This window comes from Poromitra crassiceps, assembly GCF_964638095.1.
Source record: "Poromitra crassiceps genome assembly, chromosome: 28".
NCBI lineage: Eukaryota > Metazoa > Chordata > Actinopteri > Beryciformes > Melamphaidae > Poromitra > Poromitra crassiceps.
In genome coordinates, this window is record NC_139651.1 from 5084223 (window position 1) to 5156311 (window position 72089).

General features: G+C 45.2%; 1 protein-coding gene across 1 annotated transcript; it reads right to left on the reverse strand.

Annotated features, from left to right (window-relative positions):
- Positions 1–11631: 11631 nt before the first annotated feature.
- Positions 11632–57115, reverse strand: abhd17c (abhydrolase domain containing 17C, depalmitoylase). Its single transcript, XM_083662076.1, has 3 exons — positions 56324–57115; positions 33413–33592; positions 11632–11898 (listed from the first exon to the last, which is right to left on the reverse strand). The coding sequence occupies exons 1-3, from the start codon at positions 56806–56808 to the stop codon at positions 11679–11681; spliced, it is 885 nt and encodes a 294-aa protein (XP_083518202.1). The 5' UTR covers positions 56809–57115; the 3' UTR covers positions 11632–11678.
- Positions 57116–72089: the final 14974 nt, after the last annotated feature.

Genomic DNA, 72089 nt, shown 5'->3' on the forward strand with positions numbered 1-72089 from the left:
ATTCATGTCGTTTAGTTTTTATTTATTTATATGTATATATTTTATTTTCAATTAATTTAATAGAACAATAAACAAACAAGACAAACAGGCTCAAACACAGGAAAATACCCCAACCTTAGTCACCGCTCACTAATCTTTTTTAACCTCGTCAAAGTAGCCCAGAAACGGCTCCCAAATAATTCAGAACTTTCCAAGTGAGTTGGTTCTCAGGAACCTGAGTCATGTCGTTTAGTTTCTTGATAAGCAACCGAGGTCGAATTGTGTCAAAAGCAGAACTGAAATCAGCAAATAAAACACGGGCGTAGGCCTTAGAGTCTTCTAAGTGCTTACTGATCAGATGGGACACACAGACCACAGCATCTTCAGTGCTGTGCCCCTCCCTATATGCAAATTGTATGGGGTCAAGGAGGTCAGCCACGGTCAAAACCTTTCATAACCCCACAATTCATTCACTTTCACTTTGAATTCAAGAGGATATGAGAATCATTTCCATCAAACCTGCATGATCAACATGTTCTGGATGAAGGAAATGAAGAAGTTACTGTATCTGGAAGTCAAAATGAAAGAGAGAAAGAAAGAGGATGTGAGAAAAAAGCAAGACAGCAGATACTGATTAAGCAGATACATGAATGCTGTTATTTTAGTATAAGCATGTTTTTTTTAAATGGTGTTTAAAAAAGACTGGCTAGCTAAGCTATCAGGTAAGCTATGAATGCGATGAAAGCAGAGCACACGATTAGCACCATTCCCCAGCCAAATGCTGGCAAAATATAAATATGCAAGTGGCTGGTAGATTTGCTTCACTCACCACCAGCCCAAAACAAACGATGGTAATCTTTTGAGTGGCTGGTAACATTATTTTGTCCGGTGGACAAAAAAGTTAATTTTGCTCCATGCATGAACCCCCGGGGTATTTTTGCCCTAGGGCCCCAACAGACTCTAGAATCGCCACTGGTAGTCAGTATGAGTTTATACTGATGCTTTCACTCTAAATGGCCTCTTTGACTGCTATAATTTTACTATGGGATATATTTAGCTATACATACTACATAGCATAATTATATAGGCTACTCTCTCTCTCTGCCTGCCTTTCTCTCTCTCACTCACTGTCTATCTCTCTCTATCTCTATCTCACAATTTTCAATTCCCTTAAATTCAATTTGCTTTATTATCATGAACGTTAATTGAGCAATATTGCCAGAGCATGACAAGATAATTAAACAAAAATAATACGAGCAAATCACAAGTACCAATATGCCCCTTTCTCTCTCACTCTCCCCTCTTTCTCTTGACACACACCATTGTACTCTAATCAGTTTGCAAAGAATTGCTTTGCGCAAACAAACAAAAACCACAATAACATATTCCTACAGGGACGTGTCTGTGGCCTCCTCAATAATGAGTTTATAGTAGCTTTATGGTCCTTTGTGGTATTTTCTTTTGTATTCCCTCTACATGGCCAAACGCATGCAGACATCCCTCCTAATTAGCCGATTTGGCTATTTCAGGCACACCACTGACACTCAGGTCGGCTGCATAAAATCAAGCACACACGGCCATGTAAATCTCCATAGACAAACATTGCAGAAGGAATAGGGCCGTAAGCTACTGGAGAGCTCAGTGACCTTCACAGTGGTTCCAACAAGTCAGTTCATCAAATGTCTGGCCTGATGGAGCTGCTTCGGTCAACTGTTAAGTGAAGTACACTGTAGAAACATCTAGGAGCACAACCACGCAGACCACACACGGTCATAGATCAGGACTGGCGGTCGCAAGCAACGTCCGCACAAGAAGTGTTCGTCAGGAGCTTCGTGACATGCTTTCTGTGCACACGGCAGAGTCAGCTGGAGTGATGTCAAACCCACCGCCATTGAACTTCACCGTCTGGCAGTCTGTCAAATGTGGGTTTGGCAGATGCCAGGAGAACGCTATACCTGCCTGAACGCATACAGTAGTGCCAAGTCAACAGTCAAGTTTGGTGGAGGAGGAATAATGGTCTGGACTGTTTCTCATGGGTCAGCAGGCTCCGCCCCTCAGGTCCAGCGAAGGGAGATCATTAGGATAAAATTATGATGATGATGATGATGTGCTTCCAACTGTGTGGCAGCAGCCTGGGGATGGCCCCGCCCTTTCCTGTCACAAAGCGGGGGCCAGACAGGAAACGCTTCAGATTGGTGTGGAGGAACTTTGAACTTTGATTTTTTTTTTTGATCAAATTTTTTATTTTATTTCCATACTAGAGGACAAATTCAGTTTGACAAGACAAGATCATTAGTTGTTACATCCATTTACAGGAGCATGAGTCATTTTAACATAAGCATACAAAGAATGTAATACTATTTCTCCTGCCCAATAAAGGCGGTCTTGTTTAGTCCACCAGTCTTAAAGGTTCCCCTCCTCCCTACCCCGGATGGTACAGTACATGTACATGACATACATATACACACACACAAAAAGAAAACAAAACTATAAAAAGAAAACGTGAATTTACGTGAATGAGCGCATGCACATACACAAGTGCTGTATATACACACAAGCACATACACATAACCATACTAAAATAAATAAAGAAATACACTTTTTTTCTTTTCCTTCTCCTTTTTTTGTGTGGAGGAACTTGAGAGAACTGACCTCAACCCCATCCCAACACCTTAGGGATGGAGTCGTGTCGACTGGAAGCCATGAGGCCTCATTGTCCAAAATCAGCGCACACTTTCACTAATGATGCTGTGGCTGAATGGACGCAACATCTAAGTGGACCGCGTCCCCAGAAGACTGGATGGAGCCTGTTATTGCACCAGCCCCCATGTGAACGCTCATGATTTTTGGAATGAGATGTTCGACGAGCGGGCGTCCACACATACTTTTGGCCACGTGGGGGATTTGACGATCTCATAAATACGATCTCATAAAATTAGAATTATAGCACTCCAGGCGAATTATAGCATTCCAGACGAATCATCAATGAGTCACATTCTTGCAGACTCGAGAAAGAAGTGTAGGAGGAGGACAGGAAGGAGGGGACTTCAGCAGAACTCGAACACGGGTCTAATCCTGTTGAACGAGAAGTTCTCTGCAACAAGCAGGCGCAGGCCAACCTATACAGATGTTCCAGAACAGTGGGTGCTGTGCTACACCCCATAGCCAGCGCCCCGCGTCTCAGGACGACACCGTTCAGGAATCAAAGGAGACGACTTCTCAGCGGTGTTCTGCGCTTTCCCTAATGAAGCCGTCACGGTGGCATGCTCTCGTTAATGAAGTGGAAGAAATGCCATGCATGCATGCCAAGCTGATTTGCATGAAATCGGGCCCGGTGTGCCACCGGCGCTTTCCCCGCTGCATCTTCCCCTGTCCGCCTCTGTCCCCCTCTCATCCTCTGTCCCCTCTGACCTAATCTGTCCTCCTCTGCCTCGTTCTGTCCTAATCTGTCACCTTCTGTCCCCATGTCCTCCTCTGTCAAACTCTGCCCCACCTGTCCTCGTCTGTCACCCTCTGCCCTCCTCTGTCACCCTGTGTCCTCGTCTGTCACCCTCTGCCCTCCTCTGTCCTCCTCTGCCCTCCTGTCCCTGTGTCGTCCTGTCACCCTCTGCCCTCGTGTCCTCCTGTCCCCGTGTCCTCTGCCCTCCTCTGTCCCCATGTCCTCCTCTGTCCCCCTGTGTCCTCCTCTGCCCACCACAAAACCTTGTAGAAAGAAAGGCTGCTCATGAGCCAATAAGGACAAACTGATTAGTGCCCTCTAGTTTTACTTGTACTTAGTTAATTGCCACGGAAGTAACAATACTTGTACTTGAAATTAGGATTTGAACTCTTTCCACCACCGTCCCAAGTGTCCCAAGCCTCGCCCCTCTTTTTTTTTTACACCATTATCCTTCAAGCAGCGCTCACAAAGCAGGTTTGATCCAGGAGCCATCAGGCTCACAAAGCAGGTTTGATCCAGGAGCCATCAGGCTCACAAAGCAGGTTTGATCCAGGAGCCATCAGGCTCACAAAGCAGGTTTGATCCAGGAGGCATCAGGGCAGAGAGAGACAGGCTGTTAGCTGCAGTCATCCCACTGACTCACACTGAGCTCCATTCACTTCCCACAGACTCCTCAAGAGGTTTGCTGCTCCAGTGATCAACTTACGTCCCAATAGTCCCTCAAATGCATCCTCTCACACACACACGCGCGCGCACACACGCACACACAGAGACACACATGCAGTGTGTGAAGTACAGTACTAGATATAGAGAGGCAAAGTGACCCCCTACTTCCTGCTTCAGCACTGTGCCAGAAATTTTTATCCACCATTTATTTTCCCATAGACATTTCATAAAATGTTTTCTAAAAATAGTTTTACTTCGTCAAACCAAACAGTTCAGATATATTTAGAATCGGGAGAGACCATAGAACATTTAACTCGAACCAAAACTTAAAAAAACGACATTGAAAAACTTTTCTTCAAATCCGCAATTTCTTTTACGTTTTGGTCCGAGTGAAATGTTATGTGGTCTCTCCTGTTTCTAAATTTATCTGAACCGTTTGGTTTGAACAAGGAAAACTATTTTTATAAACATTTTACGCAATGTCTATGGGAAAATAAATAAATCTCTGGTACAGTGCTGAAGCAGGAAGTAGGCGGTCACTTTGCCCCTATTCACACAAGTGCCCATCTGTGTCCAGTTCATAAAGTTAAGTTAAAAAGAGTAATGAATCAGTTAAGATAAATGAGTTTAAAACTACACAACTTGTAAATTCATAAAGAAGATACTCCTACTATAGCGCTATATGAAGGCAAAAGTAGGCTATGATTTATATCAGGCAGAACAGCAGCTGATGAGACGATCAGGGATGCACCCAAACATCCTATCGGCCAATATTGGCCTTGTTGACTGCAATCAGCCTATCAGCAAAAAGGTTCACCGATTGCAGTGGACAATATTTAGCCTATCAGTGGGTCACATCATTTCTGCCTGGCTACCGTACTCACGCACCTAGCAACAGCCACTTAAAGTTATTCTCGTTGAGTATATAGTTGTAAAGCAGGCTAAAAAGGCTTTTGAAACAAACGTTTTTTTCACAAAATAATCTTTTTTCATGTGAAAGAAGGTTATATTAAAGGTCGTTTGTTTCATAATTACATTTCAATCATGAGAGACTAGTATCAGTGGGTCACATAATTTCTGCCTGGCTACCGTACTCGCGCACCTAGCAACAGCCACTTAAAGTTATTCTCGTTGAGTATAGAGTTGTAAAGCAGGCAAAAAAGGCTTTTGAAACAAATATTTTTTCACAAAATAAATTTCATGTGAAAGAAGGTTATATTAAAGGTCGTTTGTTTCATAATTACATTTCAATCATGAGAGACGAGTAGGAAGGTTCAACCCCCATAGGGAATTCTATAGGGAGTCATGACGTCGGTGGTGGCAGGGGAGGAGGTGGGGGCGAAACAACTGCTTCAACGATAATCACAGCAACTGTGAGACGACAACACGTACTGTAGGTGAGTTAACGACATGGTAAAACGAGGACTTCTAATATACTCCCCACTTAGGTGATTGGCTCAGTGAATCTCAACGTCAATTCGAAACAAACGTCGGCCTTTTACGTTTGTAAAACGTGGCATTTAATGTTTCTGCAAAGCTACAATCTCGACGTTAATTTGCAACAAAACGGGGTCGGTTTGAAAACCTCGATCGCTGCCTTTCCAACGTTAAACACAAATAAAGCAACTTGAACAACTTTGGTTATGTTTAGACAAGTAAAACAACGGGCTTAAGGTTAGAATGAGGGTTTAGGGTTAGGCACAAATAACACACATTTTTAAATATGAGTCAATGGTGAGACTTTTGAAGACCGTGGGCATCGAACATGGCCACAACGCCCTTACTGCTGGTCACTTATTTCAATAGCAGACTTCATAATGTTGATATAGACATATCTAGAAACATGGTATGCAATATGTTTTGGTTGAAAAACGTGCTATGCTACGTATCCGTGGATTGCACAAACGTCCAATGCTGATATTTTATTTTGGCGACGGGGCTGTAATAAAGGGCGGTAGCAACAAGATGGTAACAACATAAAAAAAACAGTGGAAAGGGCAAACAGGAAGCATAATGAAACAAGGCCATTCAGATACGTCATTAAGATGCAGACTGAGTGTTTATTCACTTTTGTGAATGATGGAGCTCGTAGACTCGGCTCATTTATCGAGGCGTATTTGTCAAAGTGGTGTTGAGTGATTGAAAAACACCAGCAGCTGTCTGGCAGAGAAGCAAGTCAGACAGACGTGATTAAAGACGAGACTACAACGGGCCTGTTCAATGATGTATACATTACATCTCTGGTTCTGGTTCTTGCGTCTGCTCGCTTGACATATACTGTACCACATCACAAATAATATGGCTTATAACCAACAGTAATTAGTGCCGGTGCATAAGATGAGATTAAAATGAAAATGTCAGCGAGAATTGATTCGTAGTCCAGTCGTCATATTATCGCAGTAAGTTACGGAACAGAGTCCTGAATTATTTGTGTAGAATGAAACAATTAAGGCACTGGAGAGAAGGAGCGGACTCCTCCAGTCGATGAGAGGAATCCATTAGTTTTCAATGCATTTTGGTGAGGTGAGATTTAAAGGGACATTTTGGAAGGATTATTCAGTTGTGATTATTATTTGAAGTGTCCATAAACAAATTCCAGACAGAGACTTGTCCAAAGTAGGCTATGGCACTGGAGCACACGGATCAAATGTAGTCCAGTTAAGACGAATGGGAAGGATGAGAAAGATGGACTTGGTCAGGCATTTCATATCACCGATATTGCCTCAATGTATTCTGAAACCTATTGCCTATTCAACCATTTAATTCTCAAAGTGGAAATTATCGGAGGTTATACAAGGTTTAAATTAGATTACATTTATGAAATGGAATTAAATCAAAACTGAAATTATTGCTTGTGTGTCCTGCTCTTTAGTGAAGGGAGACTGTCGGGCTGGATGAAAAAACCCTGCCAACAGATTGGAGATTGACCATCTGGGTGACTTGGTGCAGTCAAAACAACTTGGAGCTCCATGCTCAAGACAGTGGAGATGGTTGTGGACTACAGGAGGGAAGAACGCCCCAAAATGTAATAGGCTACCTCATCAAGTGGCGATTTAGACTTTTGAAGGGCCTTAATTTCCTCTAAATGGATTTATCAACTCTCAATACTTTTCAAGATGCCAGATGGTCCGATTGACTGAAACATTGCATTTTATTCAATAAGTCTTGCATCAAGTGAAGTCTGTGTGCGGGAACCTTCTGCCTCTTCAACTTGTCCTGCTCCTCCAACGCACCTGACACACACGCTAGTGCAGAGACCATTGAAACGGTGATCGGATGCAACCTGCCATCACAACAGGCCAGAATCCCACCACGGACATACCTTTAATATAATGAGTGTTCCTCTTCCGTTCAGCCACCAGGAGCATATGAGGTAGCAGAAGACCCTACCAGCAACATGCTGCATCAAAATGAGACGAGATGTTCCTACAACACAGTAAAACAATAAGGAGAGAAGACGCATCACTTCCATGCATTCTTTATTCCGTTATAAGCATTAAAACATACGGCGTGCTGCCTTTTCACAGCAACACCCACGTGAATGACATTAATCCGTTTTACGGCACATTTAAGGCTTTTATTTATTTCATCTGTTTTACACACTATTACCAAAATCTGACTACTTAGCGTTTTCTGCATTTCATTTTGCATATCGTGATTCCAGTGTTAAAATCAAGAAGACTAGAATGGCCCTCGGTCGGGGCGTATATGTATAGAGAAGATATTTAAGTATAGCATTACACAGGATTATCGTACAAACCAGCTTCAGAGACAGTGTAAATCTATCAACATTTATACTGGAAAACCTCGTAAAAATGTCAGTATCAAAACAATAATAATTAGGACTAAAGCAGGGGTTTTCATTTCCTTTAAAAAGAGGAGCTAGAGTAAATAGTAGAGATGGTCGCGCGGGGGCTCGTCGACATTGGCCCCGACGTTTAGCGATGACGATGAGGAAACACTAAAAACCCAACTTACAAACCATCTCACAGCAAGACACGGATCAATCATCAACGATCATCACAAGTTGCTATGTTGCAAATATCCTTCAAATACAATCCTTCTTTGAAAAATGCGGTACTTAGTGATTCACTTTTTTATCTTCTTCATTTGCGAGTGGCAAAAGACTAATATGAGTCAAAATACAAGTTGACGCGAGCGGAAATGTCCACCACTATGAGGAGTGATTTTTGCATGCGTTGCTTTTTCCCCCTCGGCATCATCATCTCGGCGGTGTTCGTTCAGACGTCTTTGGAGTTCCAGCTGGGATAAGAGCAAACTAATACGGGGGCTCAGCGGACGACAACGTACATCCATGGCGATTCCCTCTCACCACCGCAGAGGGGGGGAGGAACCCGGCTGAACGAAGGAGGGGGGGACCGACGCGTGATCAGACTGAACTCGGTTTTTAGTACCTTGCTGTTGTTGTTTCAGTATTCCCCATAACGGTCTGGTTTTCACAGTGATCGACTGATTCCTCTGACGGATATAGCAGCAGTTTTTTTTGCCTCTCCTTGAAGACCACGAGAGCCCCACTGCGGTCATCAACGGGGACGTTTTGAGGGGTGAAATGTCCACAGACATAAGGCTTGGTTTGTAGTGTGAAACGACTTGATAAATACAGTACTACGCACGCGCCCAACCTGCCCGACAGCATGTTGACACGTGACAAGTCTTCAAACCAAACGGATTCACAGATCAACGAGGGAACATCTACACATTGCGAGCGGCGCTTCTCTTCAAATCCACAGGTTAAGCTCAGCCAGTTCTGTTCTCACGCTGAACTCGTCCAGGAGCCCACGCTTTTATCAAGCAGAGCCTTTAGCAGCCTCCTTGCCCGCTTTGGGACGTCCATCTGGTTTTATGGAACGTGCTCCGCGGAGCAGCACGCACACCCTGGATTCAGGCAAAGGCCAAGCGCGCCCTGGGACACGTGCTCCAGTACGAGTGGGGAAATACGGTCGTACTGGCCAAGGGGATGGCAGTCCCACCCTGCTTTTGAGGTAGGACCTTCAGGAGACCTCTTCGACCACGAGGGGTCGGATACCCCGGTCTCCCCTGGAGACCCTCACCACACCCACACCCACACCCAATGCCTCAACCTAATTCCGGGTGGTACTATTGTCCCCAGTACCGTATTCCTGAATCGTTCCTGGAGGACGCGCCCGGAGGAGGATTCAGGCTTGACCTTCGCCTGAACCCACAGCTGCATGATGCTACATGTTCCATAAAAAGAGATGAGGCTTCCCAAAGCGGGCGAGGAAGGACACGGCTAAAGGCGCTTGACAAAGCGTCGCTCCTGGACGAGTTGAGGGAGAGTGGAGAACGTGTTTGGCCCCAGCACCATGCTCTCCCCCCTGGCTTCAGGTTTACAGTACAGAGTCAAGTGTTTTTCTGTTTGAAAACAGCTGTCAAGTGTTATTATTACCACCAGATCTCTCGTTAACAAGAGCATAGCTCCAATACCTGGCTGCTGTTCCCTCTTGTATGGAGGAGGAGGAGGGGGGGGGGGGAACACATCAAACTCCATTCCAACAACTGGGGGATTCGATGTTGCCTTGCGTAACGGGGAAAGGGAACATGACTTTAGGATGCAATAAATAAGGTTTGACGACCCCATATTACAAAAGAGCATATCTGTGGAGGGCTGATAGAGGACTCAATGATTTCACCAGCTGCTGAGATCTTCACTTTCCATCTCCATATCCACAGCATTGATTTCTCCAACGAGGGAGATGACATAGAGGTCTGTGCAAACTACTTGATTTACTCATCTCTCTGGAGAAATGTGACTATTTGTGTCCCCGGTAAGCTGTGCCTGAGACCTGTCAATATAGCCGCAAAGGGGTTTGCTATGATCGTAATGGCAAATTCAGCATATAGATCCACAAAGCGGTAGAATAAAATGTTATTGGAATATTTCACAACTGCTAACTACTGCCCTTCCCCCCATGGTCTATTGAGGTGAGAATAACAGGTGAACCCAATCTAAAAGTTTGAATTTGATTAAAATAAGTGCCAAGTGTAAGGGCTGGGCGATATGGACAAAATCAAACACCACGGTATTTTTTTGACCATATACCTCAATATGGATATTGTGAGAATGGGATGACTTCTGTACTGGTGCTTTCACATAACTTTTGATAAATAATCATCAGTGGAGATATGACTAAGAAGGTAAAGGCAAAACAGCGACAACAGTCTGGTATTTTTTTCACTGTAATGCAGCCTTCAAAACGTCTCGTATCACGATATTGATATATTATCGACATATTGTCCAGCCCTATCTGAGGGTATGCTGACTTTACCAGTAGCTCCAAACAATTAGTTCAAGGTCTCTCAAGTATTGTTCTTCCCCAGTATCTGTTTGGCGATAAGCAAGGCAACATTTAACAGGCAGATTTCTTTACTGGAGTTTGGCGTTGGCTTCGCTCCATACAAGAGAACAGCGGGTATCGGGGCTACCAAGAGCACTGCTACAAAGGCCAGATGCACAGGGGTGCACTCTGGGTAATGGAGTTTTTACACACACGCCACACACCCACACACACCTTCAAAAACAAAAGTTTGTTTTTCTCACGTGTAAGAAAAACATGGAATGCCAATAAGATAACAAAAAAAACAAAAAAAAACACCCAACATATACATATTGAAACGTAGAAAAAAATTTACCTGAAAATATCCGCACATTAAAAGTGCATTTGTTTTAATCAACCCTGAATGGTAACTTAAAAATGCAGAGAGAGAAAAAGTAAAAAAAAAAAAAAAAAAAACTTCAATAGTGTTTCTTCAGGTGCAAAATTGGGATAATTCTTCACCAGGTATAAAATACAAAAAGAAATACAGAAAAAAAACAATAAAGCATGAGCATTGCAGAGCCTCTCAGTCAAAAGGAAAGGAGCGATTGTGTGCGAGACAGAGCAAAGAACTGAAGTCAAGTCAAAATCCAACAGGTTGAAAGTCTGGCATTAAGAGTGGGGAATCCTTGGCTCCACACAGAGGGTGACACAGAGACAGAGGGTGAGAGAGTAGAAGAGTGAGACAGAAGAGGGTGAGAGAGTAGAAGAGTCAGACAGAAGAGGGTGAGAGAGTAGAAGAGTGAGACAGAAGAGGGTGAGAGAGTAGAAGAGTGAGACAGAAGAGGGTGAGAGAGTAGAAGAGTGAGACAGAAGAGGGTGAGAGACGCACAGAGAGGCTGAGTGAGCTGGAGTGCGAAATGAATCCAGATTGAGGAGCGAGTGCAATCACTGACTGGGGGCCCAGGCTCGTTGGCAAACTGGGTCCAGTCCACATGGTATATATGAGCACCACCCAGGGTTTGGGGGAGACAAGTTTAGCCTAAGCTAACACCTCGCCTGGTCTGGCCCCCCAACCCACGGCTGCATCTCAACAATCCAAAAGCACCTCCTCCTCCTCCTCCTCCACTCTCTTTGACATTCCCACACCTGAAGTAGCTCCTAGGACCCGAGCGAGGGCCCGTCCGATCCGCTCGGAGAGAGAGAGAGGGCGGGTTGGTGAGAGAGGAGAGGAGGCGGTGGTTTCTGGAGCTGTGTGAGGTGAAGCCCGGCCCGGAGTGCAGCTGCCCTCTCTCCCCTCAGGAGGTGGGCAGCTCCAGGGAGATGAACTGCTTGAGTCTCTCCAGGTACTGGGCGTAGAGCTCGATGTCGTTGTGGCCGGCGCCCTCCACCCACAGGGGCTCGACGGCGCGCGGGCAGCGCTCGTACATGGCCAGGCCGTGGGAGAAGTCGATCACCTCGTCCTCCGTGCCGTGGATCACCAGCACCGGCGACGCCACCTTGGACACCTTGTCGATGCTGCCGGAGGTGGAGAGAGAGAGACAGAGAGGTTAAGGTTCACATTTACTACAGAGAGAGAGAGAGACAGAGAGGTTAGGGTTAGCATTTACTACAGAGAGAGAAAGAGACAGAGAGGTTAGGGTTCGCATTTACTACAGAGAGAGAGAGACAGACAGACAGACAGAGGGGTTCATCTATTCGCCTGATGTTGCCACGTCCACTTTTTCTCTTCCGTGTCAGACGCAATTGTATTTGTTCTTCCGGTTCAGCGTTAGCCGGCCGGCCGGTTGCATTGTAAACTGTAAACTATGAATGAAGTTTGACAACATTCAGACGCTACACTGCGGCCAACTTCAGTGACATGATCATAGCGTTACTGCTGCGAGGAGCCGATGGCTGTACCCGGTTACAAAAGCACGTCGACAGTGTTTTCTCACTGCCAGTACAGTAGGGGGGTTGACAGATACTAGCTAGTACGACCGGTCAGCACAGCCAGCGCTCTCAGTCCTCGCTGCTCGTTAAAAATGTCCAAATAGGCGTTATTCTGATAAACTGGTCACATATTTGGAATGTTACGTTCTTCTCAGCCGGAAAAATATTAAAACTTTTTAACGTTTTTTTTGTTGTTGCTTGAAACCAGCTTTTTGGCAAGTCTAAAAATGATAAAGGTGGGAGTAATCTACTTCCGGGTCTAAAACGGAACAACGATTACAAAATGACGTCATGCGGAAGCGTCCTTATATGGGCAAATAATAAGGTGAATAGCCTAGCCTATTTGCAACCAGCTAAGTTTTACAATTAAACAAGAAGAACGAGAACGTTACACACCAAAATATCAATGAAGACAGTTCAGTGAAAATCATTCTGGATGTTAAAATGGAATTGTGGATATCCTCATAACACATGAATGGCAAAAGTGAGATAATTTGATTCTGTTTTTTAAAACACTTTCTAATTGCAATTACAAATATCTATAATCACACAACAGATATCAGAGGTCGACAACACTGATTGGATGATACCAGTCAAAATCAACCTCATTGGACACGTCACCTCTTCAGAGAGAGACTGGCAAACGGGGAGGTTGCTCCTCATTACGAGTATAAAGAGGATGGCGAATACAAAAGGAAAACACCGGCGGTGTCGTTCGTTAAACGACTTCCTTCTTGGGCGGGAGTCATTGTTACGCCAATAAAGGCGTTTATCCGGCGCATATCGAGCGAAAATGAGCCTCTGTTGAGGAGGCCGTGCTTATCTTTCCCCCATCTTGTGGCAGTGGGCACAGCGGGGGGCTCTGATGCTGAAAGACTTGCTTCGCACAGCGGGACAGAAAGCCATTAACGATACATCAAAGCACACCTCATCACTGTCCAACATGGCAGAGAGGAAATATTAGAATGCACCGGAGGTTCTACTCAACCCCGACAATGTCTTGCTGCAAACAACAGGAGGGCGGAAGTGTGAATGAGTTTATGCATAATAACACGCGCGCACACACACACACACAAACACACACACACACACACACACACACACACACGCGCGCGCACACACACACACACAAACACACACACACACAAACTACACACTCTCTGAATGAGCTAATGATTTCTTTCTTGTTGCCTCTGTGGAGAGATGGCTATACAACCCTCCAGTGCTACACGCTACATGCATGCTAATATGGTTCCTCGCTAATCGCCTAGCGGCGTAGCCCATAGCTATAGGTGTAGTCAGCCTCGGAGTCAGCCGTGCCCCTGCTGTTCAGATAGAGGTTAGTTGGGAGATTAGCGCAGGGGAAATCATCGTGAGCTAATTGCATGCCAGATGGAATAAAAGAAAAACTATTATCCTGTTCACTTCACAGGCTGGGTTGATGTACAGACAGACAGACGACAGATATGGCCGTCACGTGCACAAGATAATCTCTCTCCGACATAATGTATGTTGGATTATCTCCGTCGCACACATGTAAACACGGTCTCGGGTTCGACTTACATATTGGCTTTTGATTAGGAATGAGACAGGGCCCGGTCAGTGCTGCTGCCCCCGGTGGACAGGGGAGGAACTTGCATTGTATTCACCTCATGTAGAAGAGACCGTCTGGCTTGAGAGACTAACAGGAAGTGTAAACACAATCGGAAGTTCAGATTGTATTTTCACACTTCCTGTGACTCGTAATAAGCCTAGTCTGACTCATAATGTGAGTCAGACTTTTTTTCTAGTTCACATAAATCATTAGAAAGTAACTGTTATTGTTATTGCAGCGCGGAAAATACACTATTTTGACTCAATAAAGAAATAGGAAATCAATATATTAACCGAGCTCTTTATTTACCGCGCCGTAAAATTCCCGTTTCCTGATTGAAACCAATGAATTATGGATTTGCCAAAACTTTTTCTTCCCTGGGTCACATTGTTCTGTAGCCTAGTTTGTTGTTTTGTCAGCTCTGTGCATAGAGATTAATTTAAAAAGGTAACCTATTTGTTGTGCCAGGAGTTCATTAACCTGATTGGAGCCAGACCGGGGAGGAAGGGGGACCAATTAAAATATTAAAAATAAACCTACATCCTGGTTGATGCGCGGCTCACCCCACACTGAGGTGAGACAGACATACTTCCTAAAAGCTTCATGCTAGACCGTCCAAACTTCACATAGCGGTTTGTGAGGGGCTCATCAGACTGTGCCAGATAGCACTACCATTAGGACAAAGTGCACATTTTTGCCAATCCATTATGTCGGGCACCATTTCACTCGCAGTTGCTGGACAGTCACGGACATGTGCTATCTCTGAGATGTTAGTCTCGCTGGCCAGCCTCCCCTCCCTTCCGTGAGAGGAGTCTGGCTGCACGGAAACAGGCTACTGGGATAAACCCTCCCCTGCTCTACAGCTGCTCTCCCATTGGAGCGACTGCTTCAGTCGCTGCCGGATGTCCGCTCCCGGCTTATTACAAGCTCTGTGATTGGCTCCGACCATGTCAATCAGAGCGGCTTCCGCTCCCTCCTCCCTGTGTGTCGCTGTAATCAGTGCCCTGCCGCCTCAGTGAAAACAACAACGCTAACTAGCTAGCAAGCTAACGGCAGAAACCTACACGCTAGCTCGTTGCTACACGCTGAAAATGGCAAGTTGGATTGTTGGAAACTATTTTCCAAGGGCACTGCCGCTAAGCGCCGTCCATCGCAATTCCACAACGGAGACCAGCGCTGCCAGACTCCTCTCAGGGTAGGGAGGGGAGGCTGGCCAGAGAGACTAGTGAGATGTAGAACTTTCCCAAAATGATCAATCAAGGATGAATCAATGTTGGACCTCACTAACGGCCACTTGCAGCTATATTTTTGGTTGTCTGCTGACAGCTGATTTTTGTGCCAATATTCAATGTCTTTAAGTGGAATCCGATCAAATGTCAATTGACGTTAAGGTCTCCCTTAGACAGACAGTGTAGTATCGACAAATTCTATCATAAATGTGTAATCATCAAACTGCATCACATCAGAGACACACTAAATTCTTTAATAAAAGTCTGCAAAGATATCGGCAACCTGGTTATACAGGTCTAACCCTACTTCACAGACCATGGCTGTTGTGCTGGCTGAACTCAAGTGCTGAAGCATACACACCTGTAAATAGAAACACACACACACACACACACACACACACACACACACACACACACACGGTATTGCGGTGATACGGTTATCATCTCATTCCCAGCAGCCCTACCTTATTATCTCATTGAAATGTCCTGAAACAAATGTATTTGTGACACAAAAATGTGATATTATTTTGGTAAAAAATATGCTTGGGCGGTGGATTTTTCCCGGTGAGTCACAAAGTTAATTTCGGGCCCTGCATCAAAATAACTGTTGTTGGTAAAAATAAAAATAAAATTACATATTGGGGCTTTAACGCACACATTGTACATCACACACAAACAGGCGCATATAAGTGGGGTCTTATCTTACCAACACATTTTCCCGGGAACCTACACTTTAATATTTAATATTCCTGTCCATGCTAGACTGCAGCCTACAGACTGTGGGAGTGTTCAGAAGTGGCTCACAGACGGGGGTGCTGCTGCAGCTCCACTGGGCTCGCACGCCACTTCAACACCCACCATGTCTCTGATGGTGCCGGTCCTTTGCTCTGACCCGGTAGGCCCGGTATCACAGTGCACGCTCCAAACAGAACAGCAGGTCATGAATAATGTCAGGGTTCTGTTAGTGTGGCATTCAGTGCTGTTAGTCTGCTTTTACTGTCTTGGATTTTATACAAACAGAAGCTTGGCACCCAGGATCGTGATTCGTGCATTTGAGAATTAGACAATTACTGACTCCTTTCCAGCTGGCTATTTGAATCAAAGCTTTGCTCATATTAACATGAGGAGCATATATTTATTTTCATTTTCTTTGCACAAGACTAGGGGTGTGTAAGCTTTCCGTGTAATACTTTGCGCAATATGGCGTAAACATTCTCATACATGTATTAGTTTTATTATTAGCCGGAACAGGGACGGCACCCGGGTTGCAGTATGGGTTCGCGCCCCAGCCTGCGTCTTCCGTGAGGAAGAAGCCCAACAATCCACGAGAGGCCTTTTAGGAGGGCCATTCAAGCCGCAAGTGGAGTCTGCAGTGCCACCAAGTACTGGTACTGCATGGTATCCACTAAGATACCATCACCTCGGAATGAGATGTTTGGAGCGGGGGAGTCTGGTGCAGCGCACAGGTCCTAGACCTGGTGAGACGAGGGAGGAGCCCGGCCGGGTGGCAACCCACAGAGCCCGGTCCCTCTACGTACCAGAGCCCTCCCCCTCCCCCCCCGGTCCCGGCAGAGTAGTTCCGGAGCAGCGGATTGAGTGGCCCTGACCGCGTGACCACCTTCGACCCTTCCTAGAGGGCTGACCGTGGGTAGCTACTGGGACGTAAGTTGGGGCTTGGCCAGCCCCGGCCGGGTCACCTGGGCGAGGGTGTATGATGTTGCGAGACCCGAAACATCCTATGACCCCAGGGTACATCACTGAGGATACGTCCCAGTTGCATCCATGCAATGTTTTTTTCTTTATTAGTTTCAGCTCAATAAAGCGATATTTTTCTTCAAAGCAACGCAAAACGTATTTGTTTTTTGGATGTTGAATTAAAAGGGCGGGGGGGGGGAATCAAGACCATATAACGTGATAGCTTAGTAGATAATACCATACCGTAATGTGACATTTCATATCGTTGCATCTCTACATTATACAGTAAGACTGCATCAAATACAAATACAAACAAAACATGTGACAAGAGAGGTCAAGAAGCCACAGGCTTATACAACGGACCTCCCATCACCTTAAGGAGAAAAACAAACTATAACAACAAAGTAACAAAGCTAATTTAGAAAAGTACAACACAATATTGTTGCATATCAGACACTTAATCCAGACTTCGATTAATTTGGTTCTAGTGGTGTGCCAGAGCAGGAGAAAGTAGTAGTAGTAGTAGTAATAGAAAGACGTCTAATTTGAAAACAAAAAATATGTATGTCGCAAACGGCTTAAATGTGTGCTAGGCTAGGTATGCTAGGCTAGCACAGGCTAGGCTAGCTAGTAGCTTGACACCTGAGTGAAGTGGAAAAATTGAGGAACACTGCAGAAAGCCTGTGTGCCGAAACGGTTTGCTGCTGTGCTGCTGCCCTACCCAGACTACAAGGTATTAAACCTTTTAAAAAAGGACTTTTTTGTGTGCTGGCCTTTTCTGCTGTGACTTGATATTGTATGTGCCCTGCACTGAAGTTATTTATATATTTTTTGGAGTGTGCTCGCTGTTCACTTTTTCCCTGATGTGGAAAAATTGCTCAACAGCTAAAAGGTGAACTGCGATGCCACCCAAGAGTGTCTGAGTCGCCTGTTTGATTTACACTCCACTGACTGGCAACAGGTGCTTTTCCAGTCAAGTCACAACAGGTATCTGGTAATATTGACATTAGATCGCAGTTGATGTGCAGATAGTTTGCTTTCTGTTTGGGTTTTACATACTGTGTTCCACTTTCCAGCATCGTTTGTCATCCTGGTAGTGCGTGACAGAGGGTTTGATCCATCTAACGGGCTGTGTTTAATGACGATTGTATCCATCTAACCGTTACTGTACTAATTGTAGTCCCTTGTTCTATATCAGAGGTTTTCAAAGTAGGAGGCAGGCCTCCCCGGGGGGCTCCAAACAGTTTCAGGGGAGGCTCAGTGAATGGAAGTTAAGAAGTGTGTGGGGGGGGTTGGGCACCTTTTTTCAAGCTTTGTCTGAGGGCAGACCCACTTTGAAATCCCCTGTTCTACACCAATGCTCAACACCACGAATCATCAACTAGAAAGTAAACCGTACGGTCAGTGAGCTAAAAAGTCAATGGAATGAATGCATGAAAAGACACCAAAATAGAGCGTATTCATGGTGGTTTTCCTGGCTGGCTGCTCAGTATGCTTTGTGGAAAACAGTTGTTGGACGGTCAACTTTAATTGGTTTTCCTGCATCCCTCTGCCACAGCGACAACGCGTCATTATAGTTCACCGCTCGTTCCTGCGTCCTATGCGGGTAAACACGGACATGCACCCATAACATCATACATAACCTGCCAGCTTCTCACTGCTAGTCTGGAGTTATTGTGACTAGTTTCATGTCAAATAATTAAGTTTATGCAGGGCCTAGATCCAACGGTTTAATCAAACAACTGGAAGAAGAAATGATGTCCAAGCAGCTTTACTTTGTTGCCTATTCACCTGATGTTCAGACGCGGGGGTGCGCCAAATTCTTCTGGGTCGTGTTAACACTTCCGGCGGTCACGGCGCCAAATATGAAAGAACGTCATGAAGAAGAGAGTTGTTTTTGTAGCGGACAGTGCAGGGAGTAAAACAAAGAACGTAGCCTACTACTTTGAGCTCGGTACACAGCAAGCAAGCGGAGTATCCACTGTTAGCCAGGTCAGATAACGTTATCGTCGACAATGACGAGCACCTTCTTGTAAAACATACCTGGACTCCAACAACGAAAGCTTCAAATGGTTTTCTCTCCTCCGAGCGCAGCTCGAGCCACTTACGTCTATAAGACCCGCAGACGTTAACGCAATTCCCTGGAATGCGAGACTTAACGAGCCAGTTACATGGCGTTGCATTCTTAGACATTGCAGTTTGCTTTTATTTGGTATGTTACATACAATTGGCTAAATTATTAGTTAATTCAGAGTTAGATGATATTGGAGCAGCCAGCCCTTTTATTTTTATTATGAGGAGAGAGCTGTGCCTCTGACAGCCTGTTGACCCTCTGACTCTCACTTTGTTTTACTGCTGTACTGCCTCCAGTGTTTTACTGCTGTACTGCCTCCAGTGTTTTACTGTTGTACTGCCTCCAGTGTTTTACTGCTGTACTGCCTCCAGTGTTTTACTGCTGTACTGCCTCCAGTGGTTTACTGCTGTACTGCCTCCAGTGTTTTACTGCTGTACTGCCTCCAGTGTTTTACTGCTGTACTGCCTCCAGTGTTTTACTGCTGTACTGCCTCCAGTGTTTTACTGTTGTACTGCCTCCAGTGTTTTACTGCTGTACTGCCTCCAGTGTTTTACTGCTGTACTGCCTCCAGTGTTTTACTGCTGTACTGCCTCCAGTGTTTTACTGCTGTACTGCCTCCAGTGTTTTACTGCTGTACTGCCTCCAGTGTTTTACTGCTGTACTGCCTCCAGTGGTTTACTGCTGTACTGCCTCCAGTGTTTTACTGCTGTACTGCCTCCAGTGTTTTACTGCTGTACTGCCTCCAGTGTTTTACTGCTGTACTGCCTCCAGTGGTTTACTGCTGTACTGCCTCCAGTGTTTTACTGCTGTACTGCCTCCAGTGGTTTACTGCTGTACTGCCTCCAGTGGTTTACTGCTGTACTGCCTCCAGTGTTTTACTGCTGTACTGCCTCCAGTGTTTTACTGCTGTACTGCCTCCAGTGGTTTACTGCTGTACTGCCTCCAGTGGTTTACTGCTGTACTGCCTCCAGTGGTTTACTGCTGTACTGCCTCCAGTGTTTTACTGCTGTACTGCCTCCAGTGGTTTACTGCTGTACTGCCTCCAGTGTTTTACTGCTGTACTGCCTCCAGTGTTTTACTGCTGTACTGCCTCCAGTGTTTTACTGCTGTACTGCCTCCAGTGGTTTACTGCTGTACTGCCTCCAGTGTTTTACTGCTGTACTGCCTCCAGTGTTTTACTGCTGTACTGCCTCCAGTGTTTTACTGCTGTACTGCCCCCAGTGTTTTACTGCTGTACTGCCTCCAGTGGTTTACTGCTGTACTGCCTCCAGTGTTTTACTGCTGTACTGCCTCCAGTGGTTTACTGCTGTACTGCCTCCAGTGTTTTACTGCTGTACTGCCTCCAGTGGTTTACTGCTGTACTGCCTCCAGTGGTTTACTGCTGTACTGCCTCCAGTGTTTTACTGCTGTACTGCCTCCAGTGTTTTACTGCTGTACTGCCTCCAGTGGTTTACTGCTGTACTGCCTCCAGTGGTTTACTGCTGTACTGCCTCCAGTGTTTTACTGCTGTACTGCCTCCAGTGTTTTACTGCTGTACTGCCTCCAGTGGTTTACTGCTGTACTGCCTCCAGTGTTTTACTGCTGTACTGCCTCCAGTGTTTTACTGTTGTACTGCCTCCAGTGGTTTACTGCTGTACTGCCTCCAGTGTTTTACTGCTGTACTGCCTCCAGTGTTTTAGTGTTTTACTGCTGTACTGCCTCCAGTGTTTTAGTGTTTTACTGCTGTACTGCCTCCAGTGTTTTAGTGTTTTACTGCTGTACTGCCTCCAGTGTTTTACTGCTGTACTGCCTCCAGTGTTTTACTGCTGTACTGCCTCCAGTGTTTTACTGCTGTACTGCCTCCAGTGGTTTACTGCTGTACTGCCTCCAGTGTTTTACTGCTGTACTGCCTCCAGTGTTTTACTGCTGTACTGCCTCCAGTGTTTTACTGCTGTACTGCCTCCAGTGTTTTACTGCTGTACTGCCTCCAGTGTTTTACTGCTGTACTGCCTCCAGTGGAAATGTGAGTCAGTCCAGGACACACACACAAACACAGGAACAAAAACAAAACCCCACACACACAAGACAGTGAGGCGTCCCAAGGCAAGAGACTTAAAGGAACACTCCGCCCATTTTCAACCAGCTTTGTATCATTAGAACATCAGTAGTATATCAGAAAACTGTAAACGGTTTTGAAGTCTGTCATTTAATTTGACAGTTATTGAGTGTTAAAGTGTGGACCAGTGACATCACTGGTCCACACTAACTCAAATGAATAACTCATTAACTCAAATCAACTCTCAATAACTGTCAAACTAGATGAATGATGAATGGTTTGACAGTTATTGAGAGTTGATTTGAGTTAATGAGTCATTAATTTGAGTTAGTGTGGACCAGTGATGTCACTGGTCCACACTTTAACACTCAATAACTGTCAAATTAAATGACAGACTTCAAAACAGTTTACAGTTTTCTGATATACTACTGATGTTCTAATGATACAAAGCTGGTTGAAAATGGGCGGAGTGTTCCTTTAAGGCTTCTGTCCACTGGCTGCGGTACAGCTCCGTGCAGCAGACCCACACTCTGACATATGTCAGACTCATGCGGGATCAGACAAAAATAGAACAATATTTTTGTTCTATTTTGTATGTAATGCCCATCTATTTACATGGGCGAGAGTCTGTTCCGAAAGTTTTACCGGATCTGGTGGACATTGGGTTTAAGACGGAGGAGGACAAGCACACATTAAACTGGTAATCCATGAGTTCCTATTGTTTTGTTCTGCATCTTTGTCACTAAGCATTCACTGCTGTGCCGTTTCTTTCCCCCGTGTCTCCCTCTCATGTACTAGTCTGTTACGTTGATCTTTTCCCTTGGATTCTCGGTTGACCACGTTTGAATTTCTGTAGGTGGCGCTATCACCGCTCATGCCATCATCTACCCCCAGTTCTTCTTCTGTTTTGATTTCCAAACAAACCGGTCCAGGTGTCCTTGAGCACAAGAACACGGAACCCCTATCCTGCTTACTCACTGCAAGTCAGCCCGGGTAAAGTGTCAAAACAGCCAATGTGTTTGGCTCAGAAACAAAGAGACGGTAACAGTAGTGTGCTATCTATCCTGTTGCTTTTTCATCACAAGATCCCCACCCACCCACCCAACCATCATAACCATCATAATAATAATCATAATAATGTAATCATCAGGAGAAGGAGTTGTGTGAGACAAATAGTGCCATAACATTGTACTAGATGGAGCGGCCTCCCTGTGGCTATCATTACTCTACCCTTCACCTGCACCTCCCCTCTGCCGTCTGAAAACAGTCAAGTGAAGGAAAACACCACCTCTCTTCCTGTTAAAGTCCCTGGAAACCAGAATTATTTTTTATTTAGCATTTTGAGTTCATCACATCACAGGAACCTATGTTAACTCATTGAGTGCCATGGACGAACATGTTCGTCATTTCGTTTAGTAACGTAGAGTGCCAAGGACGAACATGTTCGTCAATTGCGTTTTTTGACGGGGGGATGTCGATCTAAGCCTCTTACATCGCCTCTTACAATATGGGAGCTATTGAATGTGTCTAACCTATTTTACAGAACCCTTAGGTGGCGACAGTGCTCTCCAGATTAGACAAAGGCCAGGAGAAAAGAGAGAAGAAGTCATGAGGAAACGGAAATCGCATCGATATGCTTGAAGCATAACGTTAGCTGTGCCTGTGAACAGCAGTCATCTGCTGCCACAATTGAGCCCCATCCGTGTCCGCTGCGATAGCGCATCCATATGATTTAGTTGCGGACACTGCGACACCAGCGTCTTTCTGAAAAGTTACATTATTCTCAGCTGGGAGCCGGGGACACGCTGTAAAAAAGCGGGGGGATGCAGCGGACTTTTCAGTGCAGATCAAACTCAGAGCAAACCGCAGCAGAGACACTCCTCCCACCACGGAGGAGGAGGAGGGGGGTGGGGCACGCAGGGCACTACAGCATACAACCATTGACAGTACACACAGACCCAGGCAGCAGCAGGCTCGATGCATAGAGAGCAAACAAGCTAGAATAGGCTATCTGATGCCCACCAGCAGTAAATCAAGACCAGCAAGAAGGTGTAGGGTCTGCGCACGCAGGGGCCAGCGCTGCTGGTTGCAGCTAAAAAATATTATTTGGCCAAACAAAATTCCTTTGTTTTCACTCTTTTATTGAAGGAAATTATTTTTGAGGTGTCATTATATCAGAAAATATTAGCTTCAGAGTCAATGATGTGCTTGAAATGTTTAATTTCACAAAAGGCTCATTATCTCAGCTTCTAGAAAAAAATTGCTGTTTTTGGTTAAATCAAGCTATCTTCTCCGGCTCATAACTAAAGAACGGAAAATGGGATCAATAAACTTTTTTTTGCAGATGATAGAAGAGAGTCTCCTCGTTCTTTGTGCGTGTTCGGTGTTTACATAGTAATATCACACAATATTCTGTGGGCCTCGAGAAATCACTGAAAACGCTCTGAAACTCTGGCACTGGGAGCGTCCGTTCTCCAAAAGTGGCTGGCACTCAATGAGTTAATAAGCCACCAGCCAAATTTGAACGATGATGAACGTCGCAAAGTATATAAATTTAGGTTTGACAGTCATGGCAAAAGTCATGGAACGTCGCAAAGTATATAAATTTAGGTTTGACAGTCATGGCAAAAGTCATGAGAATCAATTAGATTTTAGAGTGTATTTTCTCCCGCGGACTGTGTGGGCGTGTCCCGTCTGCAGCAGGTCAGAGAGAAGGAAAGAGATTTGGTGTGTGTGTGTGAGTGTTCGCGCATTGCTCAGCGCATAGCCTACTGACAGAGAGGAAGAGATCTCTGCCGCTGCGAGTGCACAGCGCTACTGTGTGTGTGTCAGTGTGTGTGCGCACGTGCGTGCGTGCGTGTGATTCGATTAAATCTTATGACGTGATAAGATCATGCATTTTAGCACCGCGCGCACCGCTCTCTTCAATGAGGAAATGGAAATCCAGACCTTGTAGAAAAGTGTCGATTTTTGGGGCTTTGGGTTGAAAGTAATGTCAACTTACTTTCTGAGGCACACAATTACTCACATAAAACCCTAAAATTGAATAGTTAGAAGGTTTTTGTGGATTTTGGTTTCCAGGGACTTTACGTATTGTTGTCTGTCTGAGCAGAGTGCTGCCTCCCTCAGTCAGAGCTCCACAGAGCTGTTGTCTGTCTGAGCAGAGTGCTGCCTCCCTCAGTCAGAGCTCCACAGAGCTGTGTCTGTCTGAGCAGAGTGCTGCCTCCCTCAGTCAGAGCTCCACAGAGCTGTTGTCTGTCTGAGCAGAGTGCTGCCTCCCTCAGTCAGAGCTCCACAGAGCTGTGTCTGTCTGAGCAGAGTGCTGCCTCCCTCAGTCAGAGCTCCACAGAGCTGTTGTCTGTCTGAGCAGAGTGCTGCCTCCCTCAGTCAGAGCTCCACAGAGCTGTGTCTGTCTGAGCAGAGTGCTGCCTCCCTCAGTCAGAGCTCCACAGAGCTGTTGTCTGTCTGAGCAGAGTGCTGCCTCCCTCAGTCAGAGCTCCACAGAGCTGTGTCTGTCTGAGCAGAGTGCTGCCTCCCTCAGTCAGAGCTCCACAGAGCTGTGTCTGTCTGAGCAGAGTGCTGCCTCCCTCAGTCAGAGCTCCACAGAGCTGTTGTCTGTCTGAGCAGAGTGCTGCCTCCCTCAGTCAGAGCTCCACAGAGCTGTTGTCTGTCTGAGCAGAGTGCTGCCTCCCTCAGTCAGAGCTCCACAGAGCTGTTGTCTGTCTGAGCAGAGTGCTGCCTCCCTCAGTCAGAGCTCCACAGAGCTGTGTCTGTCTGAGCAGAGTGCTGCCTCCCTCAGTCAGAGCTCCACAGAGCTGTGTCTGTCTGAGCAGAGTGCTGCCTCCCTCAGTCAGAGCTCCACAGAGCTGTTGTCTGTCTGAGCAGAGTGCTGCCTCCCTCAGTCAGAGCTCCACAGAGCTGCGTACATCTCATCCTGCTGCACTAATTGCTGGAGTGCTGCCGACAGTTTGGTGTGTAAAGCTTTTAATTACCGGGTTTCCAAAATGAGGACATTGGACGTGGAAAGAAGAAAAGTTCCCAATCTGTATCCGGGGATTGGCAAACAAAAGTTTTGTCCCAATATTGCTGCTGTTTTGGCAGATCAGCTTCTGTTTAGAAGTGGAGCCTCGGCTACAGACAGACAGACAGACAGACGCGCACACACACACACACACACACACACACACACACACACACACACACACACACACACACACACACACACACACACACACACACACACACACACACACACACACACACACACACACACACACACACACACACACAGTGTTTGTTAACCTGCTTTGAATAAGCTGTTTTTCTCTCTTAACCTTCTCTGAATAAATGTGTTTTTTATTTGTTAACCCTATTCTAAATGAGCTGTATTCATCATCTGTCAAGTGATTCAGAATAGGCTTGGGTGGCTTTTCGATAATATCGAATATCGCAATATTTCACAAATATCACGCTATTTCCCAAATCCTTTCTAAAGTGTACTTTCAGAGACCGTTAGCGGGGCTCAGTTTTCAAGTCAAACTAAAACGTAATTTTGCACAGTATGGGACTTCCTTATCGTGATGTATTTTCGAGTGAAACAGGGTAGAGAGAGAGTGGCGAGACTGCGTGCTCGCTGGCTGGCTCAGTGCGCCGAGGGCCCAGAGCAGAAAAGCAGCTGCTGGTTCCCCCGGGCGGACAGCCTCCTCCTCCTGGCCCAGGGAGAGGGCTGGCTGCCGGGTCTTGAAGTGGGCAACGAGCCACAGTAAATGGAATGCGAGTTAACGAGCCAATTACATGTCCTCTGCATCGACATTAAATGAAGACATAACCGTTCATTTTATTTTTCATGTTACATTCTTATTGGCTAAGTACATTACCATTTATGGGCTAGCAAAGTCTGCCCGTGTAGGGATGTGATTTAAAATCATTCAAAAGTAATTCATTCAATTTCATTTCTGCTTGACTTTAAAGTCGAACTGAACCCGTTCGTCACGTGCGTCGCAGCTCCGTTTCAGACTGAAAACATAATTTGTCTGAGATGACAAGTTGAGAGGCGGGTCGTAGTATCGTGTCGATGATTTGATTTGACAATTCTGTCGACTGACTTTGGCATTGGTCAATCATGGCGTGTTCCACCCCCAAATCGAGTGGGATTCAGCGTGTTGTCGTGCTACGCGAGTGGGATCCGCGGAGTATCAGGCAGCCAGCTGCTTCGTGCGGAGCGAGCGGACAATCCGATGAATGGGTGCTGCCCGCCCGCCTGGAATCTCCGAGGGCAGACCCCTGACAACCAGGCTCTCAAGCGCGCGCCTTTTACGCTATTTCTGTAAATACGATATTCCTGGAATGCCAGTGAACCAGTTACATTTCTTTGCATTCTTAGAGATTATAGTTTTTGTTTTTTGTTCATGTTTCTAACAATTGGCCAAGTTAGTAGTTAGTTTATGGGATAGGAATTCTGCCAGATGACAGGCACTAGGCGCCATTTTCTACTTCATTTGGAAGAGAAAATTATCCAGAAATGAAGATTTGATTGACAGCTGCATGTCGTGATATGATTGGTTGAAATGGGGTAGAAATTTGATAGTACTAGGTGACGTCAGCAAACTGTAGATTACTGTTATCAATGAAATCGTGAAAAATGAACTTTTGATGTGAAAAAGTGTGAAAAACTAAAGAAATTAGATTGTTGTGATTTTGTTTGCATACATTATTAAATAGGTGCACTGCATACCCAGGTATTTGAACTAAAAGAAAAGAAAAGTCATGTTTGGGTTCAGCTCGACTTTAAAGCCAGTCAAGTTTCTGGTATCGTATGAAAGACGACATCGATTGGTACAAACAATATCATGCTAGCTCCAAATTTTTTGGCAAAATTTTGGCGAGGGAATAAAACATTTTCAAATGGGTCCTCTTTTTCACAGCCTGTTGGCAGGTAAGAGGTGTGTGTGTGTGTGTGTGTGTGTGTGTGTGTGTGTGTGTGTGTGTGTTAAACCACCGACAAATGGAAATGTGTTCTGGACTTATTTTGTGTTCTGTGTTTTACTGGGTGGCTCTCAATCCAATGTTGGGTCACTAAACTGGCCGTCAGTCATCCAAACATGGAGAACTGCTGGGTCAGAGTGTTTAGTTGTGTTAGTTGCTGAAAGGTAGAGAGAAAGACACGACGTGAACGGCACATCAACCTCTCAGTCCTTCCTTCATAATATTTCATACCAATCCTGATACAGTATGTAATGTAGTTCGATATTCAGGAAATAGAGCGATATTCGATATCGAAAATCGGCCCAAGGCGCCCAACAGCTTCTCAAGATTGGTCAGATCGCGCACACACACGCGCACACACACACAGAGCTTCTGCTGGAATTTCTTCGCTCTGTTTTCAATCATGGATGTGAATTAATGTGTTTTCACTGTGCCTGAGCTGGGTGGGAGATAAGTGGGGACCGCAGGACAGTCGTGTCTCTGTCAGGCTTTCACTGCGGCACGCCTGAAGCTGCTAATGGGGAGGCTGTGTTATCACCTCGGCCCAGAGGGACTGTTAGACAGACTGTGCCCTCACACAGATCCTCTTACTGATGGACACTGATGGACACACACACACACACACACAGACACACACACTAGAGTCCGACCGATATATCAGTCCACCGATAATTATCGGCCGATAACCGATATATCGTGTCGGACGATATTTTGGCCGATATTTTTGTATTTTTTAAGTTATAGACAGCATGTTGTGTATATTTGATCTCTTTTCTTAACTCAAGTTATATTTGTTCTATTTGTGTTTTTGTATTTCTAGTTATTTATCATTATTAAATTCCCAGTGAAGTGTACTGGTTCATTGCATTGATGTCATTTTGGACAATAAAGTTGATTGATAAGCTGTAAAATATCCTGCCCTACATTACATATCTCAAGTCATGTCAAGTCATTTCTTTGTCAAGTGTTTGATATTTGGAGGATCATTGCAAAAAAAAAAAAAAAGTGTAATATAATGTGTATAATTAATGTAAGAATATCGGCAGATATATCCATATCGGAATTTTTTTACTCCCTAATATTGGTATCGGCCTCAAAAAACCAGTATCGGTCGGGCTCTAACGCACGCACGCGTACACACACACACACACACACACACACAAACACACACACACAAATCAGCTGATATGGGAAAAGAATCAATCAAATTGAAAATGGGCAGGAGGAAGAGGCAGGGCCACCAGCCAAATATGCAAGTGGCTGGCCAAAAAAACAACGGTAATCTATGAGTGGCAGGTAAAATTGTAATGTTCACTAGCCATTTGGCCGAATGGCCGGTGGGCACAAAAGATTTTGGATCCCTGCTGGTAAATAAGACTAACATTGTCACGATAACTGAAATTTTGGTACTACTTGAATACCGTTGAGAAAGATTGATATTCAATGTTCATTATATATATGGTCTAATATAAGTGTTCTCAGCAATCCTTCCATCAATGTGAAAATGTGAAAATAATTGAAATCTAAAGAGTCAAGTAGCTGAAAACATCATGACGGCACCACGCAGCCCACCATGTCTAGAACTGAACCCAAGTTCACCAGGAACGGTTGACAAATTGGTGCCAGAAGCCAAATATAGAACTACTATTCAGCATATATACAGTTCAATCATGAGAGACCGGTCGGTAAGGTTTAACAAGGGACTTTATTTAGCAAGTGGCGTGCATGGCAAGTACTTTGGCGTATGACTCCATTGTAAGATGGCGCTCCTCTTTAGGCGAGAGGGCGGCATCTATTTGGGCTAGAGAGAATCCCCCCCCCGGGATTCCCCAGGAGTCAAGACTCGTTGGTGGTGGACTGGGGAGGTGGGTGGGGTGAAATGATGGCTTCAGAGGATGGTTTCAGGGGGAATGAACAGCCGCGATGCCGGCTGCTGCTGTGATCCGCCAGAGTGGGGGTGACGTAGAACCCTCGCTATATATACTAGGGAGGACTGACGTCATGAACTGAGGACAACTGATGTCATGCCTGACGTCACGCTTGGGCTTGACTGACGTCACGGGCTGATCAGGTAATACAGATATGACGACCTCTCTCTCTCAGCTTGAAATTTGCTATGGAAACCTCACTACAGTCGGCTTGAAAAATACGGACAAGCAACTTTGAAAAGCATGCTGTTCCATGACTGTGCTTAATGTTCTTTCTTGTTTATGGTATGGTCGTAGCGTTGGATTTCTAGATATTTAACTTATGGTGCGTTCACGCCCAGCGTGTTTATTATAGAGAGGTTTATCTGAACTCTGGAGTGTGTTGACTTTAGTTTGCTTCTTTTGGGCAGGTGAGAACAATGCCATTCAAACTCAGGTGGCACCAACTCACCGCATCTGAACATGCACGTGTCCGTGCTGTTCAGGAGAACTGCAATGTGAGTTTAACTGCTACAAGGAGACAGATGTTGACATTTGATAGCCCAGCTTGCCTGGAAAGCCGAGCAGACAGTATTAGCATAACAAAATGAACCAAGGGCAAATATTCAGATTGTTTTGGATTCTTGCTGCTGCCAACATGCGGGACCTTGCGGATGACAGGAGCTCACACTGTCCAAGACACCAGCTACTTGTGTGAGTCGTCCTCCATGTGGCTTCACTTTACAAGCCCCGCTTCACTTGGTGCACGTTCACACAATAGGCAGAGCATAGGCAGAACTGAAGCTTGAGGCAGGACTGACGCTTAACCCGTTCACACCAGAAGCCTTCTCTTTTCCTCTCGGCGCCTCCTCGGCATGCCTTGAACCCGCCCACAACTCCCATTGAATTCATGCCTGGCAGCTTCAAGCTTCACGCGTGGAAAATAGGAGTGAATCCTGAATGATGGCTTCAGCGCGGCATGAGGCTGGTGTGAACGCTCTCACCTGTTAACAAGGACGCCCAAATGAAACTGCGTGGTTTCAGCGTGGCTTTGGCGTTGCTTCAGCGTATGGTGTGAATGGCCACTTAGAAGTGAATGCAACAAAACAAAGGAACCTTCCAACCTTTGGTTCAGACCTAAATAACTAGGTGTGTCATCATAAACTTCATATTAATCATCTAAAATTTCTGGTATGGTGAAAACTCTAGGTAAGGATGAGATCATTGCTGCTGCTGCTGCCCCCCCCCCCCCCCCCCAAAATATGCATGGCATTGATAATGAAGGCTGCATGAGGCTGTCTAACATCCACACACAGATTGTGGATTTTCATACATTTTCACAGATGGCTGAAGTGACGACTGTAACTGATTAGAAATGATCAATCCACCCTAATAGTGCACTTTGAGAACACTGTTTATTAATATGCAGTAACAGTTACGGTAGGCTCATTTTCCCAACACCTAAAAGCCCTCGTTCACACAGGACGCCGGACGTAAGCAGAACTGATGCTTGAGGCAGGCACAAGCTGAACTGACGCCTAACCGTTCACACAAGAAGCCTTCTCTTTTCCTCTCGGCCGCGCCTTGAACCCGCCCACAACAACTCCCATTGACTTCATGCCTGGCAGCTTCAAGCTTCGCGTGTCACGCGTGGAAACTAGGACTGAATCCTGAACGATCGCTCCAGCGCGGCTTCGGCGTGGCGTGGGGCTGGTGTGAACGCTCTCACCCGTTAACAAGGACGCCGAAATTCGGCGTATAGTGTGAACGGCCACTAAGGAGAAAATATGTGGAGAACAATCTGCAGCAAGATGGATTAAATTGAACAGAAGGCACAAGACGGCCTCTGTACATTAAACGCTAGGGATGCACGATATATCGGCAATCATATCGGTATCGGCCGATGTTAGTCATTTTTTAACATATCAGTCATATCGGTATCGGTCAGATGTTGCAATGTTAATGTCGGTTATCATTATCAGCCAAATTCTTCACATTGATATGAAATAATGCAGTAAATCTATGATTTATGGGCTTTTCCAAAGGCTTTGCAAATAAAGAAATGCATAACTTTTTCAAATTCAGTGTTAACATGTGTTTTTCAGTATGTACAAAATGTGATGATCATAAAAATGTGGTTTTATACAGATCATATCGACATCGGTAAATATCGGTTATCGGCCATAACAGCAATGTTAATATCGGTTATCGCATCGGCCAAAATTTTCATATCGGTGCATCCCTATTAAACGCCATTCAATTGTGCCATGTGGGCTATAACTGACATAACTGCACAATGGTCTGGGACAATCCAAGTGATTGTCAACACTTTTCTGTTCACTTTAACGAGCTGAGAAAATAAACCACCACAAACGCTGTCGTTTGGAGTATCACAAAAGTTCATGTTTTCCCAGTGACAGCGAGGCTACCACAAACCATGGTGTCTCAAACGCAGCACGCACAGCACAGGGGCAGGCACGAATAAAGGATCAGAAATGAAGACTGGAACGGATCACAGGAACAAATTAACTTTGTGCTGAACCAGAGTTCGCTGGATGAAACGGTTAGAAAGAAAGAGAATTAATACAACAATAAAGATAATTAATTCTGACAAATTATTCTACCAACTTAACCAAGAAAGAACACAATGAAATCAAGACTGTCCTAAACAACATCTGCAGGGCATACTTCTAGATCTCCGGCGCTGCTGAGAAACGGGGGGAAAACACACTGGACACACGTCCTGCCGGCGTAGCTCCCCGCTGTCAGGTGAAAAGAAGCGGCTGGCAACTGCGCATGTGTCGGGAGGAAGCGTGGCGCTGGTCTACGGCTCTCCCCAGATCGGCAGAGGGTGGGAGCAGCGACCGGGGGCAGTAGGGGGGAAATTGGCCAAGTACAATTGGGGGAGAATTTCTTTTGTGAAAAATCAGGAAAAACAAACAAAAACATACCTAAATAATCATATCCATCTCACAGTCACACACCTTGCTGCCAAATCAACACACTCGGCTGCCAACTAAAACATTGGTTTGCATTCCAGACATTTGCGAGGAGTAAACAGCTCGTTCATCTGCCATCTGAGCGTGTTAGAGAGCTTTAGATGTGCCAGTATCAGCACCTTAATTCACTGTTACGATCACAACTTTTTGCTGCCAGTGGAGATTCAGATGAAATTGTTTACGGCTGGCTGATACAGACAAAAATAATAATAATAATCCTATAACTACTTTCAGGTATTTTATTGCAATTGAGGTGTTTTTAATATGACTTTTTCAAGGCTAGGCTGCAGGGTACTGATAACAGCCTCAACGGTAACAACACAAGAACACATTTAAAATGTAGCTTCAAAAGGTAAACAAGCACCGCTTAGCCACTACTATGAGCATCCACTGAAACTAGTGATGTGCCTGTATCATGAATATATTATATATATATATATATATATATATACCGGTATATATAATCTTTTAAAAATAAATCCTTTTTAAAGATATTGGTAATGTCTAAACAAAATGTTCCACAACTTTCGATAATGACCACAGCAGTCACTCTTGCTTGTTGTTTGTTTCATTATTGCTCACCACCCTATAATAAGAATGCTAAGTCTCTGTGACGAGTGAGTGAGTGAGTGAGTGAGTGTGTACATTAGGGCTGGGTTAAAAAAAAAAACGATTCTCCGATTTTTAATCGATTTTTATTTTAATCCTTTGATATCGATTCATATGTCCAGAGATCGATTTTTTTATTCAATTTTTTTTAATTAACATAGGCTATAATATTATAGACTGTGTGTGGTAGTTGAAACATAGTTTCAAGTTGACGTTTATTTATGTTTGTAGTTGAAACAAAAACATATATACTGTAGGCTACATGAATGGAAATGTTTGATCATTAAAATCTACTTTTAGAAATTATATAGGCTGAAATCAAATCACTGTGCATAATTGTGAAAGTGTCTTTATTGACAGATGAAAAGGCTGTTATTTACCCTTTGTCACCACCTGGTGAGTAAATATATGTGTAACTAAAACCATTAAAATTGACAACAGGTCTGCAACTTTTTTTCCCCATGTATCTACTGGTCCTTGGCGCAAAAAAGGTTGGGAACCCCTGTGTTACATAACTGGACAATCGTGTAATTCAGGTTACAGCTTAAAAAACACGTTTTGGTATCACTAACCAAATCGATATTGAAATTAATCGAATCGGAATCGAATCGGGATTAATCGATTCGGAACCTTGTGAATCGGAATCGAATCGATTCTTGAAATTTGAACCAATACCCAGCCCTAGTGTACATGTGAGTGAGTAGAAATTGCGTCCAGCCACAGCTATGCCGTCTTACGTGGCAAGGAGACTGGTGTGTGTGTGTGTGTGTGTGTCTCACCTGGTGTGTGTGTGTGTGTGTGTGTGTGTGTCTCACCTGGTGTGTGTGTGTGTGTGTCTCACCTGGTGTGTGTGTGTGTCTCACCTGGTGTGTGTGTGCGTGTCTCACCTGGTGTGTGTGTGTGTGTCTCACCTGGGGGGTGTGTGTGTGTGTCTCACCCGGTGTGTGTGTGTGTGTGTGTGTGTGTGTCTCACCTGGGGAAGGCATCAAAGCAGTAGGTCTTGCGTGTATCAGGGAAGGCCACCCTCAGCCCGGACATGAGAGGAGAGTGCAGGATGACGGCAGCACACTCGTAGCGAGCGGCCAGGTCGACGGTGGGCACCGTGCCGATGCTCTGTCCGTACAGGATGATGTTCTCTGGTGTCACGCCGTACCTGCACAACCACACAGACACACAGACACACAGACAGACCAGGGCTTTGAGCAAAAACTACTTCCAATGTGTTATCATCAAATCTGCTTTCATCCTATATTTGCAGAATGATCGCACTACTATAATAAAGGCGGCCGGGGGTTTGGCGGGTTGCAGCGCACAATCGCTCAGCAACGCAGTGGTGGCCCGACAGTTAAGAGAAGCGAGCTTGTGACCGAGAAGGTCGTTGGTTCAATCCCCAGGATCGGCAGGATAAATCTGGGTGGGGGGGGGGGGAGTGAAAAGGCAGCGCTTTGCCCCCTCCCTCATTACCACCACTGAGGTGCCCTTGAGCAAGGCCCTTAACCCCAACCGCTCCAGTGGAGCTGATCAGTGGCCAGCGGATCAGACTGTGGTTGTACTGGTCAGCTTCCAGGTGTGAATGTGAACATTGCGCTCCTGAGAAAGAGAGCATTGCTCTCAGTGAGACTCCCCCTGTATAAATCAAGGTTAAAAAAACAAACAACAAAAAAACGCATGCGCTTGAAGGCGCTAGGAAGGAGCGCGTGTGAGTCGCACGAAGCTAACCACGAGCATGGGATATTTTCTAGTAGGCTTAACTGCCGATCAGCTGTTTACCAGGTGTTTTTATTTATTCCCACATGTGTGGGTATAAACACAATGAAAAATGGCAAACAAAACATCCCCAGGCACAAGTGAGGGGGAATTCTTTCACTGCGGTGAAGAGAGTGAGAGATCAGCAGTTACACACCAACCGCCAACTGCTGCAAGTGAGGGATCAGGAGTTACACACTGTTCCAAACTTCCATTCAGGGGTTGATAACAGACAGTAGAAAGATGCGCTCATCCAGCAGGGAAGGGAAGGAAGGAAGGGAATGACGGGTGTGAGGAGACATTTAAGGCTGCTAGTGGACAGATAAGGGAACATGCAGAGGAGTGATAGTAGAGATAGAGGAAGACGAGGAGGAGAGGAAAAGGAGATGATTAGAGCTCTGTATCACAGCCAGGCAACTCTGCAGGCGTCAAGGCGGACATCATACTCCCTCCATACTCAGCTGGTGTTGACAGGCACAGCTATATAACCCCAGAACAATGAGCCATCTGAGACCACGGGTAGCACCGTGTGAGAAAAATTTAACCAAAGTGGAAGTGCCATAAACCCGCCTTCTTTCGAATGGCCAGCAGGGGGCAACCCCACTGGCTCCAAAAAAAAGAAGGCCGATTGCATAGAAGTCAATGAGAAAATAACCCTACTTCTTATCTAATTTATGACCTCAGTAAACACTTTAATAATGAGTTTATGGTCTTGATCGCTAGTTTCACGTCTTCGACAGCATGTTGTAAATTATAGTCCCATTTATAGTAAAGTAGATGATGAAGCAGACTGCAGACTATGTTTTGGGGGCGTGATTGACGCGTGATTTCGAAACCCGCACATAGGTTACGCAAAAACCACGCCCTGTGCCCGCCTACGCAGCAGTCAAGCGCCGGGATTGGCCAGGGGCAAGTCTTTTGTCTTCTTTTGACAGCTGGAATCTCCCACATATAAAAAATATAAAATTAAAAATACTAGGCTACAGCACATAGGCCTAGCTCAAACCCCCCCCCCCCCCCTCCAGGCCAGCCGTTTGTTCCAGGCCAGTGAAGTCCCAACAATCTACAAAAACATGCAATAATATAAAATCATAGATAAAAAGTTGAATCGTACACAATAAACAATAAATAAAACCAATGGCCAAGGGGCAGCATCTGTTATTCTGGCTGAGGCGGGTGGTCAGAAAGTCAAATAACATTAAAATACATTGTGTGCTTTGGTGGAATGTAGGATTTTGTCTTTCAATATCCTCATTGCAGCCTCGCTTGGTGTTGTTGCTTCTCACAGGAATGGTGTCCCTGTTAACAGAGAGCCCAACATGAGCATGATCGCCTGGCCAATCCCGGCGCTTGACTGCTGCGTAGGCGGGCACAGGGCGTGGCTTTTGCGTAACCTATGTGTGATTCGAAATCACGCGTGATTGACGGTCAAAACGCCAAACTCAAGGCTGCAAAACGGGAGTTCACAAACCAATGGCTGACGTCACGTTCGCTACGTCCATATTTATCATGGTCTACGTCTGAGATGGTCAGACCCAGAGCCGTGTATATAGAAGAGTCGCGACATCTCCATTCACTCCAATGGACCAGTTTTTTTTTACTCTCAAGAGTTCCAGGAAGTAAGGTCCTGGATTAAGCAGCACTGTCGAGTTGCAGCAACATGGACAGTTTGTGTTGTACTTTGAAAGTTTTTTTCTTTTTCTTGAATCAAATTGTACATTATCAGCTTTACTTTAGCATTCAAAAGTAGCGCGAGCGGCGACACCCATTCCTGGCTGTTCATTGGCTAATGAGTCTCGCATTTTGGTCCTCCGCTGACGCCACTCTCTCTGTCAAGGACACTAGTCAGTCAGACGGAGATAAGAGCGATTCCACTTGAAGAAACGCATGACACCATCTCATCTGCATCAGATCAGGTGGTGTGACATTAGATATGGCAGATGCTTATGAAGCTGTCAGGACGCGTCGGGGAGGTTTATGGTCAGGGGGGGCAGCAGATGCCTATTTAAGATCAGCATCTGTGGCGGGACGAGACAAGGATGTTGGGTCAAGGAGGTCCAGAGGCAGCCTGGCAACATGATCAGTAGGGCTGTGGCGATTCACTTATCTCCCGATTCGATACTATCACGATTCTTGGGTGCCGATTCGATTTATATTGCGATTCTTAAGTATTGCGATTCTACGATTATTGCGATTCGATATTACGATTTATTGCGATTTTTGTTTCTTTTTTTCTTTTCTTTTTTCAGTTTGTTTGCTTTTTTACACTAGATTAGAACATGGGAAAAGTTGAATCATACACTAGAGACTGTATATTATATATCATGAGTAGGGCTGGGCGATATAGTTAAAAACAGTGAAATTTGGGCCGTTTGAAGCCCAATTTGGGCCGTTTGAAGCCAGATTTGGGCCGTTTGAAGTCCAATTGTACAATGAGATGCACCCACTTTAACCCTGAAGTGTAATTATTACTTCAGACTAACTAATAAAGTAATAAAACCACTAGTAAACCAGTAGGCGGCGCCTGGCCTGCTGTTCAGTGAGTGGCCTGACTGCAAGCACCAAAAAAAAAAAAAAAAAAATTTTTTTTTTTTTTTTTTTGCGATTATCGATTCTGGAATAAAAGATCGATCCAAAAAATCGTGACATTAAAAATCGCGATACCTAGGTGAATCGATTTTTTCCCCCACCCCTAATGATCAGCCTCCTGTTTTTATTTGAAACTTGAAAGCAGAATGACGAGGAGGCTGGCTGTGACTTTTACACCGACACACAGACTTCAGCCATCGGTTCTGCTGCCTTATAAAACCTAGAGAGAGACGGAAAGTCGGAGAGAGGGAATTCAGATGTAGGGGGAAAGCACCGATAAGTGAAAGTTTTTTTTAAAGGGTGATGCTATTTTTTTTAAATTGAAGCTATATTTTACTTAATTTTTTTGACAAACCTGTCCCAAACATGGTCTAGGGCAGGGATACTCAACTTGCTTTGCCCGGGGGCCACTTTCGTGAAATGATAGAAGGCCAGGGGCCAGTTGATAAACAATCAATATACATTTTTCTGTAGCGGATTGTAGGTTTTTGGGGTGTCAGCCGGAGTTTAGTCTGACAATGTTGTTGATAGTTAGTTAGGTTAAGTACATACATAAGTGCCTGGGTAGCGAGCAGACGGAGGTATTTGACAATTTAGCAGCTAAATCATAGATTATTGAAAGATATTCCATATTCCAGACTGAAATGCAAGTATTGGGCAGGAGTATTGGCCAGAATGACATGAACATTTGGACACTTATTCAGCGGGTATCTTGCATGTTGCGTTCAGGTGCACTGTAAAAAAAAAAAAAAAAAAAATTGCAATTCCATCGCGGGCCACATGTGGCCAGTTGAGTATCACTGGTCTAGGGCACATACCATGTGGGCGCGGGGGACCTGGGTTCGAATCCAGCCTGGGACCTTTGTCATGTCATTCCCCTCAGCTTTTTTGCAGGCCATGCCATGCCAGGCCACCGGGCATCTGCCCGAAGCGCCTGATGGTGCAGTCCGCACCTGCAGTGGCGTATTGAGTCCAGAGAAGCTTAATAATGTAGCCTACGTGTGGGGCAAAAACAAAACAAAACAAAAAAACACTGCCTGTTTTTACTTCTGGTGAGGTCAAGGAAAAGGTAGGAAGATCGAGTTTGGAGTGACAATATATCGAAATATCGCAATATTCAATATATCGCAATATCGGCGATATTGCAATACTATCGTATCGTGACTCGAGTATCGTTTTAGTACGGTATCGTGGGCATCTGGTGATTCCCACCCCTACTGCCTAGTAGGCTAGTATTAAGAACACATTTTCGTGATGTCGACTTTTGTGATTAATTAATTTCCTTACTTTCGACACCACAAGTGGTTTCCCTCCGCCAATTAACTTGGCTGTAATTCTTTGCTGTCCAGTCCACCGTTTAACAGCTTTTACAAACACTGCTGAAGCCGTCTAACAGCTTTTACAGACACTGCTGAGTGCTGCTGAAGCTACTGAGGAAAATACCACCAGACCGCACTGCAATGATATCAATCATTCTTCCAGCATATTGGCAGTTTGACAGCAGCGACTGACTGGCCGATAAATCCAATTCTCTATAAAAGACCCATGTCGTGCTGATATATCTGTCCAAAAGGAAAGTGTAGGCAGGGAGCAGAAGCCTCCTTCGGGTTGTCGAGACACAGCACCGGTGTAAGCTCACCCCCACACACACCTCCTCTCTGTTCTGGCAGGCTTCCCTGCTGCGGTTCAGACACGGCCCAAAGTCATCCTCTGGGCGCCTGGTCGTAGGCGTGCAGCACCAGGTGGTACCGAGTGGAAAACACGTTTGATATATGTGACCCTGGGCATCGGCGTGGCTTCCGTACAGGGCTTATTCCGCGAGGTGAGAGACAGGGCTGAGACAAACCAGGCCTGATGGAGAGAGAGAGAGGGGAGGACGCCATGTTCCCATGCCTGCCCAGTGCTCACAATCTGGGGAGGAAGCTTTCAACCGACCCCCCTCCCGTCTCCTGACAAGCAGAGCGAGGCAGAGCAGCACGTGGTGCTTTACAGATAGCCATCAGAGAGGATGTGGATGAGAGGTGTGTGTGTGTGTGTGTGTGTGTGTGTGTGTCCTGTCAACTGATGATGCCATCATAACAGCTCTTCAGATAACAGCTGGGGTGTAACTAATCTGCTAGCCTAGACAAATCGTGCCACTGATAAGCGTCAAAGCACTTAACGCCCTTCCTGATATCAGAGCACTGAACCCTCTTCATGATATCAGAGCACTGAACCCTCTTCCTGATATCAGAGCACTGAACTCTCTTACTGATATCAGAGCACTGAACCCTCTTACTGATATCAGAGCACTGAACTCTCTTCCTGATATCAGAGCACTGAACCCTCTTCATGATATCAGAGCACTGAACCCTCTTCATGATATCAGAGCACTGAACCCTCTTCCTGATATCAGAGCACTGAACCCTCTTCCTGATATCAGAGCACTGAACCCTCTTCATGATATCAGAGCACTGAACCCTCTTCCTGATATCAGAGCACTGAACCCTCTTCCTGATATCAGAGCACTGAACCCTCTTCATGATATCAGAGCACTGAACCCTCTTCCTGATATCAGAGCACTGAACCCTCTTCATGATATCAGAGCACTGAACCCTCTTCCTGATATCAGAGCACTGAACTCTCTTACTGATATCAGAGCACTGAACTCTCTTACTGATATCAGAGCACTGAACCCTCTTCATGATATCAGAGCACTGAACCCTCTTCCTGATATCAGAGCACTGAACTCTCTTCCTGATATCAGATCACTGAACCCTCTTCCTGATATCAGAGCACTGAACTCTCTTCCTGATATCAGATCACTGAACCCTCTTCCTGATATCAGAGCACTGAACCCTCTTCCTGATATCAGAGCACTGAACCCTCTTCCTGATATCAGAGCACTGAACCCTCTTCCTGATATCAGAGCACTGAACTCTCTTACTGATATCAGAGCACTGAACTCTCTTACTGATATCAGAGCACTGAACTCTCTTCCTGATATCAGAGCACTGAACTCTCTTCCTGATATCAGAGCACTGAACTCTCTTCCTGATATCAGAGCACTGAACTCTCTTCCTGATATCAGAGCACTGAACCCTCTTACTGATATCAGAGCACTGAACTCTCTTACTGATATCAGAGCACTGAACTCTCTTACTGATATCAGAGCACTGAACTCTCTTCCTGATATCAGAGCACTGAACCCTCTTCCTGATATCAGAGCACTGAACTCTCTTCCTGATATCAGAGCACTGAACCCTCTTCATGATATCAGAGCACTGAACCCTCTTACTGATATCAGAGCACTGAACCCTCTTCCTGATATCAGAGCACTGAACCCTCTTACTGATATCAGAGCACTGAACCCTCTTCCTGATATCAGATCACTGAACCCTCTTCCTGATATCAGAGCACTGAACCCTCTTCCTGATATCAGATCACTGAACCCTCTTCCTGATATCAGAGCACTGAACCCTCTTACTGATATCAGAGCACTGAACCCTCTTCCTGATATCAGATCACTGAACCCTCTTCCTGATATCAGAGCACTGAACCCTCTTCCTGATATCAGATCACTGAACCCTCTTCCTGATATCAGAGCACTGAACTCTCTTCCTGATATCAGAGCACTGAACTCTCTTCCTGATATCAGATCACTGAACCCTCTTCCTGATATCAGATCACTGAACTCTCTTCCTGATATCAGAGCACTGAACTCTCTTCCTGATATCAGATCACTGAACCCTCTTCCTGATATCAGATCACTGAACTCTCTTCCTGATATCAGAGCACTGAACTCTCTTCCTGATATCAGATCACTGAACCCTCTTCCTGATATCAGATCACTGAACCCTCTTCCTGATATCAGAGCACTGAACCCTCTTCCTGATATCAGAGCACTGAACTCTCTTCCTGATATCAGATCACTGAACCCTCTTCCTGATATCAGAGCACTGAACCCTCTTCCTGATATCAGAGCACTGAACTCTCTTCCTGATATCAGATCACTGAACTCTCTTCCTGATATCAGAGCACTGAACTCTCTTCCTGATATCAGATCACTGAACCCTCTTCCTGATATCAGATCACTGAACCCTCTTCCTGATATCAGAGCACTGAACTCTCTTCCTGATATCAGAGCACTGGACGCTTATTTGAATATTACTATGTTCTTTGACATCACACCTAACATTACCATTCAGTTTGACTGGATGTAACGAGATTTTGCATGTACGCGAGCCATATCGTGATATGTTTATCGTTACCGAAGATAATCTTTGGCGATTATCGTGATATTGATTTCAAACATATTGCCCGGGCCTACTTACTGGTGATGGGTTATATGCAACGTGTTGGGAGCAAGTGGTCAAGCCATTGGGATGTTGTCCTGTCTAAAATGGGACAGTCCACGTCGGAATTGGCCTCATCTGCACCCCCCCCAGGCCATCCCGGGTGGTGCACTGACTGTCTGCACACCTGCACTTTGCCCCGCCTCCTCCCTTCTGACGAGAGTGAAGTGCAGGATTTAGTGGAACAGTCAAGTGTGGAAAAAGGTAATTAGATGAAACAAGGAGGCAGTGGTCTGTGCTGATGTGACTTTCAAACTCCAATCCTCCACAGATCACCTGCTCATCACTGAAACGCTCAAACTCATTAACGCTCTGATTAGTTTCAGTTGCAACCGACGCTTAAATGCCGATCGTACACTACTTAGAAAACTTTGAAAAGACTCAAAGTCTGAGACCCGCTCACATCTAAAGACCACGAGTCAAGTTTTCACTCATTTTGAAGAAATGTCCGTAATCAATCATCTGGAAAATTAACCATCAATTATCGATGAATTGATGTGAATGAGTTGACATTAGTTGAGAATAGGTAACGTTTCACAGAAAAGTTCTATGTGGGGAACGAACATGCCCCCCTGCTCTAGCAAATACCACCCGCCACCACCACATACACCCATATCGTTTATCGCGATGCAGACATGTGAATCGAATCGTTGACGGATGAATCGTTATGTCTAAATTTCTGTTGAGATTCCGATTTTAAAGCACTTTCTAAGTAAAAACGGGACTTGATATTTATCTGACTGCTTGTATTAACTGATGAAAAAGTAGCCATGTGCAGTAATAATATAGAAAATTGAGGATTTGATACTTGGAGCTGCAATACTTTGGGCTGTATCCAGATGCATCGTGGAATCGAATCGAAGACGGATGAATCGTAATCGAATCGTGAGGCCAGTGAAGATTCACAGCCCGACCAAACACCCCACCAGCCATTTCTTCAACCACACTGAAAAGTAGTGGATAAATTACCAGTTTATTTGTCATCAAATTACTAGAATCCTGTAAGACATCGTCCATTTAGTAATAAGAGAGTAGGAAATCAATCAGTTTGAATCAAGCAGAGCAGAGAGTGCTTCACGTAACGACATCCTCGTGAAAATGTCCCTAGTAATGAGGACAAACGCTGGGAGAAATTGGACTGGTAATAATAATACCCCACCTGCTCTGTAGCTCAGTGGGAGAAGAAGCCAACCTCTCCATTATAATATACACGAGTGGCTAAACTAATGGCGGTCACTAATGGCCATCGTGTGTGTGTGTGTGTGTGAGAGAGACAGAGCGAGAGAGAAGCAGACACAACACGCCGTGGACAGTGGACGGCGATGCAGAGACGTGATGGACCGCGAGGGGGGAAGACGTGTAGTAAACGATGAGCCTGTTTGACCACAGAACCCAGCTGGAGCGAGCCGAGCGCGAGCGCCGTCCTCCGTCTCCGTCGGCCGCGAGCTGACTCTGCTTCAACGACATCGGCCAAAGCCTTCATGTCGGGGGACGTCACATGGTTTGGCCCGTTGCTCTTCTGGTTAAAAACCCAGCGCTCTCAAAGATGACATAAGTCCATCTCCCCGTTTCCCCCCTATAATTTCCCTTTTTATACAGACCCAGACCCAGATGTTGGCATTTCTCACACAAAAAGAGGTCTACAGCTGTTCTTCTGTTCGGTTGTCTAACAACACCCCTGGTCCGTGTAAACTAAAGAGGACAGACAGACCTGTTCTTCTTCTGATCCTGATTCATTTACATAGATTATACTCCAGCACAAGTGTAAAACAAATAGTTAAGAGCGCCATGTGGGTCTCGAGGGATTCGCTTCTTGACGTTCGCCAGACAAGTGAAATGTGTATGACTTTAAACAGAGCTATGATTTCAATCCAACAGCAAAGAGAGAGGAAATCAATTTTTCTTTTGAGGGGAAAAATAGAAACTTGAATGCCAGCAAAATACGGCCGGGAGGGAAGAAAGAGAGAGAGAGAGAGAGAGAGGGAGGGAGAAAGAGGGAGAGAGGGAGAGAGAGGGAGAGAGAGGGGGGGGAGAGAGAGAGAGGGAGAGAGAGAGGGGGAGAGAGAGAGAGGGAGAGAGGGGGAGAGAGAGAGGGAGGGAGAAAGAGAGGGGGAGAGAGAGAGAGAGGGGGAGAGAGAGAGAGGGAGGGAGAGGGATAGAGGGAGGGAGAGGAAGAGAGGAAGAGAGGGAGAGAGAGAGAGAGGGAGAGAGGGGGAGAGAGAGAGGGGGGGGAGGGAGGGAGAGAGAGAGGGGGAGAGAGAGAGAGGGAGGGAGAGGGATAGAGGGAGGGAGAGGAAGAGAGGGAGAGAGAGAGAGAGAGAGGGAGAAAGAGGGAGGGGGAGAGAGAGAGGGAGAGAGAGAAAGAGAAAGAGAAAGAGGGGGAGAGAGGGAGGAAGAGGGAGAGAGGGAGGGAGAGGGGGACAAAGGGGAAGAGAGAGAGAGAGGGAGGGAGAGGGAGAGAGAGAAAGAGGAGAGAGAGAGGGAGGGAGAAAGAGGGAGAGAGGGAGGGAGAGAGAGGGAGAGAGAGAGGGAGAAAGGGGAAGAGAGAGAGAGAGAGAGAAAGAGGGGGAGAGAGAGGGAGGGAGAAAGAGGGAGAGAGGGAGGGAGAAAGGGGAAGAGAGAGAGAGGGAGGGAGGGAGAGGTTGAAAGAGGGAGAGGGAGAAAGAGTGAGGGAGAGAGGGAGAGAGAGAGGGAGGGAGAAAGGGGAAGAGAGAGAGAGGGAGGGAGGGAGGGAGAGAGGTTGAAAGAGGGAGAGGGAGAAAGAGAGAGGGAGAGAGAGAGAGGGAGGGAGAAAGAGGGGGAGAGAGAGGGAGGGAGAAAGAGGGAGAGAGGGAGAAAGGGGAAGAGAGAGAGAGAGAGAGAGAGGGAGGGAGAGGGAGAGGGAGAGGGAGAGAGAAGAGAGAGAGAGAGAGGGAGAGAGAGAGAGAGGGAGAGAGAGAGAGAGAGAGAGAGAGAGAGAGAGAGAGAGGGAGAGAGAGAGAGAGAGAGAGAGGGAGAGAGAGAGAGAGAGGGAGAGAGAGAGAGAGAGAGAGAGAGGGGAGAAAGAGAGATGTTTGATGTGAACAAAACAAGGCAATTTTCTCATTCCGGGCTAATCAGGGAGTCAACGGTGAAAAGTCCGTGTTGGAGAGGAGTGACATTATTCCCCATCGAGGGGAAGGAGAAGCACGCTGTTTAGTGAAAACACTTGTCCAAACACTTGAGACTGTGAATGGAAAGCTACTGACAGAGAGAGAGAGAGACAGAGAGACACAGAGAGAGAGAGAGAGAGAGAGAGAGAGAGAGAGACACACAGAGAGAGAGAGAGTGAAGCAAGCATGCAGTGTTTCCATATGCAAACTCAGGCCAGTTACGAAGCCGCCTGTCCAAACATCTCGTGGAAACAACACCCGGGCAGCGCACGACATGGCAGCCTTGAAGGCGATGCCAACGCTGAACCAGGTTCAGATGGAAAACGTACGTTTAGCAGTCAAAGTTTTTCCAGCTGAAAAGCGGCTAACGGGCTAACGGGGGCAAACTACAGGCAAAGAGAGGGTGTTATTATTACCTTGGCGCGCGATGAGACAACGCACACAGCGAGGGGTTAATGAATTGAACTAAAGGGTGGCTCTTGATAAAAGGCGTAGACAGAAGTTGGCGGTGTGTGAAGCTTCTCCGCGGGGCCAGAACAAACACTGGCAGATGTTCTCGGGCAGAAGTTGTCCTCCTCGTGTGCCAACCTCTACTGTTCATCCTGAAAATAAGCCTGTGCCTTCTAGCCTTCTAGCCTCTGCCTCACTCCGGACACAACAACCTCAATGGCAGGAAGTAACACAGGTGCAAGCTAGGGCTGCCCCCTGCTGGTGGATTGGTCGATCGGTCGGTCGATGTGCTCTCTTGGTCGACCAGATTCACGTTGGTCGAACAATCGCTAGTGTTAATAATTTCATGGGAGAAATTCAATTTCATAAAAAGAAAAGCGATCCAGAACAAAGTAACGGGCCTGTGGGGGGGTGGGTTGGGGGGGGACCCGACTGGGTTATGCAGGACCCTGACACGAAGCAGAGGGGTCTCGCAACCGTTAAAATGAGCAGAACACCGGTCTGCTAGACAGAATTAACAGACCTAGAACGCCATGATTGACCAATCAGAATTGAGTAAAGCCGTGTAATAAAAGGGGCTGTGACTGGTTTTCAGGTGGGATGTAGTAAATGTGTCTGAACGATCTGCCAGAGAGCAAATAAAACGATGAGCTTAGGTGAGCGTTCATCCTGCAGACATGATGTCACCTGTCTCCACATCGGCACTGATAAAAACCACACCATTGTTCTCCAGGCTGCATGGTGTGCTCAGAGATGCATGGTGTGCTCAGAGATGCATGGTGTGCTCAGAGATGCATGGTGTGCTCAGAGATGGAGAACACTGCTGCACATCATTCAAACCCAAAGAAAACACTTTTCTAAGTGTTATTTGGATCACGCTAGTTCAATAAAACCTTTAGGGGGCGACCATATGAAAGAGATTGTGAGTGTGGGGGGAGACAGGCTAGCACACCTTTGATTAAGGTGAGGAGATGGGGCTAGCTGGTGGTGGGTAGGGAGTTCAGGTGGAATGCATGGCTGCCCTGGAGCAACGTTGAGGAGGATGAAACGATGGAGATTTTCGGGGGGCTGTGTGGAGCCCACTTCAATTCCAAACAGAGCCTGCGAACACAATCATAAACAAAACACCAGGCCAACTCTGGCAGCTGATTATACTCCCAAAAGAGTCTCGGGATAACAACAGCGTCTGAAAACAAAGGGCAAAACGTGCCAGAGCGGTGCCAGGGATGCTGCTGCTGCTGAGGCTGATAAATGAAGCTGAAGCACCAGGAGAGGAGGGGCAGTGGAAGAGATGGACAAGGTGAGGACATGAGGGGGGGAAGGAGACTGAAGCACCAGGAGAGGAGGGGCAGTGGAAGAGATGGACAAGGTGAGGACATGGAGGGGAAAGGAGACTGAAGCACCAGGAGAGGAGGGGCAGTGGAAGGGACAGACAAGGTGAGGACATGGGGGGGAAAGGAGACTGAAGCACCAGGAGAGGAGGGGCAGTGGAAGAGATGGACAAGGTGAGGACATGGAGGGGAAAGGAGACTGAAGCACCAGGAGAGGAGGGGCAGTGGAAGGGAGGGACAAGGTGAGGACATGGGGGGGGAAGGAGACTGAAGCACCAGGAGAGGAGGGGCAGTGGAAGGGACAGACAAGGTGAGGACATAGAGACAGTCGGCATGTGTGGGAACGCCCACAAAATGTTAAACGGCTGGCGCGCAAGTGGGGTAAAACCGCCCATATATCTCAATGGGCCGACTCACCAAAGGACGGTGCTGCGCCTCTAAACTTACAGGTTTGGGGGTTCTAGAGCAGAACACAAGACGTCTGCTGAGGTGTGCGTTTACTGCGGTGGTTAAATCCCTGATCGTGTCTGCCTGGGCTGGGCTATCAGCTAAATTCTAACTTTGCTGAATGGATAGAACGGGGGAATTTACCCCACCCTGACCACGCCCCCAGCCAGCTAACCCAGCGTCTATGATGAGACATCGCCTAAACCAATGGGGGAGAAAGGAGACTGAAGCACCAAGAGAGGAGGGGCAGTGGAAGGGACGGGGTGAAGACATGGGGAAGGAGGCGGGGTCAGTAAAGGTCCAGGTTTTATGGAGCACATTAATTTGCACTTGACCAACGTTGTAAACATTTGGCCCTGTGACCCTGTTTGTCCAAAGTCCTAAAAACCTCCTAAAATTCCTCATATGTCATCTTTACATCTTGTGGCTGTAGAAGTGATTCTGATTAAAGCATCCCAAGTTTCAGACTTTTAGTCATGTCAAGGCCTTCAACTTTGAAATTCTTTCAAATGATAGCAGTAAAAAAGGCTTGATTCTGGCTTAGTGTGTTTCAGGGTTATCAGACCTGAGTCATTGTCAGAACTCACGGAGCAATGTGTCTTTCCAGCATCAGAAAGGAAGCCATTTCAATGTACAAATGTGGGATTTTAACTTTGAAATGTTCTAAAACGATTCAGTAAAAATGCTTTGTTGTTGTCCTGACCTGAACTCAAATATAATCAGTCAATGTCAAGACTTTCTTTCTCTCTCGCAACCCAAAATCAACGAATAATGTGACGATGTCCCTCACAATTTTGTGGAATGTCTTCATTTATACGGCTATAGACGGTTTTCACCAGAGCGCAACCCCCCAGCACTTCCTTTTTCTCAGCATTCGGCAAACTGCAGAAATATTCACTTGACATCGTTACTTTTGTTTTCGCTGCTCAGCTGTATAGACGGTTTTCACAGAATGGTCAGTCCTGCACTTGAATGTTTTTTCTTTTCTTTTATGTCAATAGCAAACACTGCAACAGGAAGTGAGCGGGGGTTCAATTTAGAATGTTTTTGTTGTCAAGTTAAAACCGTCTATAAAACCTCTTTGGTGGTGGCTAAATCGCCTTTGGGGGGCGCCAAAAATCCCCCGCCTATAACACAAGAGAGACACAATCAAACCCCTACAGACTCCAGGGAACAGGACCGATCTGGTGGTGTTTGTGGCTGGGAGGAGGTGGGGATTCTAACTGGCCCTAACAGGCAGAACAGATACTGTAGTTGCACAAGACTGTCGGATTAGCCTGATTCCAGCAATTATTTTCAGTAATAACCAAATCCCTACTGAATACATCTCCCATGTTCTTGCAGGCCTTTCTATGGGCACAATAGGAAGGGAGATTAATTGAATATAATTGATAAAGCTAAGAAAGCCTCCAGCCAATGAATAACTTACTGTAATGTAATTAACTGCGTGTACAAACCAAGGACACTGAAGGCTAAAGGCTGATTTATGGTAGGCCCGCTCGACACTTGTGAAAGTGTCGCTCAACAGAAGATAAAGAGACGAGCAACGTTTCCAACTTATGCTTCGGCGAAAAGTTTCAGTTGTCTCCAACATCTTCCTGAGTCAAAGTCACTGTAAAAACATCTTCCTCTGAGTCCAAGTCACTGAAAAAACATCTTCCTCTGAGTCCAAGTCACTGAAAAAACATAATCTGAGTCCAAGTCACTGTAAAAACATCTTCCTCTGAGTCCAAGTCACTGAAAAAACATAATCTGAGTCCAAGTCACTGTAAAAACATCTTCCTCTGAGTCCAAGTCACTGAAAAAACATAATCTGAGTCCAAGTCACTGTAAAAACATCTTCCTCTGAGTCCAAGTCACTGAAAAAACATAATCTGAGTCCAAGTCACTGAAAAAACATAATCTGAGTCCAAGTCAGTGAAAAACATCTTCCTCTGAGTCCAAGTCACTGTAAAAACATCTTCCTCTGAGTCCAAGTCAGTGAAAAACATCTTCCTCTGAGTCCAAGTCACTGTAAAAACATCTTCCTCTGAGTCCAAGTCAGTGAAAAACATCTTCCTCTGAGTCCAAGTCAGTGAAAAACATATTCCTCTGAGTCCAAGTCACTGTAAAAACATCTTCCTCTGAGTCCAAGTCAGTGAAAAACATCTTCCTCTGAGTCCAAGTCACTGAAAAACATATCTGAGTCCAAGTCAGTGAAAAACATCTTCCTCTGAGTCCAAGTCACTGTAAAAACATCTTCCTCTGAGTCCAAGTCACTGTAAAAACATCTTCCTCTGAGTCCAAGTCAGTGAAAAACATCTTCCTCTGAGTCCAAGTCACTGTAAAAACATCTTCCTCTGAGTCCAAGTCACTGTAAAAACATCTTCCTCTGAGTCCAAGTCACTGTAAAAACATCTTCCTCTGAGTCCAAGTCACTGAAAAACATCTTCCTCTGAGTCCAAGTCACTGTAAAAACATCTTCCTCTGAGTCCAAGTCACTGTAAAAACATCTTCCTCTGAGTACAAGTCACTGTAAAAACATCTTCCTCTGAGTCCAAGTCACTGTAAAAACATCTTCCTCTGAGTCCAAGTCACTGTAAAAACATCTTCCTCTGAGTCCAAGTCACTGTAAAAACATCTTCCTCTGAGTCCAAGTCACTGAAAAACATCTTCCTCTGAGTCCAAGTCACTGTAAAAACATCTTCCTCTGAGTCCAAGTCACTGTAAAAACATCTTCATCTGAGTCCAAGTCACTGTAAAAACATCTTCCTCTGAGTCCAAGTCACTGTAAAAACATCTTCCTCTGAGTCCAAGTCACTGTAAAAACATCTTCCTCTGAGTCCAAGTCACTGTAAAAACATCTTCATCTGAGTCCAAGTCACTGTAAAAACATCTTCCTCTGAGTCCAAGTCACTGTAAAAACATCTTCCTCTGAGTCCAAGTCAGTGAAAAACATCTTCCTCTGAGTCCAAGTCACTGTAAAAACATCTTCCTCTAAGTCCAAGTCACTGTAAAAACATCTTCCTCTGAGTCCAAGTCACTGAAAAACATCTTCCTCTGAGTCCAAGTCACTGAAAAACATCTTCCTCTAAGTCCAAGTCAGTGAAAAACATCTTCCTCTAAGTCCAAGTCACTGTAAAAACATCTTCCTCTGAGTCCAAGTCACTGAAAAACATCTTCCTCTGAGTCCAAGTCACTGAAAAACATCTTCCTCTAAGTCCAAGTCACTGTAAAAACATCTTCCTCTAAGTCCAAGTCACTGTAAAAACATCTTCCTCTGAGTCCAAGTCACTGAAAAACATCTTCCTCTGAGTCCAAGTCACTGTAAAAACATCTTCCTCTGAGTCCAAGTCACTGTAAAAACATCTTCATCTGAGTCCAAGTCACTGTAAAAACATCTTCCTAAAAACATCTTCATCTGAGTCCAAGTCACTGTAAAAACATCTTCCTCTGAGTCCAAATCACTGAAAAACATATCTGAGTCCAAGTCACTGTAAAAACATATTCCTCTGTGTCCAAGTCCAAGAACGTCAGAATCGATTCTTGGGAGTTGGGAATCGATCCCGGAATCGTGGCATCAAAAATCGCGATCCTTTCAAGAATTGACTTTTTGGAACACCCCTAATGAAAAAGGTATCTGTTTCCACTCCTCAGTCCTCCTCTCCCTCTCTCTCTCTCTCTGGATTTTATCGGCCAGAAAGAACTGATGGCTCAAATCTGTGTGTCGGTGTTGACGTTAGACAGCTGTTGAGCTCCTCATCATATTAATCATCATCGCCATGATCATCGAGATGAATATCAGCACAAAATATTCACTATATCGGCAGCGCCAAATCAAAAATCGGTCTTTGAAAACCCCTATTAGCCACGCCCCACTATCAGCGGTGTTGTCGGGAACTGTGTGAAGAAACAAAGATGATCTCATGACGCCCACCAGGGAAAAACGATCAACCAATGTCTGTCTGTCTACGAGCGTAATGCTGTCTTTTGATTGGAATTTGCCATTACTAAATCCAAATTAGAGACCCTGGGAAAAAACATTCTGCAGATTCGGTCGGGTCCAAGTAGTTCATCTCGTTGGATTGTAATCTTTGTCCATCACACTTCATCGATGGACGCAGGGTTTCACTGGCTGTCGTGCCAACACTAAACACACAAGAGGAATGTCAAGACTGGGCAGAATCACGCCGCAGCAAAAGAAGCAAAGACATTTCCTTCTCCCCCCTTTTTCATCCTGCAATAAAAGCACAGGAATCTGGGCCTCGGCTGTGTTCAGAAGAACCACAGAGCCGCATCCTCACTGATGTGGCGCTGCGTACCCTTCGCTAATGAAAGAAAGCCATGCTCGTATATGAATTGGCTCAGTGGGAGATCCAAGCGAGCCATACGATCCGGTGTTTCCCCTAGAAACATTTTCAGGCCTGGAGATGGATTGCCTGGGATTTTCGAAACGTACCCCCCGACCGCAACGGCGGGGGCCCTCGCTGGCGACGCTAAACTTTTAGCGAACCTGTTTGCATCTATGTTCACAATGGCATCCCCAAGTGGGTATGAGGATACCCATAATAATTATGGGATGTGCGTTTCCCAGGCAACGACGCACGTTGACACGTTTTGGGACAGCGCGGCACGCTCCTAAAAGCAAGATGCTTGTTGTTTTGAATGATTTGGCATCTTCTATTACTGTCAACACTAGTATTGTTGTATTGTAATAATATGCCATAAAGGTTTATTGAAATTTTGGAGAAAGCAGGGGGAAAAATCTATAATAATAAAAAAAAAAAAAAAAATCTGGCCTGGCGGGGGCGCCATTGGTAGAATGGTAGGGGAAACACTGAGCCATCCAAACGGTGACGGGGGTGACTGGTTATTCCAGTTATTGCTTTAAAGCCTCAGAGGGAAGAACGCGCACGCACGTGAAGGCAGCAGTGAAGGACTGCATCAGGCTATACCCAGAAGAAACGTAATAATAATGCCATTTCAAAGAGGTGGGGGGAATAGGTCTAGGCTAATAAACGCATTTAGCCATTATGAAAATGCCAAGCCAACTAGTCGCGTTTGTGCAAACTAATCTTTCTTCATCTTCAAAGTGTTTCGAGCTGCTGCTCCGATTCAGGCAGTGCCCCCCAAAGGCTGAGTAATAGGCCCTACTACCACTATGAAGTCAAATTGGCGTTTTTAGGAGGCGCAGTCGCAATGATTTTTTTTCTCCACAAAATGTAATTAAAAAGATATTGAATAAACATAAACCTTCTCCTAAGGTACTTAGCCCCCCTAAAGAGAGCCTTAATGATTAAGAGTGTTTTACGCTTGGGCAGACAGCCTCGACTCTAAAGGGTCAGGGCGGGCGTAATGAAATGTTTCATTTTTAATGCTGGGTGGGAGGAGAGGAGAGGCCCGGGCTCTTCTTTCAATGGCATTTAGACGATCTGTCAAACGGAACATTAATCTGAGGCCTGTTCAGAATGAGAAATCCACTTAAGTTGATACAAGGAGCGATCAGCCGGCGGCCGCCCGTTATGACAGCAGGGTGACAATAACAATAGGCCAATAACACTGAAGGCTCTATATGACTGGGTCTATATTAATAACTTGAGTGTAAAAACATCACACGCCTCCCAGGGAGGCAACGTGATGGACACACCAGGCCACCACCACCTCTCTTCACTCTGTCTGGTGGTACCTGGCTTTTGAATGTCTGGTGGTACCTGGCTTTGAAAGACAAGGAGAAGCGGAGTCAATTGTGAAGTTCGACTAGGGATGCACCCATGTGACAATTTGGGCCGATACCGAACATTGACGTTATGGCCGATATTTACCGAGGTCGATATGAATCTGTATAAAAACACATTTCTATTATAATACAATTTTGTACATATTGAAAAACACGTGTAAACACTGTGAATTTGAAAAAGTGATGCATTTCTTTATTTCCAAAACATTTGGAAAAGCCCATAAATCATAGATTTATCACAATGTTTCCTCTCAATGGGAACATTTTGGCTGATAGCGATAACCGATATTAACATTTGCAACATCGGACCGATGCAAATATGTAAAAAAATTACAACATCTGCCGATACCGATATGATTGCCGATATATCGTGCATCCCTAGGTTTGACTCTTCTCCTTCTTTAGCACTGAGATGGGCGGTCAGCAGCTTCTGAATGGCAGAAATGCCCTTATTTGCGGTTCTGTAAAATGAATTGGGAACAATCCGATGCTAAATCCTCTCTACACCTACAGTATTGTTGATGCTAAACATAATAGCGTAGGTCCACACAGCCACAGAGGGTGCTGCCTTCGTTGGTGTCTGTGTGCTACATTCACATCTGCCAGAGTGCACATCCATTCCTTCTAGGGGTGTCAAAAATAATCGATTATAAGATGCATCGCGATGCGGACCTGCACGATTCTGCATCGATTCACAAATATCAAAAATCGATTAAAAAATAAAAAATAAATATATATATATAATCAAATAAAATATAATGGAAGTACATGCAGTTGTTTATTTTAATTATGGATCATAATACAATGCAATTCTAAATGCACTTTTATTTTAAAAGTAGCCACACAGTGAGAAAAAAGAGAAAAAAAATCATGTATTCGGGGAAAAAGGTGATGCATCGATTTACGATGCATCAAGATGCATCGTAAATCGTTATCGAATCGAAGCCCTCTGAATCGTAATTGAATCGAATTGTGAGGCCAGTGAAGATTCACAGCCCTAATTCCTTCTCAACAAGAGTCAATGTGCAACGAGTGGAAACATATTGAAGTAGCTGAGTAGGTGTCTACTAAGACAAGACAAAGGAGCAAAGTGAGACGGATACAATATGCAACAGTGCAGCAGCTCTGTGCACTGGCAGGCAGCTACATACATTTTGCAGGGACATCCGTCTCAAGTCAATTGTCGGTGAATGGGGGACAATAGGGTTGGGCAGACTGCTGCCAATCAATTGTCATCATCATCATGTATATTGCATGTATACTGGTGTGTCCAATGTCCATCCATGTCGGGAGACAAAGACAGAGACGCAGGAATGCGCGCGCGCACGTGCACGTACGTACACACACACACACACACACACACACACACACACACACACAGTGTGGGGAGTAGGCACGGTGACTCCATTTGTGCTGCAGCTTTTAAATTGACACAAGGAAAGGACATTTCTACATTTTAATAGTAGCAAAAATAAAATTAATAAAATAAGGAAATAAAGTACAAAACACTTGAATGCGACAAAGCCAGCACAGGAACGCGCTGGTTAATGTCGGCTGTGTTTAAGCAATAAATAGGTTCTTAGACCACCGCAAGTCTTAATGTTTCTCCCTGCGTGTACTTCCACATTTCCACATTTGACTGACAGACTGTGGTAGTCACGGTTAAATAGGCGGTTAACCAAAATAATGTATAAACGAATAACTAATAAATCATGTGCACAAGTAACAATAACACTTAGGCTGTGGCCACACTGATCCGTCAGAAAATGGACAGATATAATAAAACGCATAGATGTGTGTCCGTTGCATGTGCAAGTAACCTACTTGTACAGCAGGTGGCGGTAAGCGCCTTGAAGGTGTCGGCAACCCGCCTAGTATAAACCAAGAGAAGAAGAAAGCTGGCGTTAGCTAGCTGTTAGCTCTGTGTGCTACGTTACTAAGCAGCCTTGATATCTGTTGGCTAGTTGTTGACATTTATAAATGGCATTATGGCTCTAAAATAACTTCTTCTTTTTTACTGTCATGGCACGATTTCCGCTCTGAGAACGCCTCCTCGACTCCGATTGGCTAAACAGACGGTGACTATCCGTCTATCCGATACGTCCATCCAGAAAAAGTTCAGCCCTCTTGAACTTTCTGTCCATCAAAACGTATGCAAATTTGCTGGATACGTACGCTTCATCAGTGCTCTACGGACAGACGGACAGAGTCAGTGTGGCCACACCCCCTTAAATCACAAATAACTCCTGGATTGAACTGATCATCACAGATTGAGTGGCTGGAAGCGCGCTGACGTCCTGTAAAATGTTGGGTCTGACCACGTGAGATCAGTTGTATTATGAGGGAATGAAGTTTTCCCGTGCAGCCGTCAGCACTAGAAATATGGTGTCTTGCTCCGCCGTACGCAACCTCATTATCCTTTTTCATGTGGGCCGTAAACGCCTTGAGAAAGCACAATAAATCAATACCTTTATTACAGTTCATAGTTTTATTGTAGGCTTAGAGGACTGTCTCCATGTACGACTGACACTCGACTACAAATCAAGACCGTTTCACATGGGTGACTTGACTGTGTTAAGAGTCCAAGTTCCTAACTGTGCATATAAAATCAATCATCTACGGGGGCTTTTCTTTAGTGCCTGCAAAAGCTGTTTCCCTGCAAGCCCTCCGTTCAGAAAAATAAACTTTGCGCAGTAATATAGAAGGATGTGATACTTGGAGCTGCGATACTTTGTTTTGAGCTGTATCCAGATGCATCGTGGAATCGAATCGAAGACAAGTTTAATCGTAATCGAAGTAAATCGTGAAGCAGGCCAGTGGAGATTCACAGCAGAATTTTTATGCAGGGAAGAAAAGTTTTGGACAGAACAAAACAAATGAACTGAGCTGAGCTGGAGAGATTGTTTTATGGTGCTGTGGATGGAGGGAGTGTATGGAGAGCTGTGTGCTCATGATGGCTGCCACAGCATTGACCTCAGAATTCTGATCATTTTGATTGAATAACGCATTGATCCCAATTGTATAGACCTTATTCGCTAACCCCGGACGGCGCCATATTGTTGACATACCGTCCTGCAGCTGACAACTATAGTAACGGCCTTATTGTCGTTCCTGTTCCATTACAAAATAGCGATGGTGATGACAGCAATAAAAAATGCTGCCGTTAATGCCTGTAATAATAAACAAAAGAAAAAACGAGGTGAACAGACTTTGCTGTGAGGACGGAGCTGTCAGAAAGTTTCACCTCTCTCAACTAACTATCCACACACCTCTCCTGTGCTGCGGACGTATCCTCCGTCTCGCTCCCTTCACGTCTGTGGACGGTAGAGATAGAAACAAACCACGGGGACTTTATTGCTGTCATTACTACAGCCATGCCTAACGCAGGTCACCGAACACAATTGGAACGATACAGGTAACGCTAACGGCGGCTAGCTTCCTATAATAAACGCTGCTCTCACATAGGTTTTCACTTAAGAGCTGCAGCGCTTTGTCGAGAACATGGCGGCGGTGGGCGTGCCCGTACGTGAGTGACGTCAATCGAATAAGGTCTTTAATGTCTTGTCACATGCTTTGCTCCGCGCCGGTCACCCAGCCAACTCTGTTCCTCTGCACACCCCATCTCTGCTTGTTTCTCTTGGAGAAAAAAGTGGCGAAACGTCACGTCGCTCCGATGCGTTTCGGCAGCACAACATCCCAGGTTGTGATGACGGGCCTGGCCATAAGTGACCAATGTTTGAATAACAGTACAGGCTTCATACAGACTTTATTTCAAATCAAAGGACTTTCAGTCTTTTCCAGTACTATTTTTCTGTTCATAAGCACACACACACAAAAGCAAGAAACAGTTCTGTATTGATATCACAGGTTCACACAGGCTTTTACGTTGTCTTTCCCAGAATACACTTGCATTCTATCAAACACTGCAGTGCAAAGTAACATCTTATTTATTTGCTTATTTGTTGATTTCAACAGGCTAAATCTCCAGATATCCATGTACTTACATTAAAAAAATTCAAGGACTTCCAGCACTTTAGGGACCTTGTATGAACCCTGGAATAAGCTTCAGTAGCAGGCAGCCATAGCCCAACACATTAGCCTCTCTCTCTCTCGTTCATACGGTAGGTAGGCTATACTCACTTGTTCCTCAGCACCTGCCAGGCCGCCTCGATGTCCGCGTACAGGTTCTTCTCGGAGGGCTTCCCGCTGCTGACGCCGTAGCCCGAGTAGTCGTAGGAGAACACGTTGCAGTTGATTCTGGAGCCCAGGCCGATGTAGAAGCTGCACATCTGCCCCAGGTCCACGGCGTTCCCGTGCGAGAACAGCAGCGTGTAGCGACTGTTCGGGGCGCAGCGCACGAACATGCAGCCCACCCGGTTGCCCCGGCTGCTCCGGGTGGTGAACACCTCCACGGCGTCCAGCTCCCGCTGGGAGTACTGCCAGTCCGCCCGCTCGGTCAGATGCAGGCTGGTGGCCCCTTCGGCGTCCGTGTGCACCGAGTAGGTGGGCTCCGGCGGGAGGAACGCCAGCTTGGCCGCGATGCGACTGGGACAGGGCGGACAGCAGAACAGCCAGCACAGCTCACCGAGAGAAAACCCATTCATCCTAGGGCCTTGTTCGGGCATTTAGGGCGCAAACTTACCAAGTTTAAATACTTTCTTTACAAACAACAAAAAGCAATGATCGTCTTCTGAGAGGTCCAAATTGTTTCACATTAACGAGCTTTCTTGCGAGAAGAGCTGGAGTGACAGGTGGATCAGCTGTGTGCACTATGCAGCTAGCTTAGCGCGCTAGCCGGCTAGCAGTTAGCTCGCAGCTAAACTCGCAATTCATTGAGAGGCATGGACTGTTTATATCTGACCTTAAGCGCGATGTTGATGTTCATATTGTTTCACAGCACAAAGTAGAGCAGCGACTGGTCTCAGTTGAACGATTCCGCCTCTATCAAACATAGCTTGCTTAAGCGCTAAGGTTTGTTGCTAATGTAGTGTGAGCGGCCATTTCTCTGAGCAGGACTTCCGGCCGCCACAACAGGATATCCGGTATGCTGCAGGCTGCACATTTTATTTGGTCTTTTTAACATATTTATGATTAAAACATAATAATAAAATAAACTAGTTATGGCAAAGTACAGCTGCAGCCAACATCATGCCGCTTTATAGCTTTTGAAAAATATTATTATTTTATGATGCAAAACCGAATAATACTGAAACAGGGATGTAATCACAGGCTTGAACAAACACAGTAATGCCTGTTCTTGATTATAATAGTATTGTTTTTGGTGTAATATTAGAAGACAAAAAATTGGACCTAATGATCAATGTGTTACTAATCTTAGCTAAATTCTTTATTCATAAGGCCAAATTTATCAAAACTCCACCCATCTTTACCTGCTACTTTAATGAAACCCAACTCTACATGAAGTCCCTGAAATTAATTAAATCGAATTTTGCCAAAGACCTCTATTTATCTTTAACAAGTCTCTAGCCATCTTATGTTTTATTTATTTTAAATTGTATTTTAATTTTTTTTATTTTCGTGTTTCCCCCTGTCTGTCCTGGATTATGTGTGAATGTGCTGCCATGTGTCTGTTCATGCTTGTCGAAGTTGTATACACTTGTGATGATTGCCTTACAGTTGTAAATGAAAAGTTTAAATAAATTGTAAAAAAAAAAAAAAATCACAGGCTTGAACCTGAACACAGATACCTGAATTTATATAAAGTGTAATCTTACCTCATCTTATATGCTGTACTCTTGTTTCAGCAAAGGCTTAAAACTTTAGGCTACTTGAGAATTTACTTGTTTCTTCCCTTTCACTGAATTTGAAAGTGAAAAACTGCATACAAAACATGATCAGTTCATTAAATGATAGGCCTACAGTTTCTGGAGTAGAATCGGCCAATATATAAAAGAAGACAGGTTCATTTGGGCCTACTGAACAAACAACACTGTCAAGCATTGAAATACTAGGCTTTAGGCTATAGGGCATCATATTGAGAATATACTTTTACTTTCTATACTTGAGTTTATATAAGCTTCTATATTTTACTTATTAGTAAATGGAAAACACACGTCCTCTTCCACCACTGTTAATGGTTTTGTGTTCAAAATATTGTTTGTTGAATTGTTTGCTGGATGTTATAGGCTACTGTATGCGCTATTAAAGCAATATAATATGAGAGAGCAATGGGCATGTTTTCTACTTTGCCCTCATTACCAGAAACAAGAGAGCAGAGTTTAATGAGCTTGGCACTGAAGGTAACTGCTCAGAATAAGATATAATAATATAATAAGATATAATAGCCTATGTGTGGGAGTGCAGAGCCGCAAGGGATTTCTCTCTGTTTATGGCACTGTTGTGCTGATCAGGGAGTCAAGTGAAGGCCCAGCACCGGAACACATTCTCAACAACAAAACATAACACAGTTACATAAGGTTACTGTAGAATTGATCTATAGTATACTACCCTGGATGTCTATGGAAAGACCTTAACCTAACTGTTTCTAATTAGACATTTTTGATCCAATTAGTACGTTTTGTTATTATAGGTTTTAATGGCTCAAGGACTGTTGTCTCACAGCAAGAACCTCCCAGGTTCGAACCCCGATCTGTCCTGGGTTCTTTCTGTATGGAATTTGCATGTTTTTCCCGTGTTCATGTGGGTTTCCTCCGGGCACAATTGGCACTGCCAAAAGAACTGGAGTTGGTCCCCTACTGCCCGGGCGCTGTACTGCGACTGCCCACTGCTCCTAATAGTTCTAGGAAGGTTTCTAGTAGAGGATGGGTCAAATGCAGGGGATGAATTTCCCCACAGGGACAATAAAGGATAACTTAAAGGGATACACCACTTTTTTGGAAGTTTAGCTCATTTGCTACATCCCCCCCACATAACCAAGATACACCATGCCTTACCAGCACTGTCCGCCCAGTTTATAGTGAGCTATAGTCGTGAAGTCTGTCTTTTTGGAAGGAAAAGAGGTCGGCGGCCATGTTTGGAAAGTAGTGCCGGCTTCCTCTTTTCCTTCCAAAAAGACCCAATTATGTGCATTTTGGATTAATATTTCATCGTGTGGTGAGTACCCGAAGCACAACATGTATTTTGGCGCTGTGAGATGTGTGTTTTGGCAGATTTTTAACAGCTGTACCATTCATTAGCCTCCATTCTATGGTGATAATTACTAACTTCACGAATGTAGCTCACTGTAAACTGAGCGGACAGTGCCGGTAAGGCATTGTGCATCTTGGTTATGTGGGGGGGATGTGGAAAATGAGCTAAACTTCCAAAAAAGTGGTGTATCCCTTAACTTAATAATGCCCATGAATCATGTGAAATGGCATCAGTAAACAACATACTCACCCAACTAGTCTGTGAAGCTTAGATTACCAAAGAGACCATGGCGAGTCCAGTTTTCTCTGAATGAAATGTTGCTCACTGCTGTCTAGGACAGGGATTCCCAACCAGGGGTACGTGTACCCCTAGGGGTACTTGAGCAGTTTGCAGGGGGTACTTGGAAAGATTGGGGATTATAATTTATTTATTTCCAAAATGATAAAAGCAATATTCCAAGTCATTTCATAGGCCCATCTTGGTAAAACTGACTTTTTCCAATTGAAAAAAACGCATGAGTGAGGTGGTACTATTGGCATGGCAAAACAGCTCAAGGGGTATATTAAGACAAAAAACAGTTGGGAAGCACTGGTCTAGGAGACCGTTTGGATTTCACTCTGAAGTTTGGACGTGTCACATCCTGTGTTCTCTGCTGCAGCCCCACTTTGTGTGATTTAAGCTGATAAGACGAGTGTATTTTTACATCCAAATAGCGTAAAAGCCAAAAGAGTCTTTTTAGATATATTATATCTCTTGTCATGAAGTCGTCATTAGTTGACGCCTATCTCCGGAGTCGTGTTGTCACCATAGCCACCCTTCAAATGTATGCTGCACTAGCCAGATTGCCATGGACCATGGTCAACATTGGAATGAAGTTTTGTGGATACACCGATACTGTCGCTGCGTGGGTGCGGTGTCTTTACCACACCCATAAACACACACGCGCACACACCCTGATACACACATAAACACACACACCCTGATACACACATAAACACACACACCCTGATACACACATAAACACACACACACCCTGATACACACAAATTCTTGTTTCTCTCGTCCTTATTGAGCACAGATAAGTGCATCCCAAACAGCAGAGGCTCTCTCTCCATATCCGGCCAAAAAGCCTGCACATAGAGGCCATTTACACCTGGCGTTAACATGTGTTTTCTGTGATCAGATTGCAATCAGATTGTGTTTTATCACTTGAAATGCCAGGTGTAAACACCCCCAAAACGCATTGAAGATGGATTGCAATCTGATCGGCCAAACCACCTCCGGAGGTGGTCAGGGATCCATTGTGTACACATTGAACACAAGTGTAAATGCAATGTGTCCTCTCAATCTGGATACAGCAACTTTATGCAGATTGAGAGGACAACCATTTCTGCAATCTGATTGCAATCAGATCACAGAAAACGCATGTTAACGCCAGGTGTAAATGGCCTCTATAGAGACAGGAGAGATTTACTTCAGCCCACCTGAGAGAGAGACAGAACAGGCCTGGCTGGCCGTACACACTTCAGTGCTGTCACTAATAACCATATGGAGAGACAGACACTCGGCTGCATTTGGTCATAGCCTGAAGGAAGGAGCCCATTACTAGATGGTCTAATGTCTTTTTAGAACTAACGGACTGCAGAAACGTGGCCTGTGATTAGCTTGCAGAAAAGAGAGAAAAAAAACGCCCATCGTTCAAGACCATCTGTTATTTGGAAGAGATAAGGAAAAGTTTTTTTCTCCCCAAGCGTAACTATGATATTTTATGATATTTTATGAGTCTGGCACCTACTGTAATGCTACGAGGACTTGCCCTTACAAATGCTTTGGATACCACAGCGTTTGGAACTGCATGGGCACGTTGAGCTATGCAACTTGACTGTGTTTCAACCCAGCTCTGGCATTCGGCTCTCCACTAGTTCCTCCTTATGGTTTAGGCCCCTCAGACACTGTGTCACACTGCCATAGCCCCCCCCCCCCCCCGCTTTGTCTACGAGAAATCAAGACGCACGTATGGGGTCGTGACCTTCTTAAGTGCAATTAAAGCAGACCTTTCACCTTTTCAGTGAGTAATTAAGGGTCAAGGTTCAAGGTTCACTTTATTTGTCTCCCATGGGAGAAATTTGTCTTGGGAGTGGAAGACTACAAATGCTGCAGTACATACAGACATTAGACAAGTACATTAAAAACACTGTAAACTTATCAAGTTGAGGTAGTCACAGTCATTCATCAGTCATTTATACTTATCGCCTTTTAGGCATACCTCTCAGGCCATAGCACCATGCAATAACGCAGTGCAAATTCTGCAAAGTACAACAAAATAAAAAATTAATAAATAAAATTCTAGTGCAGTCAGTTACGATACTACTAAATACAAATAAATCAGATATATTACAAGCAAACAAGCGATTGTTAGACTTACTGTACATGTTAGCAAACAAGCAATTAAATCTATACATAGGCAAGCAGGCAGATATTAGAGCATGTTTAAAATACAGTTTTTATTTCTTGTTTAAAATACACAGTTTTTTTTCTTGCACAAAGTTGTCACATGCTGCTGATATTTGGGTGGTGCTAATATTCACCATCTTTAAATTTGACCATTTTCATGTTAAAAAATCCATTTATGTTGTAAATGCCTCTGAAACAACATTTAGACCTATGATTTAGACTAAAAATGGGCCACTAAAACTCTCCACACACACACACACACACACACACACACACACACACACACACACACACACACACACACACACACACACACACACACACACACACACACACACACACAGTGGAATTTGCCCCCTGTATTTTTCCCATCCTGGCTCCATGGTCAGGCCAGGAGCGGTGGGCAGCTGCAGTGAAGCTGCCCGGGGACCAACTTCTTACAAGTGCCGCTGGTCAGACAACGATCTTCTTGCATGTGTTTAGTGGGGGTCCATATTGATGTTAGCTGGAGGAAACCCCATGCAGGCAGCAGGCACGGGGAGAACATGCTAACTCCACACAGAAAGGCCCCCTCCCCACGAGACAGCCCACCTGGGCACCAGGCACTGAAGGGCATGGGGAGACATACCCCCCCAGTGCCAACAGCAATCGCAGGCGGGAATCAAACCCAGGACCTTTGTGCTGTGAGGCAAGAGTGCGCGGGAAGAATGCTACCACTGCGCCACCGTGCCCCCAACCTGTATGGAATCTGATCAAAATGTTCAGACAATCAGATGTGGATAAATTCAAGAAGATTCAAGATTCAAGATTATTTTATTTATCCCAAGGGAAATTAGTCTTGGACATACATACGGCTGCTACATACAAAACAGTGCAAACCACAAGACAGACAAATTCTACAATAGATATATGTAAGCAAACAAACTGCATCATATTCATCCATTGGGCTATTAAGCCTCTCTTGACTGGCTGATATCAGATTTTTTTTTCCAACTTCAGCAGTAGCCTTTGGTCCCAGATGCTGGTCCAACCTACAGTTCTCATCCAGAAAGCCACAGCACAGTACTACCTCAGGCTTAACTCTATACCAGTGGCTCTCCAGCCAATTATTTCTGATGTTGTCACAGCAACCAATAGGAAAGAGTCATCACACGCCTTGCCTGTGATAGGCTATAATGTGAGATGCTTATCTATGCTTCTGAGCATGTACCGACTGTGAAAACAAATTTCCTGCGGGATCATAAAGATGATATCTATATCTCCAGCAGTCGTCTCAGATGTTGTCATGCAAATCAATGGGAAAACACAGGAGACTGGAACCAGTGCTGCTTCCAGGGAGTTACGTAAGACGACTGCAGTTATGAATTAGTGTCCTGATGAGGGAGAGAGAGAGAGAGAGAGAGAGAGAGATGATCTGATGATGACCCCTGTCGAACCCCCACCGCTTCCCTCCCACAGGTCATGACCCAGGCTTCAGCTCTGGCCGCCCGCGGCTGTCCCATAACGATATCAACCCCGGTGGCCCGGTGGCTCAGTGGTTAGCAGCACTGTCGTCTCACAGCAAGAAGGTCGTGGGTTCGAATCTCCACGCCAGGTCCTTTCTGTGTGGAGTTTGGATGTTCTCCCCGCGTTTGCATTTCCTCCGGGTGCTCCGGTTTCCTCCCACAGTCCAAAAGACACGATGTGTTTGTGTAGTATGGTAATGTCATCTAGTAAGATGTGTAGTATATATATGATGTATGTGAGCTATGTTGTGTGTAATGTAAGATGTGTAGTATATATGATGTATGTGAGCTATGTTGTGTGTAATGTAACTGTGACGATGCTGTGAAGCCCTTTGAGATGTGCTCGTGATAAGGGGTTATAAACAGAACTGAGCTGAACCCTCTTGACAGGCCTTTGGGCCTGCCCCGGTACGTTCCGTGTCTGTGTTTGGGTTTCAGATTTAGCCGGAGCTTAAGCCGATCCCCAGTCAAACGCCTGAGGGGGGGGACGCATATCTGGAGAGAATGTTTTCAGAGATTAGATCCGGCCAAGGATGTTTCCCAGACGGGACACTAGGGAGGCAGGATGACAAGCGCCCTCCATGCGCACTGCCATGCCTGGCCCGGGGGCTGGCTGTGGGCCAACCGCTCTGCAATCCAAGACTCTCCTCCTGAAGCTCTTCCCCTGTGTCTCACACGTCCCCTGGCTTCTAAATCCTAATTATGGGCCCAGATCAGCCGACTGGCTACTGGTAAACGCTCATAAATATATGTAGAAATTCAGAAATGTGGCAAGGCTGCTTTCTGGCTCTGTGCGTCTTCTAAATTGAGCAGACTGCAGAAACACTTTGGAATGAGATTTTTTTTTTGGGTCCCTCCTCTATGATTTTTAATAAGTGGCATTAAATAATCCATGTCGTTTATTAACCTCGAGCAGCGACCAGCGGGAATTGCAACAACATGGATGGGTCTCTGGCACAGGGTATGGTGGCCTGTAATGGACATAATTGGGGTGTCTCAAAATTCCACAGGGTGCGGGAGTTTTCTGTTCTAAAACAGAGTGCAGGCTGGAAAGTGGGACTTTTGAAGCCAGAAATCTCAGCAACTGACCAAGTCACAACAGCCTGTTCTCCCTGCTACCCTCAGGGAGAAGATACAGGGTTCCAAAAGCACGCACAAATCGCTTGAGGAACAGTTTCTTCCCGCAGGCCATGAGACTCCTTAACATACACAAATAGTGTAGTAGCCGTACTGTACCGCACTGTAGCTGCTACCATAACGTATGTCTAATGTTTAATTGTATGTTTAATAAGGAATATGCTATTTAAAAAACAAACAAAAAAAAAAAAGATTTTCAGACGGCAGCCCGTCTTTATTGTCACACAACACACTACAACACATGCACGGAGGGCCACAACACACACATGCTGACGGTGGCCGGTGAAATTTGTCCTCTGCATTTAACCCATCCTGGCTTTGTCCTTTCCTCCTGGGGCAGGCCAGGAGCAGTGGTCGCTTTCTCGTACAGCGCCCGGGGACCGACTTCGGATGTTGTCGTCACTGGTCGGATGACGATGACGATCTGATCTTCTGCATGTTTTTAGTGGGGGGGTTATATACGGAGGAACCCCCCTGGGGGAGCACGGGGAGAACATGCAAACTCCACACAGACAGAAAGGCCCTTACGACGAGATACCCCACCTGGGCAGTAGGCACTGAAGATATGGGGGGGAACACAACCACAGCGCCCACAGTGTCCCAGGCGAGAATCGAACTCAGGACCTTCTGACTGCGAGGCGACAGCTCTACCACTGAGCCACCGTGCCCCCTATTTATATATGCCCTGCTATTTGCACCTGTATGTCAAATACGCCGAATTTAAAATGCCGAGTTTAATTGTATGTTTAATAAGGAATATGCTATTTGCACCTGTATGTCAAATACGCCGAATTTAAAATGTTTAAGCACGTCTAAAGTATGCACACGACATGTGCACCTATGTGCAGTGAATATGCCACTGTCTCTGACTTGTCTTATCACTATACTGCCTTATTGCTTGTTGTGTCTCTTGTTGTTTTTGCACTCATATGCCCTGTTATATTTGTACTATGTTGTAAACGGAGTCCACAGCACAAGAATTTCACACGTGATACTTGTACCATGGAGTGACAATAAAAATCTTGAATCTTGAAGTTATAATGAGTCACTGATCAGCAATCCTACTGTCCCAACCCACACACACACTGCCAGTCAAGTCAGTCTGATGGACACACCTGAATGACGGTCTTGGTCTAAAAGCTAATATGCTTAAATTGCTGGTCTGTTTAAATATGGATGTGACATTATATTCCAGCGCTGGACAAAGACACGCTTGATCAAGTTTGGAATATGTATGGACACCGAGGCCTCGCCTGCTTGCAGAGTCAGCCAGAACCTTTTATGAATTCATTCATATCTTCATCAACAGAAAAGCCCCACAAATTGAAAAAGTTGCTGATGGAATGGTGGTGGGGATTAAAAATAAATAAATAAATAAATAAATAAATAATGCACGACTGGTTGAAAATGTCACCCTTTATTCTCCGCACCTCACTCCACGTTCTGAGGGTTTCATTGCCGCAGCAGCAGCACATTAAAGGGACAGTTCACCCAAAATTGAAAATGCTGTCATCATCTAAAGTTGAAACAGAGGTGACGTTTGTCCAGATAACACAGGGAGGTTAAGCAGCACAACTGGAGAGAAAACCAGTCACCTGTTGACTTCAGCTGTACTGTACTGAAGTCAATGGGGAGCGTAGTCTCGGTTTCCAGACGTTTGGTGAGCGGCGCCAACAGCGCCACCTAACCACCAAACGTCTGGGAATTTCATTGTCAAAATCTGTCTCTTCGAGCCCGGCGAGAACGGCCGGCAGCAGACACGCCTACATTTATTATTAGAATTGTATTTGGTAGCGGCAATGCAATGTTTCATAGTTCCAATATAGAGCAAGACACTGATGTGCTGCAAAGAGAGTTTATACCTGTTGTTTATTTGACAATAATCTTTCCTACCCAGAAGTGGTCCGCTTGCTACTGTGAAGTCATCAGCAGGCTCTGTAACGTTAGCCTCGGGGGTCGGGCTTATCGCTGGGGGAAAGACCTCTAGCCGCCGGGGCCGGATGAAACACGTCCTATTAACAGGTTATGTTTGTTTCTAAGTGATTAATATGTTTCTCCGCAAACGCGGCGATGTTTTGCGAGACACCGGTTCTGCATGAGCGTCACTGCCCCCAGAAAGCAGGCCCGCCCACAACACTCATGATTGGTTCTCCGATGCAAGGCTTCCAACAGCGCCACCTAACGTTATGCAAAGATTTAAATAATAATATTCTCAGTCTTAAGGTAGTGAAACGGATTAAGACTGAGAGCTGAGTCTATGGGGAGCGTAACACCAGAAGGGTCTAATCGTGGAAAGCAGTTGGGTTAGAAACTCATTAACTGATGCACGCCCGCTGATCTTTGTAATTGCTTATTGTAATAATGTGTGGCTGAATTATGTCACGTATTCCCTTTTCAAGGCTGTTTTTATTCTCAGCAATCCACACATTATTTTCTCACATCGCAGCATTGTTCACTTTAGAAACAGCGGCGACTCCAGAGACTTGAATCTGCAATGCAAACCGACCGTAAAATAAATCACAGCGAGCTGAATAATATTGAAAATACAGCAGAATACATTTGCGTTCTTTTATTCGAGTCCTTTTCTTTTCTCTTTATTTTGGCCTGACTCCGCTCGACAGGGACGACCACATACTGGTCAAAGGATGTGATAACGATCGGCCAGCTACCTGTTACTGCGAAGTGCTGCTCCGCCCATAAGATGTTATCTTCCAAAGTTCTCCTCCCCCCTTACAAGCTGCAACTTCAGGCCTCTGAGATTACTTTTATGAAAACATTATTTTAACGGTGAACCTGCAGCGGTCTGCAAAAACGTGTCTGCAATGTGTCTCCCTCTTAACCAGAGAAATATAACAGAGAGAGTTCAACAAGAGTTGATTTGAGGGTTATAAGTATAAGCACAACTGTCATTGAGTTTGACACCTATTAAGATCGGATAATGAGAGAGGCGAGACGGCGGTGGAGGAGAAAGAGGAGACGGAATTTTGGGACGGAATTTTGCTCTTTTTTTTTTTTCAATTTTGTACACAACAATATACGAACGAGACAAACAGGCTCAGACACAGGAAAAGAAAAAGAAGAAGAAGAAAAAAAGACATCAACATTCAACATTACAACATGGTGCTATCAGCCGCATAAGGTGCTTATGTGATTCAAGAGATCATGTGCATGGGATCCCACGCAAGGGGCCCATGAGATACCAGCCGGGTATCCCCCAATCTTAGTCACTCGTCATTCTTAACCTCGTCAAAGTAGGCCAAAAAAACGTCCCAGATAGTTGAGAACCTTCCAAGCTTCCTCAGGGACCTGAGTCTCTCCATCTGTATAACAGAGAGCATGTCCATCAGCCACACCTGAAAAGAAGGTGAAGAGGAGGACTTCCATTCCTTCAATATGGCGACAGTTTGTCCCTCAGAGATTGTTGCACAGCTGGCTGTAGGAAAGTTCAGAGAGGAGGACTCCGGGGCAGCCGAAGATGGCGAGTTCTGCCTCCGGCTCTAGGGTCGTTTTATAGGCCTTAGAGTACCGATCAAATATTTTGGCCCAGAATCCGAGATAGTGCACCCTCTGACGCCTGACGGAATTTAGATTTCAAAGGTGTGTGTTTAGTACAGGACCCCATCGCTTTAGTTTTTTAGATAGCCCTACCCGAGGTAGAACTAAACATCACCATGTTTATAGTAAAGTAAATCAGCTGTTATTGCCCCAGTGCCAGCCTCCTGGGATTAGCATAATAAGATAAAAGTCGAGAGTTGTCTGGATGGCGCAATAAAAGCAGATTTACCGTAAATGGCGGCGAGACACTCAGAGGCTTACGGTCACAGGCTGCTCGCCGGGGGGCTTCTGTTCACGAGCGTCACAGACACCAATAACAACACCTCTTCACTGTAGAGTGGCTTAGATCAACAGGAGGTGGGAGGGGGGGGGGGGGGGGGTGGGCAGGCAGAAGACCTGAGTCACACACACAATAACACAATACTGACGCAAATCGGGGTGGACGAAGCCAGATGTAGGGGCCGGTAGGCTGAAGCGCTGGCCAAAAAGCAGTTGCCAGTGGCAGCACACAGCACAACTTACTGTGTAGGCTTAGGCTCCTGTTTTAGGATTTAGAAAAGAAGAATTGATTTCCGCGAAAACTTTTATAAAAAAAAAAGTTTTATCCAGGTGAAACTAGTAGGGCTGGACTATTCGGACATTCGTTGACCAGCCCTTGAAACGACTTTATCAGAGACATTGCTGCCGAAGCAGGATACAAAATGTCAATTGGCAATGGCAATACATGAACTTGTGCAATACAATATATCACGTGCAATATTCTCTTACTACCTCAGCAGTATTCTATTATTGTTTTGTTCCTGCTTTTTTGCCCCGCGTCTAGGTGTCAAGTGTCCTTATCTGTTCTTAATGTCGTTGTTGTTGTTGTTTTTCTTAAATATTTTTTAATTATTTACGTCTGATTTTAATGCACTGTCAGCTGAAGCACTCTTAATTTCGTTGTATGGGGAACTGTGCAATGACAATAAAGGCTATTCTTCTATTCTTCTATTCTTCTTCTTTGTGGAAATGCATCAAGCGACGGTTCCTACAAACCACCCCGAGATGCTGAATTATTCGGTTTGAAAATGTGAACTAAAACAACAACACATCATCATCGTCTGTAATGCTTCCAAAATCCAGACAATAATGGCGTTTACACAAATCATTCAGAGGCCCGGTATATGAGCACTGTCAGATACGGTAGAAGACGTGTGTGCATCTTTCTCTCCCACTCTCTCTCTCTCACACACACACACACACCACCCATTACATAGTCTATTATTCAGTTGAGTTGGTTTTATGGGGTGCTGAGTGTGATGACACTAATGTCTTTACTTGTAAGCCTCAAATAAACTCTCTGGCTGAAGTTGTGACAGAGAGTCACTGTTCTGCGCGGCCTTCCTATACCTTTACGGTTGAATGGACACATTGTAGACATTTTTGTGGTCATAATTGCGGGTTCCACGTCAAATTAAAGTGTAGATAAGAGTCATTTTAGGAGCCTAAAAAATGGTACATAATGTATTTGTAAGGGGAGCACAGTTACATACATACATACTTCAGCATGCGCTGGGATGCGTCATCAGTGATGTTGACTGGGGTCGTAAGGTGTTTCGGGTCTCTCAACATCATACACCCTCGCCCAGTAGACCCAGCCGAGGCCGATTAAGACCCCGACCCGCGTCCCAGAAGCAGCCGCACACGGATCAGCCCTCCTACTCTGTCTGCAACGTTGCCCGCGTCTATTCCTAAGTGTCACTGGTCAGAGAACCCAGGACTCTATAGTTACATACTATAGAATACTATACTACTATACTATACTATACTATGGAATACTATATGGTATACACACAATACTATATGGTTATCGATATCTATAATGAGGTCAACGTCTCCGAATGTGCGGAGATGTGGTTATGCTGATGGGACCCTGCATTATACTCCCCTCCACCGTGCTCGGCGTTAGCACAGCACACGTGCCAGATTCATGTCGAATAGGCCCTTTTCACAGCAGCAACCATTTTGATGTGGTAAAGCAGGAAGTAAAGCAGGTACAACCAAAAAGTGATTGGTTGTTATTGGAATAGCAGTTTAATTGTTGTCATTACAGTAGTTTATTGATGTGCTCACCTCTTACAATGGGTATTTCGGTATCTTTTCAAAATGTCACGGGCGAAACCCTTCAGCCGGAGGCAGAACTCGCCATCTTCGGCTGCTCGGAGTCTTCTCTGAACTTCCCTACAGCTGTGCAGCAATCTCTGTCACAGGGGACAATTGTTCCCAAGAAACTCATTCTGCAGAAATGGAAGTCCCCCACTCCACCCTCTTTTCAGTTCTGGTTGGCAGACATGATCTCTGTTGTACGAATGGAGAGACTCAGGTTCTTGTGGACCAACTCACCTGGGAGATTTCAAACTATTTGGGAGCCGTTTCTGGCCTACCTTGACGAGGTTAGTTCTGGCCTACCTTGACGAGGTTAGGGGTGACGGGTGATTCGCCCGGCCGGTCTTTCTCCCTCGTGTGGGATCCTACTCATTTATATTTATATATGTACCGGTATATATTTACAAGCACAATTTATATATATTTACAAGCTGTATGTACTGTAACTGGTGGCACTAGTGTATGTATGTATGTTTTTTCTTTCTTTTCTTTTCTTTCCTGTATGTGAGTTTGTTAGTTTTTTTTTTTTTAGTTTTTCTGTGTTCTAAAAAATTTAAATAGCTAAATAAAGGTGAAATTTCCGCTAGAGACGCTCGCCCCACTTTTCAAAATCCAGATTTTGGCCCCTCAGTTTTAAGGCAAAAATCACAGACGTGGGCCGACATGACCGTCTTTCAGAGGCTGTAGCGGGTTTTTAATGGTGAAGCCATACAAAACTGCCTAATGTACACATGACCTTAAGGTGGACACTTAGGCCTTGAACAGTATTCACTGAGAGTTGTGGAGGAATGTTGGAGACTTAGATGCAATGTGATCAATCTGTAGATTATATAGGCTATTACAGTTAAAACAGCCATGCAGAAATGGTCAACATTGGTTTCTGTGCCCAGACCAAAATTCTGTATATGGACAATGTATCCCTGTATGATGTATGATAGGAACGTCTCGCATTTGCTAAACCGGACGGTGACGAATCCGTTTTTCCAGAAAACTGGAACTGGGTTGAAATTTCTGTCCATCAAAACGGATGGAATTGTGACGGAGACGCAAAAATTTATTTGCAGGAACTGGCAAAAAAGTTGAGGAACCTAATTATTACCCAATTAATTATTGCCATCGCAAAATCGCAATTTCCTGGAGGGACTGATTAGTGTATATTTCCAGAACACAGTGGTTCTCCCAAGTTTCCTCAAACTCTGATCTGCATGGCCTGAGTGCCCCACCCAGGGGCACCCCTGGGTGCTGGGGGGGTCACAAACTAAAACAGAACCACAGAGTGAACCTAAAGTCCCTGATAGCAGTGTTGGGTCTCCGCTGACTGCCTCGGTTATTTTGTTCAGAAACCCATTATCAGAAAGCTAGCAGCAGAGTAAACCTGATGGCGGGGGTCGCTAACACCGGGTATAATTGGAGGCCCGAGGAGTCCCGGAGCTGCAGAGCAGACATCAGAACAGAGTCACACTGACTCAGGCCAATTTCCTTTGTCTCAGAAACCATTAGTCCTCTGACAGGAGGCCCGTTAATCATAGCCAATTAGCTCTTAAGGCTCTGGGGACGGAGAGCCAAACAAGCGGCTGCTACCATGACGATGACAGCCTGGTGCTCCACAGGCCAACGAGCGCCGCAGCACATTACCCTCTCTTTGTAGCGTTAGCCTATATTTGCTATCCGTTAGATGCCTTTCTCCAAATACAGTGGAATCCACTTATAGTGATCCACTGCTTATAGTGATCAAAAAGCTTGATCCTGAATCATTCCTACACACATGCTGTTTAAATAATTTGCTTATAGTGATCAATACTCCGCTTACAGTGATCATTTGGGGCCTTGTCCCACCTGCGAACAATGGAAAAAATGTTTAAAACTACTGTAATTTTCTTTTCTTTTTTTACTTACAAACTGCCAAAAATGAGCCAACGAGATACAGCAGCGATACTCTGTGCATGGCTGTCTGTATTATGGAGAGATCTCGGCATCTCTGTCTGTGGAGAGATGGTGGC

Bases quoted from the DNA above. Each gene is read 5' to 3' on its own strand.
- abhd17c (XM_083662076.1), bottom strand. From the start codon at position 56,808: ATGCCCGAACAAGGCCCTAGGATGAATGGGTTTTCTCTCGGTGAGCTG. The intron at 33,593-56,323 runs GTGAGTATAGCC...GTGGTTGTGCAG, and splicing joins TGGCAGGTGCTGAGGAACAA to GTACGGCGTGACACCAGAGA. The intron at 11,899-33,412 runs GTGAGACACACA...CACCTCCGGCAG, and splicing joins TGCTTTGATGCCTTCCCCAG to CATCGACAAGGTGTCCAAGG.